At 45.0% G+C, this 72,089-nt stretch overlaps 2 long non-coding RNA genes and 2 other non-coding genes across 4 annotated transcripts; 2 read left to right on the plus strand and 2 right to left on the minus strand.

Annotated features, from left to right (window-relative positions):
- Positions 1 to 12,829: 12,829 nt before the first annotated feature.
- LOC132207670 (uncharacterized) lies at positions 12,830 to 33,940 on the plus strand. Its single transcript, XR_009443689.1, has 3 exons — positions 12,830 to 13,037; positions 30,258 to 30,364; positions 30,808 to 33,940. It is a non-coding gene; the product is annotated as an uncharacterized LOC132207670 (long non-coding RNA).
- LOC125450217 (uncharacterized) lies at positions 13,927 to 27,177 on the minus strand. The gene is made up of 4 exons (XR_009443688.1): positions 26,980 to 27,177; positions 23,951 to 24,103; positions 21,328 to 21,425; positions 13,927 to 15,817 (listed from the first exon to the last, which is right to left on the minus strand). It is a non-coding gene; the product is annotated as an uncharacterized LOC125450217 (long non-coding RNA).
- A 7,471-nt stretch (positions 33,941 to 41,411) lies between the features above and the next one.
- On the minus strand, positions 41,412 to 41,493 carry trnas-uga (transfer RNA serine (anticodon UGA)). Its single transcript has one exon. It is a non-coding gene; the product is annotated as a tRNA-Ser (tRNA).
- Positions 41,494 to 52,099: 10,606 nt separating this feature from the next.
- trnan-guu (transfer RNA asparagine (anticodon GUU)) lies at positions 52,100 to 52,173 on the plus strand. Its single transcript has one exon. It is a non-coding gene; the product is annotated as a tRNA-Asn (tRNA).
- Positions 52,174 to 72,089: the final 19,916 nt, after the last annotated feature.

Consider the following 72,089-nt stretch of genomic DNA (forward strand, 5'->3'; position numbering starts at 1 on the left):
CCCTTACCGATTTAAAGCTAATTTGAATCCTCCCGACTGACACCAGCAAACCTCCCAGCCAATATATACGCCTAACATTTTCACATCCCGAACCATCAACTTTCCAGAACCTCTCATACTGTCTACCCTGTTGTGATCATCCAACTCTACACCTTGTTATCTCAGATTCCAGCATCGGCAGTTCCTACTATCTCTGAGGAAGTTCTGGAATGAAACCATTTCACTTGATGCCCTTTGTCAGCACTGCCCGCTCCCTGGTGCATACATGGCACACTCTCTCAGTGTTGAACATGCCTTCCTCTCCTTAGTTTATTTTCCTGGCTGATAAACCATTATATCTCTGTGCGGTCACAATGAACTGAAATTTTAAAGCGCCCACACTGAGTAGAAACAGTTGACACTGTAATTGCACAATTTTCTGTACCACAGCCACAAGTACAGCAACACCACTATTGCTGCTGGAGTTGACTGGGGATGTTGGGGATGAGATGGCCTTGTGGTATTATTTCAAGACTATTAATCCAAGGATCCAGGTAATGACCCACACCCCATTCAAACCCTGCCATGGCAAATTGTGGAATTTGAATTCATTGAAATACCTGGAATGATGAAACTATTAAGTCATTGTTGATCATTGAGAAACAAAAAACACCTGGCTCACCAATGGCCTTCAGGGAAGGAAATCTGCCATCCTTACCTGGCCTGGCCTACATGTGACTTCAGACCAACAGCAATTTGGTTGACTATCAACTGCCATTTGGAATGACCAAACCAAGCACTCAGTTATATCAATCACCACAAAGTCTCACAGAAATGGTGCAGGACAAACCTATTTGCCAGCAGTGTACAGTATGCGTACTGTAGAGATGCAAGAAAAAAGCTCATACACACCTTCTCAAGGTCAACGAGGAAAGGAAAATAAATGTTGGCCCAGCCAGTCACACCCACAAACCATTAATGCACAAAAGAAGATGACCACATTCAGGAAAGACAGACTGAGGTGACACAGTTTACTTTAAGCAGGGAATTAGAAGTATCTTAGTGCATCTTGGTCAACGTTACCACATTAGAAACATATCTACATGGGCATGATATTCAGGAACATGGAAAAAGGCAAAAAAAGTAATTAATTTCGCATTTTATAGCCATCCCACCTGATCATCAACAATCCCTTTTTTTTGCTTATATTTTTTCTCTCGCTGTCTCTTTCTCAATTTATTCAACTCATTCCTTCCCTCTTCAAAACTAACATTCCTGTCACCAGCATAAATCACAATATTTGCCAGCAGATTTCAGTTCTGATGTTTGTTCAGTCGACTTGAAATCTTAACTCCGCTATTATTTCATCAGAGCCTGCCAAACTGTTCACTTTCCTCAGCACTTTGTTTTATTTTTGTTTCAGATCTCTGACATAATTCTTTCTTTGGTTTTACCGTTTTTTAAAAAAAATAAATTTCACAGGGTGTCGAAATCATTGGCAAAAGAAGCATTTGATGCCCATCATTAATTACCAATAGCTGTGACCATTCTGCAAGGCAGTTTGAAGCCAAACACATTGTTGTGAGTCTGAATTCACACTTAATCCAGCCCTGTAATAACATTAGATTTCTTTACCAGTGGAGATCAGTGAAATGAGATAGGCTTTCAGACAAATTGCTGCTGGTTTTATGGTTGCTATTAGTGAAATTGGCCTTGGTTGCAATTCTTATCATTAGAATGAAAGTTCTACCACCAATTGTGGTAGGATTTGAAACAGTATCTATCATGTAATAACCAGTGTCTCTGCATTACCTGCCGATTGTCTTAACTACTCTAATATAGAGTCCCTATCGTTAGTTACTTTGAAAACAAGAACAAGGGTGTGATCAAATTATTTGTAACTTGGAAGACTGGTCAGAAGACAGCTGGAACCATAAAACCTGAATTTTACCAAGACATAGATAATGGTTTATTCAGCAACAGCACAAAGGAAGAGGGGGAGAGTGCAGATATTATGGAGCTAGTGTTGGACAAATTTGGCAATGGAGACAAGAGTAAGACATAAATCATAAAAAAGGCCCTCAATGTTGTGAACTAGCCTTGTTCTCAGATGTTTGTGAAGGATGAGTCTGAAATTCACGGATAATGAAGCGAGGTTTTAATTGAAACTGAAGATAATTGTTTCCATCTTTTCCAAATACAGGTAGCATAAATGGCAACAAAGTTGTATATGCCTTGCAGAATTAGTGACTGGACAGAGATAGAAAGGCTTACCAGGAACACCAACAACAGCGAGAATGGGATAGTAACCAGCCTGAATCATCATCAGTACACCTTGTATCCGAAGTGGTAACGTTGACCAAGCTGCAGTAAGATAATAAAGACCCAAGGATAAACCCCTGTCCATTGTTGTAACATTCCAGTCTATTGTTCTCAGATTCTGATCCATTGTTGTAACATTCCAGTCTATTGTTCTCAGATTCTGATCCATTGTTGTAACATTCCAGTCTATTGTTCTGAGATTCTGATCCATTGTTGTAACATTCCAGTCTATTGTTCTCAGATTCTAATCCATTGTTGTAACATTCCAGCCTATTGTTCTCAGATTCTGATCCATTGTTGTAACATTCCAGTCTATTGTTTTCAGATTCTGATCTCTCGCACCCCCTCTCTGCAGCTGCCGATCCCAGTTAGTGCTGTCGCTGATGCTCCCGCTTATACTATGGGATAAGACATTGAACAGAGCCCCTTAGTTATAGGAGGGAAAGCTTCCTGTGACACAGTTAGAATCCATAGAGACTGACATCAATCACAGTCACTGAACAAACAGTTCCAGTTAACCCCTTTCAACACACCTTCAGTGAACCTTCGGTTCACAATTAAAACTGGGCTGGATTGGATGTTAACATCATTGGCTATTTGTCGTATATTCCATCACCAATTGCTCGAAAGATGTATGTGGTGTGGGAGAGTGATGGATGTTTTCATTTTGCAGGTTAAGTGGCTCTGCCTTGTTGTCCACGTGCAATGCTGTAATCACCTGCATCAATACACTACCACCCCCCCAAAAAATCAAAATGTCATTACTGTGCTGATTGCTCCTACACAACAACAAAAAAACAAAATGCTGGGCAAAATTGGGTTGACCTTGCAGAGAAAGTGTGGACTTCTCACTGATGTAATAAAACAACATCGTATGTTGAAGATACAAAGTTCTTCATTGCAGTTTATGTGCTTTGAAGCAGTAACATTTACATTTCTTGATTCAATTGACCGAAACTAAAATCAAATGTGGTGTGTACAATGGTGTTGTTCATTCAAGCCCATGGGCTAAAGTGCCAGGGACAGAATGAATGTGACATTGGTTCACAGACAGAGTGGAATGGGGGCAGTGGCTGTGGAGACTGGAGAGGAGGACAGTGATATCCCAATGTCACCAGTATTCAGCTAGCACTTATTCTGACAGATGGAATGAAATGTAATGCAGACCAAGGAAACAGATGATATTTGGGAGATGGAATGCCAAACAACAATATGAACACACCATGATAATTTTAAATGTAACAGGAAATTATATTTTATGTAAACACTGTTTAATCATGGGGTATGCAGAATGATAAAATTGTTCATATATGCACAGGATATTTAGAATTAAAAGCAGACAAAGATTTCAAAATAACAAGGTTTAGAGCTGGATGAACACAACAGGCCAAGCAGCATCTTAGGGACAGAAAAGCTGACATTTCGGGATTTCAAAATGTTAGGTGTATAGGGATTTTACAGGATAATAATAGTAGGGATATAGTTCACCCTCAGCTGGTGCAGAGATGAGGGGCTGAGTGACATCCATCTTTGCTGTAATTATTCTGAGATTTGTATGAAAAGTTTTCAGAGCCTGAGGGGAAACACGTTCAGTGAAGGGCCCAGATTGCGCCATCATGAGTAATCTATTTCTGTTGTCTCATGAAGTGCAGCTGCCTCGGAAATTTATTTTCAATCAAAATCGATTTCCTAAAATTCATGCATTGAGGACGATATTCACAAAATGTTTTTTAATAAACAGGCACTGATGTAACACATGTGTAACCAGTCCAATGGCTCTCACAGAATCAGGAATGGACGATATTGTCCAAATATAACCAAGTTCAACATCCAGACCTATCAAGAAAAGCAAAATTCTGGAGATTAAGGAAACCTGAAATAGAAGTTGGTGGAGAAACGCAATATATGAGGTAACTGCAGGAGGCAGATTTTGAGTTAACAGATCTAGTCTGTTATGAATCTGTTCTGAAAAAAGTAATATTGCAGATGCTGCTAGATATGATAATTTTTAACCAGCATTTCTTTCCTTTCTTTTCACTGTCACAATTTGTCTGATCTGAATCAGAACAGTGAAGCTGCCATTTGAGTTGCCCTTCAAGTATTTGTGAATGGTCATTAAAGGAAACATTGCAAAGTTTCTTTAATAAAGATCCCAAGTATCGATGGCATGTTACATTGATATTAATTGCCATGAAAAGTTTGAACTCAGTGGCACTGATATCGCACAATCAGTCCTCTTATTGAAAACGATGAGGATCCTTAACTCAATGTCCTACCATGCTCCTGACGTCGCTGGGGTTGCACTCATCCAGCAAAGTCTTATCTTTCTGAGACTTTGGGCTCAACTTTGAAAACATAAACTATCTTGATATTTTTAATAGGACGCACTCAACCATGGGTTTTAGCAGGCACTAGCAAAGGCTGAGTGTATTTGTCATCACCGATACCTCTGGAGAAAGTAACAGCGAGCTACCTTCCTGAAACACTTCCAATCCAAATGGTGCAGACATACACACCGAGCTGTTTGTTAGGGATTCCAAGATTTTTTTTTCAATACATTATAGTCAAAGAACAGCAATTTAGTGCCTATCCAGGATGACAAGTGACTTGAATGACAACTTTCAGAGATTGATTTTCTCATTGTCCAGTCGAGGACATTACCAGCGCAGGATTGTCTCCAATTCACATTGATCACATTTTCGTTCAGGGTCGTTGATACCACAATGAGTGAAGTAACATGGTTGCATGGGAAGTTACTCTGATCTCACTTCAAATGATGATGGAATGCACTGCTTAGGAGGGTGGTTGAGGCAGGTAACATCCCAAACTTTAAATGCATTTGGATCAGCACCTGGTCGTGCAGTCTCAATGGGCCTTTTCTCAATTCAGTGATTCTATGTGGTAGCAGCCATGAAAGGTCTGGTATATTCCGAAGTACTAGCCAATGGCGCTTGTTTGTCTGTTCCATCAACTGTGCTCAGAAAGTTTGTCAAAACAGCATCACTCATACAGTTTCAGCACTTACTCAGCCTGGGACAGCCCAGCCGTCTCTGAAACATCCAGAATTTTTCAAATTGTAGTGCAAGATTATTCCAGCTGTTTATCACCATTATTTTAATGAAACCAATAAAATGGATACAGCTTTTTCTTCATTAGAATAAAGTATTTCAGCTGCTATGGTGTCATTCCTCAAAAGAAGAATAAACGCCTTCTTCCCAAGTACACACTTTGAGAATGTGTTTGTTTTCCTGCTGGTTCTTAATCCCCACTCCCCTCCAGTGCTGTTTCCAGGATCTGGTTCCATGTTTGTACCACTCGAATATGCATTTCCAACGAGAATGTTTCTGTTTGAGCCAGGATTGTGAATGTTCACGAACAATCAGGCCATATTGACAGGGGGCTAAAATATCACTTACCCAAATGTACTGAAACGGATTCCTCAGCACTGTTTCACAGTCCTCAGTTCCTGCAAAAGTCTATGTAATTATTCCAAAAGATGTGGGCACCATTCAGGTTTAGCTGATGAATGGCTAACAAGAACAGTTCTTCAATGTTGCCAGACACGAATTATCTCCAACAGGAGGAAATCCAAAAACACAACCTTGATATTCAATGAGATAATCAACTTCCAGTGACAAATATCCTGTGTGTAACTGTTCATCAGAAATTCACCAAATCATAGAGTCAGAAAGTCGTGAAGAATGGAAACAGAGGCTTCAGTTCACTTCATCCATACCAATTACATATACCCAATAAATCTTGTCTGATTTGCTAGCTTTTGACCCATATCCTTCTAAATCTTTCCTCATCACATGCCCATCTTTTCAAATGTTGCAACTGGACCAAACTCCATTACTTCCCCTTGGATCTCATTCCACACACTCACCTCCCTCTGTGTGAAAAAGTTACGCCTGAGGTTCCTTCTAAATCTCTTCCAGCTCACCTTAAACTCACACCCTCTAATTTTGGACTCCCCCATCACGCTGAAAACACCTTGTCTAGATACCCTATCTATCCTCCTCCTGACTTTATAAATCTCAGTAAGTGCACCCCTCAGCCTCCGAATCTCCAGGCAAAAGCCTATTTAGTTTGTCCCTGCAGCTCAAACCTTCCAACCCGGGCAACATTTTTACAAATCTTTTCTGAACCTTTTCAATTTTCACAACATCCTTCTGATAGCAGGGAGACGAGAATTGCATGCAATATTCCAAAAGTGGCCGAACCAGTGCACAGCCGCAACAGGACCTCCCAACAACTACACGCAATGCACTGGCCAATAAAGGCAAGTTGTACCAAATGCAACAGGCGTAGACTCTCAACTTTAAGGGCATTTAAATGGTCACTGGATAAACATATGGATGATAATGGAATAGTGTAGTTTAGATGGACTTCAGTATGTTTCACATTTCGGCACAACATCGAGGGCCGAAGGGCCTGTACTGCACTATAATATTCTATGTTCTATGTTAAATGCTTTCTTCACTATCCTATCTATCTCTGACTCCACTTTCAAGGAACTATGCGCCTGCACACCATTTTTCATTTCTCAGCAATACTCCCTAGGGCCTTACCATTTCGAGTGCAAGTTCTGCCCCAATTTGATTTCCAAAACGCAACACCTCAGATTTATTCAAATTAAATCTACCTACCATTCCTTGGTCCCTTGTCCCATCTGATCAAGATCCCATTGGACTCTGAAGTAAACTTTTTCAGTGTCCACTACATTACCAATTTGGTGAACTTCTAGCTGGAAGTTTTCAAGGTCAATTAATGCCGGTCTAGCTACATTAAAATCTCAAATGAATTAAAAAGAAAGTATGATTTTTCCAGAAAATTATAAAGCAATGTTAACATTTATATTGCTCTTTCGAGCTAATTGCTGTCTTTGATGTTCTGGGATAGATTTGCAAACTGTAGTTCATACATAATGTGAAGAAAAAGGCAAATCACAGCTCAGGTCACAGATATTACAAGACAATGCAGCATTTGAGAAGCAGCTGGAGGAGCATTCAAAATGCCATGCCTCGTGGCTGTAGACTTCAAGATAAGTGTGATTAATGTAGTTTTGTTTTTTTTTACTGTAATAGACATGTTGATCTGAAATAATGGGAACTGCAGATGCTGGAGATTCCAAGATAATAAAATGTGAGGCTGGATGAACACAGCAGGCCAAGCAGCATCTCAGGAGCACAAAAGCTGACGTTTCGGGCCTAGACCCTTCATCAGAGAGGGGGATGGGGGGAGGGAACTGGAATAAATAGGGAAGAGAGGGGGAGGCGGACCGAAGATGGAGAGTAAAGAAGATAGGTGGAGAGGGTGTAGGTGGGGAGGTAGGGAGGGGATAGGTCAGTCCAGGGAAGACGGACAGGTCAAGGAGGTGGGATGAGGTTAGTAGGTAGCTGGGGGTGCGGCTTGGGGTGGGAGGAAGGGATGGGTGAGAGGAAGAACCGGTTAGGGAGGCAGAGACAGGTTGGACTGGTTTTGGGATGCAGTGGGTGGGGAGGAAGAGCTGGGCTGGTTGTGTGGTGCAGTGGGGGGAGGGGATGAACTGGGCTGGTTTAAGGATGCAGTAGGGGAAGGGGAGATTTCGAAACTGGTGAAGTCCACATTGATACCATATGGCTGCAGGGTTCCCAGGCGGAATATGAGTTGCTGTTCCTGCAACCTTTGGGTGGCATCATTGTGGCAGTGCAGGAGGCCCATGATGGACATGTCATCAAGAGAATGGGAGGGGGGCAGTGCAGGAGGCCCATGATGGACATGTCATCAAGAGAATGGGAGGGGGAGTGGCCACTCCCCCTCCCATTCTCTTGATGACATGTCCATCATGGGCCTCCTGCACTGCCACAATGATGCCACCCGAAGGTTGCAGGAACAGCAACTCATATTCCGCCTGGGAACCCTGCAGCCATATGGTATCAATGTGGACTTCACCAGTTTCGAAATCTCCCCTTCCCCTACTGCATCCCTAAACCAGCCCAGTTCATCCCCTCCCCCCACTGCACCACACAACCAGCCCAGCTCTTCCCCCCACCCACTGCATCCCAAAACCAGTCCAACCTGTCTCTGCCTCCCTAACCGGTTCTTCCTCTCACCCATCCCTTCCTCCCACCCCAAGCCGCACCCCCAGCTACCTACTAACCTCATCCCACCTCCTTGACCTGTCCATCTTCCCTGGACTGACCTATCCCCTCCCTACCTCCCCACCTACACCCTCTCCACCTATCTTCTTTACTCTCCATCCTCGGTCCGCCTCCCCCTCTCTCCCTATTTATTCCAGTTCCCTCCCCCCATCCCCCTCTCTGATGAAGGGTCTAGGCCCGAAACGTCAGCTTTTGTGCTCCTGAGATGCTGCTTGGCCTGCTGTGTTCATCCAGCCTCACATTTTATTATGTTGATCTGAAGGTCCTGTTTTTATGCTGAATGACCCTCTAACCTTAATTTTCGAAAACAGAAAATGCAGCCTCACAATTTCCACACGTTGTGAGCATCACGTGTTGAGGATTACAATCTCCAAGACCACACAGAACCTTGGTTTGGATCTGTATTTTTGTCCATTCACTGACACTTCTTCAGAATCCTGAACATCTCGATGAAACATATATTAGTGTCTCTGGGTTTCACCATCATATTCTGAATGGAAATTAGACAGAGGCAATAAATGCTGGTCTTACCAACAAAATTCATCTCACCAGAACAAATAAAAGTAATCTGTACTATTAAAGACATATATTCAGCCCAATCTGTTTACGAAAGCAGTTTTAATGAGATTTTAACTTTCTTCTATGTCTCTGATCTTTCTGAAAAACCATGAAACTTTCCTGAGTATTTTCATAGTGTCGTTTAAAAATCGTATTTGGAAGTTGTACCCATCATTCTGAAAGTGACAGCCTTCGAGGCCGTGTGAATTCTCTCATTATTTTCCCGTATCTAAAGACAATAGAAATGTAGAAACTTGGATCAGGAGTAAGTGATTAGAAAAATCAAACCGAGCCCACATTAGCGTGTCATTCTTAGTCAAGAATCTGTCTGCCTCTCCCTTAAGAATATTCAATGATTTATCCTAAATCTCTTTCTTGAAAGACTTCCATAAACACACACGCCTTTTAAAGGGTAAAAGAAATAAGTCACCATTGTCTAAGTGAGATATTCTCCAGTTTTAAAGTCCGTCCATCCATCCATGGTAATCTCTTGCACAAATGGAAATAATGTTTCAGCATTCAACTTGAAAAGACTGCTCAGAACATTTTGGGTTTAAACAAGATCGTGTGTCATTCGCCTAAAGTCCAATAAACCCAGGGCCAGCCTGGTCATGATTTCCTCTGAAGATAAATACTTCTCACAGAAATCAGTTCAGTGATTCATCTCTGAATGGCTTCTGATTTCATCATGCCCACAGCTCTCTCAATGCAGTCTCACCATTACTCTGGAAAAGTGTCCAAAAACTGCCCTCTTCGGCCTTGAAACTGCTCGACCACATCCTGAAGCAAACCAGGTACTACAGCCACGTTATCTTCCTTAGTACCTGCCTACGGAACCAGATCATCCCCATTGGACTACAGTCCACATTCAAGCCTTCCCAATTTGGCCCCAAGGACCTGCAAAGGACCTCTCCTGTTTTTTATTCTTCGTACGATCCACAACCTGAACTCACAATTCTACTCAGCTTGAGTGGGCAGAAAAACCGTAAGTACAGTAAACGTCCTGGTACCTACCATCCAAAATGGGCTTCCTCCACCTCCCAAATCCCCAACCCGACCCAGGAACTCCCCCACAATGTGCCCGCCAGCATTGGCCATGTGGCCACTGTCAGAGCCACCAGGGATGACATCACATCCTCTGCTGCAGGATACACCACTTCCAGGGCAGCGAATGATACTGCCTCCATTTCTGAGTCCAACACCATAGACACTAAGGACGCACCTACCGTCACCGCTGCTGCCACCTCCTACCCCGCTCCGCCCACTACCAATGCAACTCCTCCCACCATCGCCAAAGCAACTCTGTCCAAAGCTGACGCAACCACGCCCAGAGCCATCACAGCCAGCAGCTCCAGAGGTGACAGCAACACCGAACCCTGCCGAGTCTTCACCATCCCCACAGACTTCCCCCTTCCCGAGGATGAATGGTCAGTCCTCAGTAAAGTGATCACCTTTGACCCCCTCCACCCCACATCAACGAATACCTTGGACATTGAGCAGTTTTTCCGCCGCCTCTGCCTCCACGCTTACTTCTTTAACCGTGAGCCTAATCCTCCCGCTACTGAGCCCTTCACCCGCCACCAACGCATCCCCTCCTCCTGGACACCACCCCAAGGCCTCCTACCATCCCTCGACTTCTTCATCACCAACTGACATCGTGACATCAAACGCCTCAACCTCTCCACCCCTCTCACCCACTCCAACCTCTTCCCTGCAGAACGGGCAGCCCACCACTCCAATCCCAAAGTTACCATAAAACCCACGGACAAGGGAGGCGCAGTTGTACTATGGTGCACTGACCTCTACATCGCCAAGGTTACACACCAACTCTCCAACACCACCTCCTCCTGCCCCCTTGGTCATGACCCCATGTCCGACCACCAAACCATCATCTCCCAAGCCATCCACAACCTCATAACCTCAGGTGACCTCCTACCCACAGCCTACAACCTCATTATTCCCCAACACTGCAACGGCCACTTTTATCTCCTTCCCAAAATCCACAAACCTGCCTGCCCTAGTCGACCCATTGTCTCCACCTGCTTGTGCCCCACCGAACTTATCTACCCCTAATTGGACTTCATTTTTTCACCTTTAGTCCAGGAACTCCCTACCTACGTCTGTGACACCACCCACATTCTCCATCTCCTCCAGAACTTACATTACACTGGTCCCCGACACCTCATCTTTACCACGGACGTCCAGTCTCTATACACCTGCATTTCCCATACAGATTGCCTTAAGGCCATCCGCTTCTTCCTGTCCCGCAGGTCCAACCAGTCCCCCTCCACTGACACCCCCAAGCTATGCCTGCCTCTTTGTAGGTTTCGTGGAACAGTCCTTCTTCCATACCTACAGTGGCCCTAAACTCCACCTCTTCTTCCATTACATTGACGACTGCATTGATGCCACCTCATGCATCCACAAGGAACTCAAACAGTTCATCCACTTCACTGACACCTTCCACCTGACCCCTAATTTCACCTGGACAATCTCTACTACCTCTCACTCCTTCCTGGACCTCTCTGTCTCCATCTCCGGCAACCGCCTAGAAACCGATATCCATTTCAAACCCACTGACTCCCACTGCTACCTAGAATACACCTCCTCCCACCCACCTTCCTGCAAAAATGCCATCCCCTACTCCCAATTCTGATGCATTTGCTCCCAGGATGAGGAATTCCACCCCCGTACATCTCAGATCCCTGTTTTACAAGGACCGCAACCTCCTCCCTCAGTGTTCGGAGAACTCCCTCGATCGTGTGTCCCGACTTTCCTGCAAATCATCCCTCACGCCCCGTCCCCGCCCTTATCTGCTTTCCAGACGGACCACTGTCTCCATGACTCTCTTGTCCACTCCACACTACCCTCCAGCCCCAGCACACCTGGCACTTTTCCCTGGAACCTGCAGAAAGTGTTCCACCTGCCGTACACCTTCCCCTCACCTCCATTCCAGGCCCCACATCTGCATCCGCTGTTCCCGTTGTGGCTCCTACATTGGGGAAACCAAGTGGAGATTGGGGGCAAGTTTGCAGATCACCGATGCTCGGTTCACACAAAACAACTCCCCCTCCCATTCCGCAAATGATGTGACCATCCTGGGCCTCCTGCAGTGCCACAACGCTGCTACCCGAAGGTTGCAGGAACAGCAACTCATATTCCGCTTGGGAACCCTGCAGCTCAATGATATCAATGTGGATTTCACAAGCTTCAAAATCTCCCCTCCCCCACTGCATCCCAAAGCCAGCCCAGCTCGTCCCCGCTTCCCTAACCTGTTCTTCCACTCACCCGTCCCCTCCTCCCACCTCAAGCCACACCCCCATCTCCTACCTACAAACCTCATCCTGCCCGCTTGACCTGTCCCCTCCCTACCTCCCCACCTGTACTCACTTCTGCTGGTTCCATCCCTGCCTGTTTGACCTGTCTGTCTCCTCTCTACCTACCTTCTCCTCTCTCCATTTTCTTTCCGCCTCCCCTCTCTCACTATTTATCTCAGAACTATCTCCCCTTCCCCAATTCTGATGAAGGGTTCAGGCCTGAAAAGTCAGCTTTCCTGCTCGTCTGATGCTGCTTGGCCTGTGGTGTTCATCCAGCTCCACACCGTGTTATCTTAGGTTCTCCAGCATCTACAGTTACTTCCATCGCCGTCCCTCTCTCCTCCCTCATTGGTTGGAAGAATAACCCCGCCCACCCACCGCACGAATGACGTGACCAAAAACAAAGCCCCGCGGGTCTGGCAGCATCTGTGACGGAGGAAACAGATTTAACGGTATCAGAGATAATGGGAACTGCAGATGCTGGAGATTTAACGGTGATCCTTCCTTGGAACTGTGGCCCACCGTCGTCCTCTGATTGGTTGGAGATGAAGCATTTCCGGTGCCTTTCCATTCGTTGCGCCTCTTGATTACTATTGGTCGTTAGATGTCAAACCGCCGTGGTCAGCTGTGGAGCATGCGCACAGCTGAATTGTAATTGTGAGCATACGTGCTGGGTGCGATAGCCGGAATGAAATGGTCCTCCGTGGAGCTAGAAACAGTGAGTACAGGATAAACGGGAGGGCAGCTTCGGTGCTGTATTTCAGCAAGAGGGCTGCATGAGTATGGATAGGGAGGTAGGCAGGGGATAGGTCCGTCCAGGGAAGACGACAGGTCAAGAAGGTGGGATGCAGTTAGTAGGTAAGAAATGGAGGTGCGGCTTGGGGTGGGAGGAGGGGATGGGTGAGAGGAAGAACAGGTGCGGGAGGCAGAGACAGGCAGTGCTGGTTTTGGGATGCAGTGCGGGGAGGGGAAGCGCTGGGCTGGTTGTGTGGTGCACTGGGCGGAGGGGACGAACTGGCTCTTCCCCTCCCGCCACTGCATCCCAAAACCAGTCCAGCCTATCTCTGCCTCCCTTCCTCCCACTCCAAGCCGCACCTCCACTTCCTACCTACTAAACTCATCCCACCTCCTTGACCTGTACGTCTTCCCTGGACTGACCTATCCCCTCCCTACCTCCCCACCTATCTTCTTTTCTCTCCATCTTCAGTCCGCCTCCCCCTCTCTACTGCAGAACCCTCACCCCATCCCCCTCTCTGATGAAGGGTCTCGGCCCGAAACGTCAGCTTTTGTGCTCCTGAGATGCTGCTTGGCCTGCTGTGTTCATCCAGCTTCACACTTTAATATATTTGCATGAGTTTTTAAAAAATTTTTTTTAAAATTCATTCATGGGATGATCACAACCCTGGGTAAGAATGGCAGTTTCCTTCCCTTAAGGATATCGGTGAACAGATGGGTTTTTCCAACAAAGACAATGGATTCACAGTTATCATCAGATTCTTATTTCCAGATGGATTCAAACCTAGGGCCCCAGAACAGTATCTCAGCCTCTAGGGAAGTGATGGACAGAAGACTAAATAGAAAATATACACTAGAAATCATACAATGTCTTGGTTTATGTTTTTAATCATGAGATCCATCACTGCTCTGGACACCAGGTAAAGAGCTGAAGAGACTACAACGCGCCCAGACAGAGTCACAAGGGTCACCAGGTTTCATAGCCGACTGGGAAAATGCAATCAGGAATTATAGGACATGACTCATCCCAATCCGATGTTTGGATTTAAAACTTTCCTTGGATTTTTATCCACAAAATGAAAGATTACATTTGTTTCCAATAAACAAATGTCTGTGGAGAACAACAGAATCCGTCATTGTAAAGGCGTGCAGACCTACCTAACAAATGAAGGGCCATTGAGACCATCATAATTCCTCCAGCGTGGATGATGACCATTCAGTCAATACCAACCCTCCAAAGAGCATCCCAACCAGTCTCAAACCCTACCCTAGCCCTGCATTTTGCATACAAGATACGATGGGCAATTTAGCATTGTCAATCTACATAATTTGCACATTTTTGGACTGTGGGAGGAAACCAGACCACCTGGAGGAAACTCACGCAGACACTGTCTGGGTTTGACACTCTTCGTAATTTCAGTCTGGACTCGATGGGCTAAATGGTCTGCTCCCACACGGGAGGGATTCTATGATCTCCAGAAACAAGCCCAAAACATGGTATTCTTGAGTCTGCTATAACAACGTGTGGAGCTGGATGAACATAGCAGGCCAAGCAGCATCTCAGGCGCACAAAAGCTGATGTTTCAGGCCGAGACCCTTCTCGAGGCCCGAAACATCAGCTTTTGTGCTCCTGAGATGCTGGTTGGCCTGCTGTGTTCATCCAGCTCCACACGTTGTTATTCTGGATTCTCCAGCATCTGCAGTTCCCATTATCACTGATACTATTTTTGATTCTACTGTTAGCTATATTCAAACCAATCAACTAATTCAGAAATTTGCTGGTAGTTAACCAGTCCTGATGAACCAGAAAATCCCTTTTCACATACCGTGCAAATGGATAGTCTTTAGTCAGTGTGAATGATTTGTGACAATGTGACTATTTCCAAGCTCTACCTTACACAACTGTTACAATACCAGCACCTTTAATTGAGCAGGGATCAGGAACATCAGTACAAATAGCCCAAAACCATGGTTCATTTGACAGTGAGAGTGACAGCAAAGTTCTTCAACTGTGGTTGTCTGTGAACTTGCTGGTGTGTTAACAGTTTGAATGACAATAAATCCCTTCCCACACTCAGAGCTCATGAAAGGTCTCTCCCCAGAGTGAACACGCTGGTGTATCAGCGGGGAATTCGAGTCAGCAAAGCCTTTCCCTCACGCAGAACAGGACAATGGTCTCTCTCCAGTGTGACTCTGATGGTCCGTTTCGAGCTGGGATGGATGAAGAAATTCCTTCCTGCAATCTGCACATTTCCACAGTCTCTCCCCAGTGTCACTGCACTGGTGTTCAGACATTTCAGATGAATCTTCACAGACTCTTCTCAGACCATGTGCGCTTCTCCCCAATGTGAGTGCTGCTTTTTCCTTCAATGTTCAAAATCCTGAGATAATTGTGTTGTGATAAACAAAGTGACCATCAGACCTGGATGTGGACCTGTTTAAATTCTCCAATGGCAGACTATACTTTCAAACAGAAAGTAAGTGCAGCGAGTAAGAAATAAGAAGGACACACAGATTATGAAACTGAAAAATTCTCTGGATTTTGTAGAGCAACACTTGGGGAATATGCTGGATCACCATCAGAACAAATTCACTCACAAATATGCTCCAGGTAAGGGATCCAGTCAATGTTTGCATAAAACTACCAAAAGAGAGAGAGGTGGGAGAGCCAGGGAGGAAGGACAGTCATTGTATAGATCTGTAGCTCAATCGTTCGATCCCTCTGAAAGACTAAGAATAGTGCAGAAGTAAAATTGTGAAAATCTGAAATGAAAACAAAAAATGCTTAGTCAGAGTTGTACAGCACAAAACAATCCCTTTGGTCCCAATTGTTCACGCTGACCAGATATCCCAAATTAATCTAATCCCATTAGCAAGCATTTGACCTATATTCCTCTACACCCTTCCTATTTCCGTATCCATCCAGATGCCTCTTAAATGTTGTAACTGTACCATCTTCCACCAGTTCCTCTGGCAGCTTATTCTACACAGGCACCACCCACTTTCCCTTAAAAAAAACAAATTTGCTGGAAAAGCTCAGCAGGCCTGGTAGCATCTGTGGAGGAGGAAAAAAAAAGTTAATGTGTTGGGGCCAGTGACCCTCAGAACCCAAAACTTTTCTCTCCTCCACAGATACTGCCAAACCTGCTGAGCATTTCTAGCATTTTTTTTTCAGGCTTACAGCATCTGCAGTTATTTTCGTTCCCTTTTAAAACTTTCCCTCTCAGCTTAAGCCAATGTTATAAGCTCTAGTCTCCCTTAACCTGGGAAACAATCTTGGCCATCCACCCTACGCCCACCATAACTTTATTAACCTCTATAAATTCACCCCTCAGCCTTCAATGCTCCAGGGAATATAGCCCCAGTATATTCAGCCTCTCCCTACAGCTCAAAACTTCCACCTCTTGCAACATCCTTGTAAATCTTTTCTACACCCTGCCAAGTTTAACAGCATCATTCCTATGGCAGGGAGACCAGAACTGAACAGTATTCCAAAAGCAGCATAATCAATGTCTTGTTCAGCTTATAACATGACCTCCAACTCCTACACTCAATACACTGACCAATAAATGCAAGCACGGCAAATATCATCTTCACTACCTTCTGTACCTGCAATCCCCCTTCAAGGAACTGTGCACCTGCATCCCAAGGAGTCTGTTGTGTAACAGTCCCCAGGGCCTCATCATTAACTGTTTAAGCCCTGCCCTGATTTTCATTACCATAATGCAATCGCTCATATTTACCTGAGCTCAACTTATTTCTATTACTCCTCAGCCCATCAACCCATTTGATTACGTTCCCATTGTACTTGGGAGGTAAACTCCTTTGCTGTCTACTACAGCAACAATTTTAGTGTCATCTGCAAGCTTACTAACCATTCCTCCAATATTCATTCCACATGATTTGTATCAATGATTGAAAAAGCAGTGGACCCAGCACCAATCGTTGCAGCACACTGCTGTTCATAGTCCTCGAGACTGAAAAAACCCTCCCCCGACCCCACCATAATCCTGTTTCCGACTTTCATGCCAATTTTGTTTCAAATAGCTAACTCTCCCTGGATCCCATTTGATCTAATCTTGCTAACCAGTCTGTCATGTGGAGCTTTGGTGAATGCCTTGCTGAAGTCCATAATAGACAGTATCCACTGCTTTGCCTTCTTCAATCTTCTTTGTCACTTCTTCAAATAAACTCAGTCAAGTTAGTGAGACAAGATTTCCTACTCACAATACCTAGTTGACTATCCCTAATCAGTCTTTGCTTCTCCAAACACATGCAAATCCTGTCCCTCAGAATCCCCTCCAGCAACTTACCCACCACTGACATCAGGCTCAATGGTCGACGGTCCTCTGGCTTTTCCTTAAAGAATGGCACCACATTAGCCACCCGGCCTTCCGGCACTTCACTAGTGTCAATGATACAAATACCTCAGCAAGGGCCCAGCAATTACTTCCCCAGCTTCTCCCAGAGTTTGTGGATAACACCTGTTCAGGTGCCAGGGACCTATCCACCTTTATGCATTTTAAGACATCCAGCACCCAGACCTCTGTAAAATGGACACTTTTCACAACTCATTATGTATGTTTCAAGTTCTCTCACTTCCGTATCCTTCTCTGCAGTAATTATTAATGCGAAATACTCATTCACTATCTCAGCCTGCAGTTCCACACAGGCAGCCTTGTTGATCTTTAAAAGGGGCCCTATTTTCTCCCTTGTTGCTTTTTTGTCCGAAATGTAGTTTCAGAATCTCTTGGGACTCGTCTTAACCTTATTTGCCAAAGATGGCTCATGTCTGCTTTTCACCTTCCCAATTTCCCTTGAGTGTACTCCTACTGCCCCTATACTTCGAAGGATTGACCCAATTCCTGCCATCAATACCCGACATGTGCTGCCTTCTTTTTCTTGACCAGAGCCTCAATTTCTCCAGTCAGCCAGTATCCCCTACATTTACCAGCCTTGCCCTTCCCATGAACAGAAACAGAGTGTGTCTGGGCTCTCCTTATTTTTGTTTTGAGGGCCTCCCACTTTCTAAACATTCCTTGACCTGCATATTACCTTTTGGAAGTTCTTGCTCAATAATGTCAAAGTTAGCCTTACTCCAATTTAATATACATTTCAAAATTCTAAATATGTAAGTTTCATACTTAGACTGATCACATCTGCCTGCATCTGGCACATACTTCTCGAAACTTCTCTTAGCTATGTCCTTATTCAAATGTCTTTTAAACATTGAGAGTGTACCTATATCTTCCTCTGAAAGTTTGTTCCACACATGGACAACTCCGTAAAAATAAAATATCACTCATGTCTTTTTAAATGTCTTTCTCCTCTCGCCTTACACACATGTCCCCTTGTCTTGAAATCACCCAACCTTGGGAATAAACCCTTGTTATTCGCATCATCTGTGCCCTCATGATTTTATGAACGTCTAAGGCCACTCCTTAACCCATTATGCTCCAGTCAGAAAAGTCCTAGCTTTGACTGTCTGGCAACATCCCAGCAAGTCTATTCTGAAGTGTCTCCAGTTTAATGATAATGTCCTTCTTGTAATAGGGCGATCAGAGCTGCACACAATACCTCAAATGAAGCCTAAACAATGTCCTATACAACCTGAACATAACATCCCAACTCAGACACAAAAGGTCTGAGCAAGGAAAGCAAGTGTTCTAAACAACATATTAACCAGCCTGTCTACTTGTCTACATAAACTTCAAAGGATTACGTACCTGAATCTCAGCATTTCTCTGTTCCACAACACGACCCTGGGTGCAACCATCAATTGTGCAAGTCCTACCCTTGTTCATTTTACCAAAATACAATGTCTCACATTTATTCAGATTGAACTTCATCCTCCACTCCTCAACCCATTGACACAATTGATCATGATCTCGCTGTCATCTTAGATAACCTTCACTAACCACTAATTCTAGTATCATCTGCAAACTTACTAATCTTGTCCCTTAAATTCTCATCCAAATCATTAATATAAATGAGAAACAAAAGTGGCCCCTGCACCAATTGCTGTGGAACACACTGGTCACAGAACTCCACTCTGAAAAATCCCACAACACCACATTCTCTCCGACAACTAAGCCAATTCCACTTCCAATTAGCGAGCTCTTCCTGAATCACATGTGATCTAACTTTACTCATTAAATCTACCATGTGGAACCATGTCAAAGGCTTCACTCTCACTTTGGAGGTGCTGCAAATCTGACCCATTTACCCTGCCATTTGCCCATCATTCCTTGAAAAGTTAAATCCCAACTTTCTTGAGAATAACTGCGAAATCTGCATCCAGCTGCCATTCAGACTGTTCCAGAGCCTGGGAACTTGCTGAGTCAAACAATCTTCACATTTTCACCCTGCATTATTTGCCAATTAGCTGAATGTTGTATTCTACGGTTACCAAACATTGCTACAATGGAGAATTATCTCAGCTTCTGTTAGCTCTCTCCAAACCAGAGACCCACCATAATTTCAATTGATTTATGAGATGTGGTCTTTGCTGCACAGACTAATATTGATTGCCCATTTTTATTCGATTTGGAGAAAGTGGTACTTTCTATGACTGCTGCACTCCATGTGCTGTAAGTACACCACTGTGCTGTTTGGATGATAATCCGCCCTGGAGCCTCACTACCCTCCCTATTGCAGGAATCATACCTCAAACCTCACTACCCACCTGATCATGCCCTCGAGCCTCACTACCTGCATTACTGCAGGCATCACCCTTGAGCCTCAACACGCTTCACATCTCTGGAATCCCTCTCCAGCCTCACTACCTGCCTATCGTTGGAATCCCCCACTAGCCTCATAACTCACACCATCTATTCAGATTCCTCCAGTCTCACAAACCACTTAATCTCTAATCTCCTCCAGCCCACAAACTTCTTTAGCTCTATAATTGTCTTCAGCTTCACAAACCTCCCTTTGTCTGATGTCTCCTCCAGCCTCACAATCTTACCCATTTCTGTAATCTTACCCAAGCTCACTTTTCCCTATTTTTGTAATCTTCTCCGGTCTCAGAACCCTTCCTGTCTCTAATATCAGCCTCACAAAACGATGATACAAGAACGATATTTCTTTCCTCTAATACAATCCTTATTTTTATACACCCCCTTGATGGCAGTGCTTTCACTTTCCTGGGCTTCAGGCCCCAGAATTGAGGTAAACCGCATTACGTCTATACCTCCCTTTTCTCCCGAAAATACTGACCAATCATGAGTCATTTATTCTAATAGCTCATATTCTGAAATGACTTGAAATATTGCTGGGTATCTTCCTATGTGAACTGCCTCGGAGGTCTACAGTACAGAAAAAGGCTTTGTGGCCCATCCAGCCAGTGCCGGTTAAAAACCACCTAACCGTTCTAATCTAATTTTCCAGCACTTGGCCCGTAGACTTGTCTGCATTGGCATCACAAGTGTGCATCTATATATGCCTTAAACGCTATGAGGATCTCTGTGCCCACCACCCTCACAGACAGTGAGGTTCAGTGCCATTGTCACAGCATGATGACATCACAGACAGGAACAGAGACGAGCTGAGTCTGTGCAAACCAAAGATCCCCCACACACTGTGAAGGACGGGAGGGTCCCTGATAGGGGGCAGAGGAGATTTAACAGAATGGTTTGTAGGGAGAGGGTTTTTAGTTGCATGGTTAGGGCTGTTTTTATTATAATTTCATGTGACTTAGACATTGCTGGTACATATTGAGAATAACCATCTACAATAGATGGACTCTCCTTCTCAACCTCTCCCCTCGCCTGGGGTGCGGTAATCTTAAGGTTAAACCAGCCCTATAGTCAGGTAGGACAATGGTGACTTTACCTTAGGCATAGTGATGCCACTGTGCCTCGGTGGTGCAGAGGGGAATGTTGCATGTGATGGATGGGACACCACTCTGACACTGCTTCACCTGGAGGATGTTACCTTTAATATTGTTGGGGCTGTACTCATGCAGGGAAGTGGAAAATGTTCCAACACAATCCGGATGAGTGCCTTACACACGGGAAACAAAAAGTCATTGGAGAATCAGGTGCTTGGAGAAACTAAGCTTGATCTCCTTGGAACAAAGGATTTTGAGGGGACCTTTGATAGACGGTGTTTACAAAAGATAAACATTAGGACGGCAAAACGTACACTCAACTGGCCATAAGAAAGGACTACAGGACATATATTGAAAGTCGTAGGAAAGATCTATTGAGAGAATGGAGTAATAAGAGAAATTTTACACGGCAAATGGGAACGAGCAGGAACACAATACTCACACACAATGCAAATATCCAGGTGCTGATAAATTAAGTAATTCTGTCAGTTTCGTGTTACAATTATTGAGCATCCCACCTGAAAGTCCACTTGTAATATCCTGTAACACAAATTCATAAAATACATCACTGACAGTCCGGTTAGAAATTCACAACATCCCCTCCTCCTGGCCAAGGATAACTGTGCATTGTTCCTGCTGCACATTATTCCTTGTGGGGGTCCACAGCTGATTCGGGGGAATAGCACAGTGCTATTCCGACCAGATTATTTGACCTGGGAGTACTCAACATTGACTCTGACGCCTGGAAGTCTCATGGCTCCTGCTGATTACGATGTACCATCCTCCCTCTGTTGATAAATCGGCAGCAGTATTATCGCTAGATTATTGATCCAGAGACCGAGATAACATTCTGGGGACCTGGGTTCGAATCCTGCCATGGCAGATGGTGAAAACTGAATTAAATAATGATCTGAAATTAAGAGTCTACTGATGACCATTGCCAATTATCAGGAAAGACCCATCTGGTTCGCTTATGTCCTTTCAGGAAATTTGCCATCCTTACCTGGTCTGGATGACATGTGACTCCAAAACATAGCGATGTGTTTGACTCTTTATTGCCTTCCAGGTAATAAATGCTGGTGCAGCCAGCAATTTCCACATCCCAAGAGTGAATTTTAATCAACAAAAAACTCCTCCATGTTGAACAGCTCTTGGAGAAAGCACTGAGAGTGTGAATAGCACTAAATGTACTCAACGTCCACCTTCAGGAGTAGTTTGCAGGAGGATTACCAATCAGGCTAGTCGGGTCCTAAAGGACAAAGCTGCCTGGCTGGGACTGCAGGAGGTGGTGACGCACCAAACAGGGAAAACATAGCTGATCTCATCATCACCAATTTCCCAGCTGCAGAGGCATCTGTCTGTGACAGAATTGATAACAGCCACCACCGCACACTCCTGTGGAAACAAAGCCTCATCTTATACTTGATAATACCCCCCCATTGCGTTGGGTGGCACGAACTTTGGCTGAAAGGAACAGACTTGGAACAGACACAGGAACTCCAAACTTGACATCTATGAGGCTTTGAGAGAGACTACAACAGTAGCAGACCTTCTCCAGCACAATCTGTAACCTCATGGCCCAGCATACCCAAGAGTCAGCCATTGCCATTGACCCAGGAGACAAACACTGGTTGAATGGAATAGTATCGGAGTGCATGCCAAGAACAGCACAAGGCAGACTTAAAAATAAGGTGCCAACCTGGTAAAACTATCAAACAGGACTACCTGCATGCCAAATAACACAAGCAGCAAGAGTTAGAGCGAAGCCACCCCATAACCAATAGATGAGATGTAAGCTCTGCAGTTCTGTCACACCCAGTCGTCAATGGTGACGAACAATTAAACAACCTACTCGAGGAAGCATGCCAAAAATCCCCATCCTTACTGACAGAGGAGCCCAACCTATCCATGCAAAAAAGACTGTAGCAATCTTAAGCCAGAAGTGTCAACTGGATGATCCATCTCAGCCTTCTCCAGAGGTCCCCAACAACAGAGATGTGAGTTTTCATCCAATTTGATTCATTTCAAATAATATCAATAAATGGAAGAATTGTGTAAAGGTTATGGGTCCTGACAACACTGGCAATCGTACCGATGACTAGTGCTCTAGAGCTTGCTAGCCACCAAGCCAAACTTTCAGTCCTGCTACAGCGCTGACATCTACTGCCAATTTGGAAAATGGCCCAGGTCTGTTCAGCACAAAAACACAGCAAATCCAACCCGAGCAATTTCCCCTCAAGCAGTCTACTCTCTGTCGTCAGTAAAGTGATGGAAGGTGTTGTCAACAGCAGTATTCAGCAGCACTTACTCAGCAGTAACCTGCTCAGTGATACCCAGTTTGGGCCACGGCGGGCACTCGGTTCCTGATTTTATTACAGACTTGATCCACAAATTCACAAGCAGCTGAATCCCTGATGTGAGGGGAGGGTAAACAGCAGAGCCCTGCACAAAAACCACTTATTTCCACTTCAGTGACAATGACCCAACAACAACACCTCAGTTTCAGCTCATTTGCTGAACCTCTCATCTATTCCTGTGTTACCTCTAGACTGAACTATCCAAACTCACTGCCAGTCAGCCTCCCACATTCAACGGCCCTGAAACCTCAAGAATACCTAAAATTCTGCTGCACACAAGTTCATTTGTACCAAGACCTGTTCACCATCACTGCTGTGCTCCCTGACCCACAAAGGCTCCTATTTATAAACAACAATTTAAAATTCTCACCCGTGATTTAATTCCTGGCTGTGATGAGCCCTATCTCCCTGCACCACACAATTTTCAAGACTTCGACAATTCATTTAGTTTCAGCTCCAACAATGCGCTTTGTCATTGCTTCTCGACTGGAGTCTGTTTCCACAGTTGCCAGGCAACATGGTCTGGAATTCCCATGATAAACCTCTTAAGTTTGCTTTCCTTCTTTAAGGAGTCAGGAAAACCTGCAAATTTGGTAACTTTTTGGTCACCTGATCTAATGTGGCCTTATGTCAAAAGTTTCTGGATAATATTTTTGTGAAATTCTAAAACATGATAAAAATACAAATTGTTTGTTGATTTGGACACACCATCAGCTCTTCAGTATCGCTAGATGACCGATCTGTAACTTCTCAAATGACCGCATTGTGGGAGCACCTTCATCATACGAACTGCAGCAGCACACGAAAGTTAAATATCACCTTCTCCACAGGGAACAGGGCTTTGGCAACGATCGCTGGTATCTGTGGAAGGAGAAACAGTAAATGTTGCAGAAGTGCAAAATGAATGACAGAATAAAAATGCTGTCGAATTTCGTGGTCTGAAATGGAAGAAAAATGCACTCTCTTTCTGGGAAATATTTCCTGGCTGTGAAAGATACCGTTCAAAAATTAATCTGGTAAGAGAGCAGCACATGGTGAGGGGGTGGTGAGCAGTGGAAAATTTATTTACAAAAAAGTATAAGGAATTAACAATAAAATACTGCAGAGATCAAATATACCCATCATTAGAGACCAACACCGACAAAAGTGATCAGGAAGCACAGAAGCGACTAAGAGCAGTGCGAGCTGCTACTATCCCACACTCTGGGAAAGAAATCCATAAGAAACAAACACTTGGATAAGAGATAATGGGAACTGCAGATGCTGGAGAATCTGAGATAACAAAGTGTGGAGCTGGATGAACACAGCAGGCCAAGCAGCAAAGCTGACGTTTCGGGCCTGGACCCTTTATCAGAAATGGGGGAGGGGAAAAGGATTCTGAACTAAATAGGGAGAGAGGGGGAGACAGATCGAAGATGGAGAGAGAAGATAGGTGGAGAGGAGACAGACAAGTCAAAGAGGCAGGCCAGGGAGGACTGATAGGTCAAGGCGGTGAGATGAGGTTAGTAGGCAGGAAACAGGGATGCAGCTTGAGGTGGGAGGAGGATATACAAGAGAGGAAGAACAGGTTAGGGAGGTGGGGACAAGCTGGGCTAGTTTTGGGACGCGGTTGGAGGAGCGGAGATTTTGAAGCTTGTGAAATCCACATTGGCACCAATGGGCTGCAGGGTTCCCAGGCAGAATATGAGTTGCTGTTCCTGCAACCTTCGGGTGGCATCACTGTGGCCCTGCAGGAGGCCCAGGATGGACACGTCGTCTGAGGAATAGGATGGGGTGTTGAAATGGTTTGCGACTGGGAGGTGCAGTTGTTTATTGCGAACCGAGCGGAGGTGTTCTGCAAAGCAGTCCCCAAGCCTCCGCTTGGTTTCCCCAATGCAGAGGAGGCCACAACAGGTACAGCGGATGCAGTATACCATATTAGCAGATGTGTAGTTGAACATCTGCTTGATGTGAAAAGTCTTCTTCGGGCCTGGTTTGGGGGAGAGGGAGGTGGTGTGGGTGCGGGTGCAGCACTTCCTACAGTTGCGGTTGAAAGTGCCAGGTGTGGTGGGGCTGGAGGGGAGTGTGGAGTGGACAAGGGAGTCATGTACAGAGCGGTCCCTCTGGAATGTCGACAAGGGTGGGGAGGGGAAAGTGTCTTTGATGGTGGGGTCGGATTGCTGATGGCGGAAGTGTCAGAGGATGATGCGTTGGATCCAGAGATTGGAGGAGTGATGTGTGAGGATGAGGGGGATTCTTTTTCGGTTGTTATTACAGGGACGGGCTGTGAGGGAGGAGTTGTTGAAAAATGCAGGAGACACAGTGAAGGGTGTTCTCAATTACTGCGGGGGGGGGAGGGGAAGTGGGGGCTGGGGTTGCGGTCCTTAAAAAACAAGGACATCTGAGATGTACAGGAGTGGAACCCTGGGAGCAGATGCGGAGGTGAAGGAATTGGGAATAGGAGATGTCATTTTTGCAGGACGGTGGGTGGGAGGAGTTGTATACTCGCTAGCTGTGGGAGTCAGTGGGCTTGAAATGGATATCGGTTTCTATATGGTTGCCCAAGATGGAAACAGAGGTCCAGGAATGAGAGAGAGGTGTTAGAGATGGTCCAGGTGAACTTAAGTTTGGGGTGATAGGTACTGGTGAAGTGGACGAACTGCTGGAGCTCCCCATGGGAGCACAAGGCAGCGCCGATACAGTCATCCGTGTACTGGAGGAAGAGGTGGGGCTCAGGGCCAGTGTAGGTACGGAAGAGGAATTGTTCCAACAAAGAAGCAGGCATAGCTTGGGCCCATGCAGGTACCCATGGCCACCCTCTTTGTCTGTAGGGTGTGAGAGGAGTTGATAGAGAAGTTGTTGAGGGTGAGAATGAGTTTGGCAAAGCACCTAAGGTGGGGGAGGTGGGGGTGGTCAGTGGAGGGGTACTGATCAGACCGGCAGGACGGGAAATAGCGTAGGGCTTTTAGGCCATCTGTATGGGGAATGCAGGTGCTCATGTGGTAAACTACATACGCTCTACCCTTTCTGGCCTCCTCTACATCAGGGAAACCAAGCGGAGGCTTGGGGACCACATTACAGAACTTCTACGCTCAGGTCGCACGAAACAACTGCTCATCCCCACTTCCCTAACCTGTTCTTCCTCTCACCTATCCCCTCCTCTCAACTCAAGCTGCACCCCCATTTCCTACCTGCTAACCTCATCCCAACCACTTGACCTGTTGGTCCTCCCTGGACTGACCTATCCCCTCCACACCTACACTCACTTTTACCTGCTCCATCCCCATCTCTTTAACTTGTCTGTCTCCTCTCCACCTGCCTCCCCCTCTCTCCCTATTTATTTCAGTATCCCCTTCCCCTCCCGCATTTCTGAAGGGTGTAGGCCCGAAAACGCCAGCTTTCCTGCCCCTCTGATGCTGCCTGTCCTGCTGTGGTCCTCCACCCCCACACTTTGTTCTCTCACTTTCAGCCAGATGCGGCTGCGCATGCGCCCAGCTTGAGCTTGGCCCTTCGAAAGTTTCAAAGCTACCGTGCATGCGCCTCGCGGATCATTGCCCCCAATAAAGATGGTGGCGGTCACACAAGGCCTATCGCCATCTGAGGCATTGATTTGTTTTCTGCAAACGTGAGTCTGGGAGTTTCAAACGTGTGTGTTTTCCGACGTGCACTAAGTGTTTGTAAAACTTCCAAACCCATACGAATATCACTCCCCTCCCGCTTTCTGCCGTTTTGCTTTCTTTACCGTGTCCTGCTCTTACCTCAATTGCACAAATCTTGGTCTCAGCGAAGGAGCTAGGCCCGAAACGTCAGCTTTCCTGCTCCTCTGATGCTGCTTGACCTGCTGTGTTCATCCAGCTGCACACCATGTTATCTCAGAGTCTGTGGTATCTGCAGTTCTGGTTATCTCAGCGACTCTGGACCGCTCTCGTGGATGATCACGTGGTTTTCACCGATCCCGCCCCATCTTCATTCCGATTGGCTAGAAGGGCAGGGACTTCCGCCCGGCCCTGCACTGCATCTCTGTGCTCATATTGGTCGCGCACTGACATCAATCACCCAGACGCCATTGTCAGCTGGAGCATGCGCAGTGCTTTGTGTTGTCATTGTCAGAAGCAAATGATGGTCATCACAATGTTGCATTTTGAGACAAATGAGACTGAGAACCGGATGAGAAAGATTGTTACATTAGCGACCCTGGGGTTTTAAGAAGTCGCTCTGAGGAAGGGGCACTGCACCCGAAACGTTAACTCTGTCTTTTTACCTTCACAGATGCTGCCAGACCTGCTGAGCTTTTCCAGCAACTTTGTTTTTGTTCCTGATTGACAACATCCCAGTTCTTTTGTTATTTTTTAATAAGTCGCGATTGAAAATGCTTCCTGCAGCTCAAAGCTAAAGATAGCTCTTGATACCGCTCTGCCAGCGAATAGGGAAATGGCGGTGAAATAAGGGTGATAAATACAGGTATAGCAGTCCTCAGGTAAGATGTAAAGAGAATAATTATGAATATGAAGAACACCACGTGGTGAAGTGAGGTGAGTGTTGTTCATATGAACTGTGATTGGGCAGAGAGGGAGGTTAATCAAAAAAGAACAAGCATAAAAGAGATTCTTAAGAAAGGTCTGTGCAATAGAAAACAAGGAGAATCAGAAGGTAAAAGCCCAAGACGGAGGAAACAGTTTGAAGACCGAGGCTGCAAAAACTTCAATAAGTTGTTTCACTGCTAGTTATTGACACTAGCAGTATAACCCACATTCAACTGGAAATAGCTGTCTGAGTTGTCACAATAGTTTACTTCATACCAGATAAACTTCTCCACACTTTGTCTCAATAAGGCTGACAGTTGGTTCATAAATCAGTTCTTCTGCCAAGTCCATTCCTGTTTGAAAAGGGGTGTAGATCACATTTAAATCGACAATGCTAAATGTCAGTCCAGGCTGGCAGCCAAACTCCACTCCCTCACCACTGACTCCATCCCTGCCCCTGGTAACTGGCTGGTAACACACTGCTCACAGTCATGGTGCAATATTTCACCCCAAGATGAGCTTCCAACCACATTTCTCACCCCCACGCCTATTACCACAAAGACCACGTATAATTTCAACCTCAACAAGATCTCAGTTCATCTGTTGCTGAAACTCTCATGCATTCCTTTGTTACCTCTCGACTTAACTCCCCAAACACACTCCCGGCCGGCTTCTTAATTCTACTGCCCTGAAATCTTGAAATGACCCAAAAATCTACTGCCTGTGTGTTTACTGTCACCAATTTCAACATCTTCGGGTTTTGCCATCCGGTGCTCATTAACGTACACATTTTCTGGGTGGCAAAGCACCAAGGTATTGAAATTCATATCCTTATTTTGAAATTTTGTCATCAAACCTCCTTCTTTTGATAGTGCCTCCAGCTGCAAAACCCTCTGAGATATATCTGAAGAAGGGTCACTGGACACAAAACAATAATGCTGTTCTCTCTCCACAAGCACTGCCAGATATGCTGAGTTTTTCATGAATTTCTGTTTGTGTTACTACTTTCAAGCATCTACTGTTCTTTTTATTTTTCCGTCAAGATATTTGTTCTCCCTGACTTCCACCCTCCTGTGGATTTCTGGCTTTAACTTTCCCACCTTTTTCATGGCCTCAGTTTCCAAGGCCATAAACTCTTGAATTTACTCCCTAAACATCCCTGGTTTTCAAAGTCCCTTTGTTTGTTCAGGATATTCCTTGAAACCTACTTCATTGGCCAGTTTTGGGTCACTTGTCCTAATAAGTGCCTGGTATCAAATATTGTTTTGTGACAACCTTGTGTAATATGTCAGATCATTGGATTGAATCAAAAATGTGAAAACATTTAAATTGTTCTTTTGGAAAACATCACTAATCCTTCACGATCATTTGGTAACTCCTTACCTAATATTGTTGCAAGTGCGACTTCATTACATGGACTGCAATCGTCGAGAAAGGTCAAACATCAAATTCTCCAGAGGTAACTGAGGATTGGCAATAGTTACTGATACCTGTGGAGAGTGATCCAAAGTTCATTTATCAGGAAATGTTGAATGAATGACATGGTGCAGAACTTGTTGGTTAATATAAGCTCAGAACAGAAAAGAAAAGGACTGCATTAAGAATAATTCCTGACTACAAAACATACTGTGGGAAGACAAAGCTTCTGAAACCATAGGGTTCAATGAAAGAAATGTGGTGGAAAGCTCATCTGGACGTCATCTGATAGAGTAACAGAAGCATTCAACAGACAGGTACTTCCACATTATTAGAGACAGAGGTAAGGCAGAAGTGAAACAGAGCAATATACTGAAATGGATTCAGATCCATACTAAAGGAGACACACCAGCCCTAAAGCTACAGAACATCTCACAGGTAACAGGCACAGCACTAAAACTCAACATTGTTGACGAATGGTCAAAAATACTCCACCACGTCACTGTTGACAATTTGAGATTCTCCTGTTGCACCTGCAGCTGGAAAGATATCAGAAATACTGGAGTTAGAGAAAATTCTGTCAGTTGAGGAAATCCCTAAGGAACAGGTGGTCTCACTGTGCTACTGTTGCTGCAGTAGGATCTTCAGAGGAGATAGATTCATTCATAAACCAGAAAGTTTCAGGACTGACGGAGTTGTGAAGCGATGGACCACCTGGAGTTGGAGGGAGATTTTATGAATGCATCTATCTCCTCTGATGATCCTCCCCTCCTTCACAATGTATGACAATGTCTGTTCTGAGTATACCTGGTCATCCTCGGCCAGGAGGAGGGACGTCGTGAATTCCTGAAATAAAAGAGAGGTGTTGGAGCACCCCATAAGCCTGGCAACATCTAGGGAGAGAGAAATAGTGCTAATGTTTAGAACCAGTTATTGTACTTTTATCTCAGCACTGATAGTGATTGATTTTTGAAGCTTCTTTCACTGAGGCTCATTTGAGGACCTACATATAAAATATTAAATCAAACAAAAGGAATAATTTGTGTGTCTGATTTCCAACCGAGACTGACACTGTCCTTACTAAACTTCTTTTACAGAATATATTAAAACAAATCACAGACAGGAAACTTTAAACAAACATCAAATCAAAATTTGGCATGATCAATCGATTAATCAGAAACTGGACATTATTGGCCTTTTGAGTGTAAGTATTCGGGTCCCTGTCATTACCATTCACTGCAGGTAATTTAACCGTTATAACCTTCATGTTGATCTAAATCTGACATTTGTATCCCATGATCCATTTCTTTTCAGTTAATGTGAATCCCTTGTTTTGTCGACGTTGCCTCAACCAACAGTAAACATTATAGTTCCGTCAAATCTCCCTTCAGTTTCAGTTAATCCCTGACATCGTAAGCCTTTCCATTTTTAACCTTCCTGGCAAAGGAACACGTCTGCTCCCTCTCAGCGACCTACGTCCTTCCCAATGTGTGGGTGATCTCTGGTTTGCACAAACCCAGATGCCCTGTGTTCCCATGTGTGATGTCATCATGCAGCAACAGTAGCACAGTGACATCGCCTGTTCCTTAGGTATTCCCTCAACTGAGAGATTTTTCTCTAACTCCAGTATTTCTGATATCTTTCCAGCTGCAGGTGGAACAGGAGAATCTCAAATTGTCAACAGTGACGTGGCGGAGTATTTTTGACCATTCATCAACAAGATCTTGGACAAAATCGATAAGGAAGATCTGACGAAGAAGCTATGTGAAAGGGCTTCTATAGCCTGGCTGCAGTAACTGTTTGTAGATAGTTTGACAGAGTGGTCAAAGTCACTACATTTAAGCTCTCGTCTCTATTGAGTCATGGATATGAATCTTACCGGTAACCAAAATCACGAGTGATCTACCTCAGGCAGTCACATCGAAGGAGCTGGGCAACTTCAAGTTTGCAATGTTTACATTTCTTCTGGGTAACTGTGGCTGCTTGGGCCTCTGATATGCTCGGTGCTGAAAGTGGGAAAATGGGCAACAGCCTCCAAAAACAACAAGAGCTCTGGCTTCACAACGGCCCTTCAGAACTCCGCTAACACCCTGCTTTAGCGGATTTTGCATAGCTTGTTGATGCCAGTTTTTATGGCTCAAACGGTCAGCATTAGGTGGTAAACTGAAAAGTCGGGTGTTTGAGACCATCCAGGCACACAACTTTAGTTATTTTGGATCAAGCAATTTAAGTGACCACCTACCTGAGGTTACCCCATGAAAAAGCTACAACAAGATTGGATTCAAAACACATCCATCAATGATTCTGTCTTCCCCAGCTCCACACAGAGTGAGACTGGGGCAAGCAGAGGGTTTGACTTCGCTCTCCAATCTCCATTGCCAGATTTTATGGGCAGAGAGATCAAGGACAGAGAGATCAAAAGATCGTACAAATGGTTTGAGTGCAGTCTCCTATAAACAGTCTCTGCAGGTGATCTAAAGTGTAAAACGGTGTGAGTAAAGTGTCAACAGCTGAATAACAGGTGAAGGGATGACCTGTGATCTGAATAAGTGAGGCAGAGAGATAATTACAAAAACAAACTAAAAATAAGGTTGTGGTTGGCACAAACCAATTTCTGATGAAGGGTCTAGGCCCAAAACATCAGCTTTCCTTCTAAGATGCTGCTTGGCCTGCTGTGTTCATCCAGCTCCACACCTTGTTATGGCTGGAATTATGTGATAGGTATAAGAATCACTTGCTGATAGTCTAACCAAAGTAATAAATAATCCAAAATTGTACTAACTAATCAAGAGAGAGATGTCACAACAATTTATCAAGGTGATGGTGTTGAAATAGGACAATAAGGAAGATTTTATAGATGCAGAACAGTACAGGGGGATCACATGTAGACATGAACTTAAGATCATGATTGAGGCTATCTTCATGGGCATGGAATTTGGCTATCAGTTTCTGCTCGGTGATTCTGCTTTGTCGTGTATCTCAAAGGTCACGTTGCATGTTTTCCCGAAGATTGGACGCTTAATGTACTTTACTGCTGAAGTGTTCTCCAACTGGGAGGGAACATTCTTGTCTGGCAATTGTTGCACAGAGTCCATTCATCCGTTGTCATAGCGTCTGCATGTTCTCACTAATATACCATGCCTGGGGCATTCTTACCTGCACTGTGTGAGGTCGATAATGTTGGCCCAGTCACATAAGTATCTCCCTTTATGTGGTGGGTGGTGGCTGCATGTGTGATGCTAGTATCCATGTCAATGATCTGACATCTTTCAGAGGTGCCAGTGGCAGGGTTGTGTGGTGTTGTGGTCGAATTTGTCCTGAAGGTTGAGTAGCTGGCTGCGAACGACAGCCTGATTAAGGTTTGGAGGTTGTTTGAACAGAGAAGTGAAGGTGTATGGATGATCCTGGTGAGATGCTGGTCATCATCATTGACATGTTGAAGGCTGTGGAGAACATGGTGCAATGTCTCCGCTCTGGGGAATTCTTTATGATGAAGGGCGCTCTCTAGGTTGCATCCTGTGTCTGTCTTCTGAGGAGGCCATTGTGGGTTTTTGCTGTGGCACGTCGGAACTGATGAGCCTCTGTCCAAAAATAAGTCTCTGTCAGTGATCAAAAAGTGTTAGATGGTGTGAGTAAAATGTTAACAGCTGAAGAGCAAGGGAAGTGATGACCTATGATCCAAGTAGAGGAGGGAGAGAGATAATTACAAGAAAATTTTAAAAAGACGGTGCTGGAGAGAAACAAAATGACTTTGTTTTTCCTGCAGAACATTAAAACCAATTTTGAGCACTTATTCCAGGATTTTAAATGAATATTTTAAAGCTATTGCCCTCATCTTTGAGCAGCCCACATGACTGCAAATTACACTGTCAGACGCTGGATAAATTTGGGAAATTGCTTCAATAAACCCAGTCATTTCTGTTACAGATCGTAAGGAATTCTCATTCGGCTGAAGAGACACAATCAACACTTTGTTTGTTCTGTGTGCAGGGTCTCAGCGAAGATCTGAAGAGACTTTATACAACTGTTTCAGAAACTGTCGCCAATTTTACTGCTTACATCAGCCAGTGCATCGAAGGCCTGCAGAGCTGGCAACTGATCGAATTGGGGGGAGCTGGTTACATTGAAAATACATTTAAACTCTCTCCCAAAAGAGAAAGGCCTCAAATATTTATCACAGTTTCAAGCAAACTACAAAACACATATAGAATCGTGAATTAAATTATTGATAATGTATAATCCATGTGTTAGGATTACAGAACGAAAGAACACTGCTGATGGTTCAAATCTGAAAGACCAAAAGTGAATGTGAGAGACACCCAGCAGGACAGAATCTAATCTATCAGCAGGGAATCTCTCCACCCCCAGAGACTGAGGTTAGATTCTTTCGAGCAGCATAGACTGAGGAAGGGTCACCAGACCCAAAAGGTTAACACTTTTTTTCTTCACAGATGCTGCCAGACCTGCTGAGCTTTTCTTGCAACTTCTGTTTTTGTTATACACTGAGAGACGGGGGACAGGGGAGGGTGGCGAGGACATGAGTGTGATGTGTACATTCATGAGGGAAACAGACAGAGTAAACAAGATGAATCTTTGTGCTTGGTGGTGGAATCAGTATCGGGGAGGGGGAGCCGAGGACAGACACATTAGATGAGATGTAAGGATTTTTTTTCACTCAGATAGTGGGAATCTGAAACTCACAGCCTGGAAATGTGGGAGAGGTGAAAACCATCATCACATTGCACTGGACTTTAGCTGTAAAAAATAAGCGCTGAAAGAACTGTGGATGTTGTATATCAGAAACAAAGCAGATATTGTTGACAAAGTTCATAATAATAAAGTGTGAAGCTGGATGAACACAGCAGGCCAAGCAGCATCTCAGGAGCACAAAAGCTGACGATTCAGGCCTAGACCCTTCATCTGAGAGGGGGATGGGGTGAGGGTTTTGGAATAAACAGGGAGAGATGGGGAGGCAGAAAGAAGATGGAGAGAAAAGAAGATAGGTGGAGAGGATGGTATAGCTGGGGAGGACAGGAGGGGATAGGTCAGTCCAGGGAAGACGGACAGATCAAGGACGTGGGATGAGGTTCGTCGGTCGGAGGTGGAGGTGCGGCTTGGGGTGGGACGAAGGGATGGGTGAGAGGAAGAACAGGTTAGGGAGGCAGAGACAGGCTGGGCTGGTTTTGGGATGCCGTGGGGGGAGGGGATGAGCTGAGCTGGTTGTGTGATGCAGTGGGGGGAGGGGACGAACTGGGCTGGTTTTGGGATGCGGTGGGGGAAGGGGAGATTTTGAAGCTGGTGAAGTCCACATTGATACCATTGGGCTGCAGGGTTCGCAAGCGGAATGTGAGTTGCTGTTCCTGCAACCTTTGGGTGGCATCATTGTGGCACTGCAGGAGGCCCATGATGGGCATGTCATCTAAAGAATGGGAGGGGCAGTTGAAATGGTTTGCGACTGGGAGGTGCAGTTGTTTATTGCGAACTGAGCGGAGGTGTTCTGCAAAGCGGTCCTCAAGCCTCCGCTTGGTTTCCCCAATGTAGAGGAGGCCTCACCGGGTACAATGGATACAGTATATCACATTGGCAGATGTGCAGGTGAACCTCTGCTTAATATGGAAAGTCATCTTGAGGCCTGGGATAGGCGTGAGAAAGGAGGTGTGGGGGCAAGTGTAGCACTTCCTGCGGTTGCAGGGGAAGGTGCCGGGTGTGGTGGGGTTGGAGGGCAGTGTGGAGCGAACAAGGGAGTCACGGAGAGAGTGGTTTCTCCGGAAAGCAGACAAGGGTGGGGATGGAAAAATGCCTTGGGTGTTGGCATCAGATTGTAGATGGTGGAAGTGTCGGAGGATGATGCGTTGTATCCGGAGGATGGTGGGGTGATGTGTGAGAAGGAGGGGGAGCGTCTTTGGGCGGTTTTGGCAGGGGCGGGGTGTGAGGGATGTGTTGCGGGAAACGCGGGAGAAGCGGTCAAGGGCGTTCTTGACCACTTTGGGGTTAAAGTTGCGGTCCTTGAAGAACTTGGACATCTGGGATGTGCGGGAGTGGAATGCCTCATCCTGGGAGCAGATGCAGCGGAGGCGGAGGAATTGGGAATAGGGGATGGAATTTTTGCAGGAAGGTGGGTGGGAGGAGGTGTATTCTAGGTAGCTGTGGGAGTTGGTGGGCTTGAAATGGACATCAGTTACAAGCTGGTTGCCTGAGATGGATGCTGAGAGGTCCAGGAAGGTGAGGGATGTTTTGGAGATGGCCCAGGTGAACAGGAGGTTGGGGCGGAAGGTGATAGTGAAGTGGATGAACTGTTCGAGCATCTCTGGGGAGCAAGAGGTGGCGCTGATACAATCATCAATGTAACGGAGGAAGAGGTGGGGTTTGGGGCCTGTGTAGGTGCGGAAGAGGGACTGTTCCACGGAACCGACAAAGAGGCAGGCATAGCTGGGGCCCATGCGGGTGCCCATGGCCACCCACGTTGTCTGTAGGAAGTGGGAGGAATCAAAAGAGAAGTTATTGAGTGTGAGGACGAGTTCGGCTAGGCGGACGATGGTGTCGGTGGAGGGGCACTAGTCGGGCCTGCGGGACTGGAAGAAGCGGAGGGCCTTGAGGCCATCTGCATGTGGAATACAGGTGTATAGGGACTGGACGTCCATCGTGAAAATGAAGTGTTGGGGGCCAGGGAATTGGAAGTTCTGGAGGAGTTGGAGGGCACGGGTGGTGTCACGGACGTAGGTGGGGAGTTCCTGGACCAAAGGGGAGAAAATGGAGTCCAGATAGGTGGAGATGAGTTCGGTTGGGCAGGAACAGGCTGAGACAATGGGTCGACCAGGGCAGGCAGGGTTGTGGATTTTGGGAAGGGGATAGAAACGGGCCGTCCAAAAATCCACACCCCAACCCCGCACTGGCCCGTTTCTATCTCCTTTTCAAAACCCACAAACCTGCCTGCCCTGGTTGACCCATTGTCTCAGCCTGTTCCTGCCCCACCGAACTCATCTCCACCTATCTGGACTCCATTTTCTCCCCTTTGGTCCAGGAACTCCCCACCTACGTCCGTGACATCACCCGTGCCCTCCAACTCCTCCAGACCTTCCAATTCCCTGGCCCCCAACACCTCATTTTCACAATGGACATCCAGTCCCTATACACCTATATTCCACATGCAGATGGCCTCAAGGCCCTCCGCCTCTTCCTGTCCCGGAGGCCCAACCTGTCCCCCTCCAGCGACACCCTCATCCGCCCAGCCGAACTCGTCCTCACCCTCAACAACTTCTCTTCTGATTCCTCCCACTTCCGACAGACAAAGTGGGTGGCCATGGGCACCCGAATGGGCCCCAGGTATGCCTGCCTCTTTTTAGGTTACGTGGAACAGTCCTTCTTCTGCACCTACACAGGCCCCAAACCCCACCTCTTCCTCCGTTACATTGATGACTGTATTGTTGCCGCCTCTTGCTCCCCAGAGGAGCTCGAACAGTTCATCCACTTCACCAACACCTTCCACACCAACCTCCAGTTCACCTGGGCCATCTCGAACACATCCCTCACCTTCCTGGACCTCTCAGTCTCCATCTCAGGCAACCAGCTTGTAACTGATGTCCATTTCAAGCCCACCAACTCCCACGGCTACCTGGAATACACCTCCTCCCACCCACCTCCCTGCAAAAATTCCATGCCCTATTCCCAATTCCTCCGCTTCCGCTGCGTCTGCTCCCAGAATGAGGCATTCCACTCCCGATCACCCCAGATATCCACGCTCTTCAAGGACCGCAACTTTACCGCACAGTGGTCGAGATCGCCCTTGACCGCTTCTCCCGCATTTCCCGCAACACATCCCTCACACCCCGCACCCGCCACAACCGCCCAAAGACGATCCTCCTCGTTCTCACACACCACCCGACTAATCTCCGGATACAACGCATCATCCTCTGACACTTCCGCCATCTACAATCCGGCCCCAGCACTAAAGACATTTTTCCATCCCCACCCATGTCTGCTTTCCGGAGAGACCACTCTCTCCATGACTCCCTTGTTCGCTCCACACTGCCCTCCAACCCCACCATACCCAGCACCTTCCCCTGCAACTGTAGGAAATGCTACACTTTCCCCCACACCTCCTCCCTCACCCCTATCCCTGGCCCCAAGATCACTTTCGATATTCAGCAGAGGTTCACCTCCACATCTGCCAAAGTGGTATACTGTATCCATTGTACCCGGTGTGGCCTCCTCTACATTGGGGAAACCAAGCGGAGGCTTGAGGACCGCTTTGCAGAACACCTCCTCTCTGTTCGTAATAAGCAACTGCACCTCCCAGTCGCGAACCATTTCTACTGCCCCTCCCATTCTTTAGATGACATCTCCATCATGGGCCTCCTGCAGTGCCACAATGATGCCACCCGAAGGATGCAGGAACAGCAACTCATATTCCGCTTGCGAACCCTACAGCCCAATGGTATCAATGTGGACTTCACCAGCTTCAAAATCTCCCCTTCCCCCACCGCATCCCAAAACCAGCCCAGTTCGTCCCCTCCCCCCACTGCATCACACAACCAGCTCAGCTCATCCCCTCACCCCACTGCATCCCAAAACCAGCCCCGCCTGTCTCTGCCTCCCTAACCTGTTCTTCCTCTCACCCATCCCTTCTTCCCACCTCAAGCCGCACCTCCAGTTCCTACCTACTAACCTCATCCCACCTGCTTGTCCTCTCCATCTTCTCTGGACTGAACTCACCCCTCCCTACCTCCCCACCTATACTGTCCTCTCCACCTATCTTCTTTTCTCTCCATCTTCGGTCCGCCTCCCCCTCTCTCCCTGTATATTCCACACCCTCACCCCAACCCCTCTCTGATGAAGGGTCCAGGCTCGAAACGTCAGCTTTTGTGCTCCTAAGAAGCTGCTTGGCCTGCTGTGTTCATCCAGCTTCACACTTTATTATCTTGGATTCTCCAGCATCTGCAGTTCCCATTATCTCTGATACAATTGTTGACAAAGTTCTGCAGGTCTGGCAGTATCTGTGAACAGAAATCAGAGTTAACATTTTGTGTCAAGTTTCCCTTCCTTAGATCTATTCTCTCCGCAGATGGTGCCAGACATACAGAGTTTTTTCAGCAATTTCTGTTGAATTGTGATGACATTTCGGACACATCTCTGGGAAAAGTGCTGGAAATGACACTTGAATAGTTATTTGACCAGCAATAATTCGATGGTCCAAAGGGCCTTTTTCTCTGCTGTGGACTCCGAAACTGGGAGATTGGTTCAGATCAGTGAGCAAGGGCACGGAAAGTGGGGTTGGGGGGGGGGGGGGTGGACGGTGAACAGAGGGAATGAGCGGGTGAAGGCTGGGAGAATTTCGCCGACAAAAGCTGTCAAGTGAAGGGGATTGGTGATGGAGAAGAAGAGACAAAAGAAGTGTCTGATATAACAAGGTGTGGAGCTGGGTGAACACAGCAGGCCGGGCGGCAATGGAGTATCAGGAAACTTGACGTTTCAGGTCTGGGCCCTTCTTCAGAAATGGGGAGGGTGAGGGGTCTCTGAAATAAATGGGTGGACAGTGATAGCAGGTAGATAGTGGAGTGGATAGGGTGGGAAAGAAGATAGACAGGTCAATGAGGCGGGTATGAAGCTTGAAGAGGTGAGTGTTGGAAGGGAGTGGGGATGTGGGTTGTTCAGTGAGGAGGGAGAGGTGAATATGTTCGAGAGAAGATGGGCAAGTCAAGGGGCAGGGGTGAGCGGGCGCTGATCTTGGGATGAGGTCAGGGTTGGGGAGATTTTGAAGCTTGTGAAGTCCACATTAATACCACAGGACTGCAGGGTTCCCAGGCCGAATATGAGGTCCTGTTCCTCCAACCTTCGGGTGGCATCGTCGTGACACTGGAGGAGGCCCGGGATGGTCATGTCATCAAGGCAGCAGGAGGGGGAGTTGAAGTGGTTTTACGACTGGGAGTTGTTGTTTGTCACAAGCTGAGTGTAGGTGCTCTCTGTGATCTCTGAGCCTGCGTTTGGTCTCCCTGATGTAGAGGAAGCCACATTGGGAACAGTGGGTGCAAAAGACCTCATCAGCAGATGTACAGGTGAACATCTGTTTAGTGTGGAAGGTTTTCTTGGGGCCTGGGATGGAAGTGAGGAGGGAGGTGTAGGGGCAGGTGTAGCACTTCCTGCGGTTGCAGGGAAAGGTGCCAGGGCTGGTGGGGCTCGTGGGAAGTGTGGAGTGGAAGAGGGAGCCATGGAGAGCGTGGTCCCTCCAGAAAGCTGATCAGGGTGGGGAGGGAAAAATGTCTTTGGTGGTGGGGTCAGATTGTGGGTGGTGAAAGTGATGGAGAATGATGTGTTAGATCCGGAGATTGATGGGGTAATACGTGAGGACAAGGGGAATTCTCTATTTGTTTTGATTGTGGGGAGGGAGTTTAAGGGCTGAGGTGTGGGAAATGCAAAAGATGGGGTCAAGGGTATTTGCAACCACTGTTGCGGGGGGGTTGTGTATGTGTGTGTGTGTGTGTGTGTGTGTGTGCGGCCATTGCCGTCCTTGAAAAACAAAGACACCTCAGATGTCCGGGAGTAGATCACCTCATTTTGGGAGCAGAGAGGTCTAGGAAGGACAAACAGGTATCAGAAATGGCCCAGGTGAACGTCAGGTTGGGGTGGAAGGTGTTGGTAAGGAGAATGAAATGTGCAAGCTCCTCGTGGGAGAATGGAGCAGCATTGATACAGTCATCGATGTAACAGAAGAAGAGGTGGGGGGATAGGGCCAGTGTAACTGTGGAAAAGGGACTGTTCCATATTTCCCACAAAGAGGCAGGTACAGTTTGTGCCACTGTGGCCACCCCTTTCATCTGCAGGAAGTGGCTGGAGTTAAAGGAGAAGTTGCTCAGATTAAGGACGAGTTCAGTTTGGTGTCTATCGGTGAAGGGGGACTGGTCTGGCTTGCGGGACAGGAAGAAGCAGAGAGCTTTTTAGGAGAATGCAAGTATACAGGTATTGGACATCCATGATGAAGATGAGGTGTTGACGGCCAAGGATTCGAATGTTTTGGAGGAGGTGGAGGGATTGGGTGGTGTCCTGGATGTAGGTGGGGAGCACCTGGACCGGGGGGAGGAAAGAGAGTCGAGATAAGTGGAGATAAGTTCGGTGGGGCAGGAGCAGGGACGCTGGGTCGATCAGGGCAGTCAGGTTTATGGATTTTGGGAAGTGCGTAGAAGCGGGCCGTGAGGGGTTGGCGAACGATGAGGCATGAGGCTGCTGGTGATGAGGTTATGGGTGGTCTGGGAGATGCTGTTTTGGTGGTTGCGGTGGGGTTATGATCATGGGGACCGTAAGAGGAGGTGTCAAAAGCTGACACTTGGCTTATATATAAGTTATCCGTGTAGGAGAAAATTACATAGAATACTTGCACACACAGCAACAAATGTCCCCGAGAATATCAGAGTCAATGTGTGAGCCTCTTCAAGAAGGGCAAGGTGCCTGACTGTCTTTGTTCAGTTGTACAGGTTCACACTTCATTCTCCCCTCCCTTCTAAAGGTTCATAATGCTCAGCCTGGGTTTTTGTGTTTTTTTTTTCATTCCCAGCAACTGCAGTGATTCGGTCGGTGGGGTTCATAAATTGGCACATACCCATGGGCAGCTTGTGGACTATTTCAGCTTCCCCTCCCCTTTGCTGTTCTCGGTGAGACCTTCAAATGATTTTCGTTGCCTGCAGATCAAGAATTCAAAGCTTATTTCACTTTCAACGCCATGAGAAAATTTAGTTTGGAGTTCCAGCAAATGGCTCACCGCCTCACCATGGATATCCCTGCAAGTTTATATCCGAAAACACGTTAACTTTTATGAAGATAACAAAGTGTGAAGCTGGATGAACACAGCAGGACAAGCAGCATCTCAGGAGCACAAAAGCTGACGTTTTGGATCTAGACCCTTCATCAGAGAGGGGGATGGGGAGTGGGTCCGCCTCCCCTTCTGTCCCTATTTATTCCAGAACCCTTACCCCATCCCCCTCTCTGATGAAGGGTCTAGGCCCAAAACGTCAGCTTTTGTGCTCCTGAGATGCTTTTTGGCCTGCTGTGTTCATTCAGCTTCACACCTTGTTATCTTGGATCCTCCAGCATCTGCAGTTCCCATTATCTCTGATCACAACTTTTATAAAGGTTTGGTTTGTTTGAACATGACCGGCAGAGATTTGCCTTTTCATACCATTGGCAATCTCAGTAAAAAGTCTTGCTGGTCCTGCTTTGACTCCTGTCATAAACAGCCTTTGCGTTTCTACTCAGCTTTCAACCGTAGTCAGCAGGATTCAAACCTGCACAGGAAGAACCCAATGGATTTCAAATCCATTGCCTTAACCACTCGGCCATGACTAATGGGAGAAATGCCCTGCTGTTTGTCTTTTCAGGTCACTTTCCATGACCAGTCACACTGTGGATGAATTATTGCAGTGTTTGTTTGAATCCAATCACTTTGCAGATTTCGAAAGTGTTTAATGCAATACATGGTGATTCCGGTTGTTTAATTCCAATAGATAAAATAAACGTTCACTTGCAATGAAAATATGCATTGCAGGAAAAAAAAACTCAGCAGATCTGGTAGCATCTTTGGCCCAGGATTTGAGTCAACATTTCAGAACTTCTTCAAAACTCTGTTTTCTCCTTTCTGTAGGGCAGTTTAGGTTTTTGATTCTGATTCCAAGCATTCCCAGCTCTTTATTGTAGCTATTAAAGCAACATAGAAATAACTTTATGGTCACGCCCCAGACAAGATTTCCGTTTGGTGAACATTTTCCTGACTGCATTAAAATCCGTAACTGTATACTCAAAAGGGAACTGGTGGAGGGAGAACAGCACTTGTTCCTTTCTCAGTGACCTCAAACCACCAACTTCACATTTCACAGTCGAAAGCACCAGCCAATTGAACCACAGAAAATGGCGAGCTCTTGCAGCAGCCCTTAAAGCGGGCTTGTAGTGAATTCAAACTTCCAACTGCCTCACTTGGAATGACAATTGTTTTGTATCAGCTGTACTTTTCCAAATTAAAACCTGGGACATTCATTGGGGAGACATGGGATCAGACTGATCTTACCCTCTGCAGACCCATCCACATCACTGGGAACCAGATCTTCTACAACCGGGCCCGTCTCACTTTGACCCTTTCAGTGTCTTGTCTATTTCTCAGTTTTCTCATTGTCCCAGAGCTGAGATGAGATTTGAATTCCTGATGCACAGGAACAAGAATTCTTCCCATGTCTCAGCTCAGTTCATGTCCCAATAACACCTGTGTCAATGCCCGGCCTCTTAAAGAAATGGCAGGTGTCTGGACTGTTTGTGCTCAATCAGAAAGTTCACTCTTCATTGTCCTGTGATTCCAGTTCCCAGGACATTCTGGCATGTGGTCAGGGGTGGGGAGATTTTGAACCTTGTGAAATCCACGTTGATACCCTTGGGCTGCAGAGTTCCCAAGCGCAATATGAGATCCTGTTCCTGCATCTTTCGGGTGACGTCATTGTCTTAATGCAGGAGGCCCAGGATGGACATGTCACCAAAAACAGCCCAGCTAGTCCCCGCCTCCCTAACCATTCCTCCCATCTCAAGCCCCAACCCCACTCCCTACCCACTAACCTCATCCCGCCCCCCTGAACTGTCCATCCTCCCTGGACTGACCTAATCCCCCCTTAACTCCCCACCTACATTCACCTTCACTGGCTCTCACCCTGACTCTTTGACCTGTCTGTCTCCTCTCACCCTATCTTCTCCTTTCTCCATCTTCTATCCACTTCTGCCGTCTCCCTATTTATTTCAGAATCCCCTTCCCCTCCCCCATTTGTGAAGAAAGGTCCCGACGTGAAACATCAAGCTTTCCTGTTCCTCTGATGCTGCTTGACCCGTTGTGTTCTGACAAGGCGAGGTATGTTCAAGGCTGAGATAGACAGACATTTCGTCATTTTGGGAGTGAAGTCAATTGTTGGGAAAAGCCTACCTGGTTCACTGATATCTTTTCAGGAAGGAAACTGCCATCCTTACCTGGTATGGCCTATATGTGACTCAAGACCCACAGCAAGGTGGTCAACTCTTTTCTGCCCTCTCTGGAAATTGGAAACGGCTGATAAATGTTGGCCTCTCCAAACATCCCCCTCATCCTGCGTATGAATAAAGGATCTGCAGTTTTTGCTATCACCAGTTAACAGAAGCTTTTCGGCAATACATCTACTGAACAACATCAGATTATTACAGCCCCGTTTTCTCCGCTTTGAAACGCAGGGCAATAATATGAATCATTTCAAAACTTGGAGAAAGACAGTTCGCTGGTGAAGGTGCTTCTGGTGTAAGAACAGACTTGGGAGTGTGTGCAAGTCAGGTTGCTTGGATTAGTGTCAAGTAAACTGGTTGGCTTTTAGTGCTTGCATCGCTCAGGCATGGATGCAATTCCCACTTAGGAAATGAAGATTTATATCTCTTCCTGTTAACCTCAGGAATGAAAATGAGTTGCTGGTTATGCACAGAACACACACCCTGGATCTAGCAGAATCAGTCCAATGAGAGCTTGCCTTCACATTGAAGGGTAATGGCAGCAGTTTCATGGGAATTTGACCACAACAAACTCCCCTCCAAGTATCTCACCATTCTGAGTTTGAACTGTGCCACTGTTCCTTCAGCGTCGCTGCTTCTAAATCCAGGAACTACCTTCCTAATAACATCAAAGCTGTACCCAAGTGCTAAGGAGTTTGAGTGTTCAATAAAGTAACTCATCACCTCCATCTGTGGGTTAATTAGGGAAGGGCAATAAATCCAATCCCATTGAATGAAGTCCTATCCCAGGCATTCGGGTTCAAGTTGTAGTTTCTAACTGAACACCTACAATTGGTCAGGAACACGTTCAGAAGCAAAGTGTGGGAGTGAAGCAATGGGAAAAGCAACAATGGCTGTGAGGGGGGGGCGGGGGCATGAGGCAGGAAGTGAGTGTGGAACTGTTGGTGCAAGGATCAATGTTGGCTCCAATGGGCCAGGCTTTACATTTGCTCAGTAACCAAAATGAACCTATTCTTCTTGTTCGGTTCCCTCAGTGTGTGTTAACGTTGTTCATGGGCCCCAAGAGGATGGGCCCATGCTCTTTAAACAGTCAGCTGAAACAGGTGAAATTGTCGGTTTTAAACCAAAGGGTCCAGGCCCAAAACGTCAGCTTTTGTGCTCCTGAGATGCTCCCTGGCCTGGTGTCTTCATCGAGCTCCACACTTTATTATCTTGGATTCTCCAGCATCTGCAGTTCCCATTATCTCAGGAGAAAATTGTCTCATTCCATGTATTTTCACAGGAGAATATTGAGCTGTCAACAATCCGTGTTGAAAAGTGGTGTTAGATTGAAATTCTCACTGAGTAACACTGATACAGGAAAGTTCCCCAAGTTACTGTGATTGCGTGGTTAAGAAAATGCCCTAATGGATGGGTAAAAAAATCAGTGTGCAGTAAACAGGCGATCTTGAGTTAAAATCCCAGCGGTGCCTGAGCTTTACATTGAAGATTCCTTGTTTCAACGCTTCTGAAATGCCATATAACAACAAAGTTACTTGCCCCCGCTTTATTCATTCACAGACTGAAGGTGTCACTGGCTCGGCCAACATCTATTGCCCGTTGCTAATTACCCACCATGTTTGCTGTGGGTCTGGAGTCAGACTTAGGCGCGATCAATAAGGATTAAGGATGCCTGAAGGACATTAGGGAACCACATCGGTTTTGGTCCCCTGATAATGGATGTATGGCCATCATTGCATTCTAAATTACACATATTTATTGAATTGAAATCCCATCATTTTCTGGGGGTGATATTTGAACTTTGGTCTCCAGAACGTTACCTGGCTTTCTGAATAAACAGTCCAGCGACAATACCACTCAGCCATTACTTGCCCTGTCGGTGCAGAGAACTGAGCATGGTTCCTATGTTTTAGTGCAGACAGTTATCATTTGATGCTGGCACTCCTGTCGCCTGTTTTCTCCCCATCAGGGAGTGGTTTCCTGCTAACAAATAATTCATCCTGAGGTTTGGTCGGGATAACAAGGTGAGGCAGAATAAACTGCAGCCTTCCTGTGGAATATTGTGGTAATGAGACAGGCACCACGAACTGATCACACTCATTCTCTGCTGTCACCATTCATTCATTTTACACCAACAGTAAAAACATCACAGCAATCATATAATTGTGGCATTTTGTTTCTTTTCTGGTGGATTAGGAATTCTATTTAGAAGTCGAAACACTCATCATGTTTTGAGGGAATAAATGTCTCCTTGGCTCAGTCCTAAGTAACAGAAACACTATTTGGAGAATGTGAGCCCAGTTCCAGGCTTTACAATCGGGGTGGGAAAGCCTCTCAGCAGCTCCAGTCTCAAACATTGTCCAGTCTTCAGACTTTTCAAAGAGCAGCAATGGGAAATGAGGGATATCGATAGAGAATCCCTACAATGTGGAAACAGGCCCTTTGGCCCGACAAGTCCACACTGAACCTCAAAGCATCCCACCTCCCTATAACCCACCTAATCTACACCTTCCTAAACACTACGTGCAATTTAGCACGGCCAATCCACCTCCCCTGCACATCTTTGGACTGTGGGAGGAAACCCATGCAGACACGGAGATTACACAAATTCCACACAGACAATCACCCACGGCTGGAATTGAACCCTGGTCTCTGGCGCTGTGGGGCAGTAGTACTAAACACTGTGCCACTGTGCTGCCCTCAATATGGATGGACAGAGTTGGAGAATATAAAATTTGGTGAGGTGAATACCCAGAGACAAATAGAGATGCATATTGAGGCAGACACTAAAAGGGCCAATTCTCCATTCGACACCGCTGCTAACTAACTGAAAGGAAAAGGCAAATAAAACCTTTTAAGCAGAGCCTTTCAGCACCTGAGGGCCACGGAAGCAGCATTACAGGCGATAAAAGTCTGTTAAAGTTGTAAAGTTGACGACGGGAAATTAATGTGATATTTTAATAAATATGCTGATTCGACAGATAAACGTGATCATTTCCCTGGCATTATAATATAAAAAGGCATAACTGACCTGGTTCTGATGAACAGTCAGTGGATCTGAAATGTTAACTGTATCTCTCACAGATGCTGCCAGGCCTGCTGGGTTTCTGTGTCAGATCCTGTTTTTGTTTCTGTTTTCCAGCATCCACAGTTCTTTGTTTCACGTTAGCTTGAATATCGTTTGGGACACAGTTAGTTACCTCACAGCCCCTTTCCTTCTCCTCATAGGGAGGCGATGCAGTCCATGCAATCGATTGTCGGAAGAACCCATCCAGTTCACTAATGCCCTTTAGGGACAGAAACTGCCCACCCGTACCTAGTCTGGCCGACATGTGACTCCAGACCCACTGCAATGTGGTTGATTGAATAAATGCTGCCAAACCAGAGACGCCAGTTAATGAATAAAATTACAATGAGTCAGCAAAGCTGTCATCGCTAAAAGCGAGGAGGTAACATCTTCCACTCAGTATTTCAAACCAGGGCCGTGGCTCCAAAAGCACCAAATCTGAATCACCAAGACAACCAGGGAACGCGCCGGAGATGTTTGTATCATTTCTCAATGACATTGTTTTTGCTTTTCCATTTTCGATCCTTTTGGTGACAGGTCAGTTTCTCCTTGTCTTCGAGTTTTTATCACGTGGAAAGAGACTACCTGGGCCAGTGTATCGGTGCCTGTCCTCAGGCATCTATCTATTCTAATCTCAGTTTCCAGCATTTGGCCTACCGTGTTGTGCATTCTGACACATCAAGGGCAAACGTCATTGAGATTAGCCCTGTAATCAATGTTTTGTGACAGTAAAACAGTGTTACAGCCGACTTATGGAACTCATCCTCATGTTTAGTCACAGACAGAGATACACAGACACATCCCTCAGGATGACACCCACTCCAGGTGCTTCACGTTCACTCTCTGTCCCCACACATGTTTCGCCCACAACAGACAGATTTATATGGAGCACAAGCAAGTTCTCCAGGCAATGAGACCTGTTGTTGTGAGCTCGGAAATGAAGCCAACAGTGAGCTGAAAAGGTCGCCAACACTGCTCAACTTCCAATTTCATAGTTTAGCTTCAGGGAATCTGGCAACAAAATCACCCAACCACTATTCCAACTTCAGGTGAACATGTCATCTTGCTAGCATTGAAAATGGGCAGGTTGTGCTCGAACCAGGCAGGACTCGAACCAGTAATTTTCTGATCCGAAGTCAGACGCGTTATCCATTACGCCAGTGGCTCGCAATGATGAACTGGCTTCTTGTCGAGTTGAGATATTTACAGGGACCAAGGTGGAAATATGATATATGAGGTAAGCACCAGCAAAGGTAATCTCTGTCACTGCTTCACTTCAATGGGCCTCATTTTGTGAAGCAGAAAATTTCACTTGCAAAAGAAACAAATTGGTCCTCAGATGCCTGCTTCACTGTCATCTGTTTCTCTGCCGAGACTTGGCAACGTTTTATTCAGTTATTGCGCAAGTTTACAAACCAATCCAGTGAGACATAATTTCATACGATTACTAACCCTAAACCTTGGCCAGGTAAGTGAATGCATGTGATATATTCGCAGCAAACACCGTTTGTGGTCATAGGCTGAAATTGATTTCATAAACAACCACCCCCAAGCTCTCCCGAACATTAAAAAAATACATCAGAGGCAACAACGGCTCATGTCGGATTCAAGCCAGCAACTTCTCACATTTCTATCAGCCACCTGATGTGAGAATCATACCACAAGACCAATGACACAGTCTGTGGACACCCCACATAACAATAAATGAGGTGCTACTCAGGCAGTGATAGTCTCCCTACCTTGGATGTAGGAGAAAGAGTTCAAGTTCTATCTGCTCCAGGGGTATGTACTAACATATCTGAATGTGTTGCTTAAAGAAAATCCTACTTCCCAATGCAGCAGTGAATATTTTCTTTTTGTTCTGTCTCTCCACCACGGAGTCAGAGCTCTCTCCATCAACAAATGCATTAAGCCATTTCGCCACGGGCAGGCAGTGCTGGGAGTGGTATACACTTTGTCGCTGTCTGTCAAACACTGGAAGAAGGAAGGAGCAGAAGGGATGGAATCAGACTTGTGTAGCAAATTTTAAAGGCGATTTGGAACTTTCATCAAATGTCATTGATCAGAGGCAGACAGAAAGATGGAGAGCTGCTGGGAAAGATAGAAGTCGAAACTAGAGATTAGTCTCTACAGCAACTTAAAATGCAATCTTTCTGTGCAGCCTGTTTGATGTTCAGAATTTGTCTGCACACGGGGCGTCCTTTTGTTTGTGACCTCCACAGCAGGAGCTAATGTCTGACACCAACAGTCCCGCGTTCAGTGAATCTGAGTGAAACACTCATTCACTGAGAGACGTCCCCAACGGCCCTGAGTTGCGGGGCTGCAGACAGTACAACGTGGAAGGGAGGGTTAATAATGAGCCATTGTTTCTCCCCCACCCGCTCCCTCACAGAGACAGAGAGAGTGACGTCATAAACCCATGGCATCATTCACATTCACATTTAGCCCTTCGAGTCCACAGCGACTGTCTGTCTCTTGTATTTCTCTGTAGTTATTCACAATCGGTGATATCTGTCCCTAATAATGGTGAGCTGTGTCTGTGTCATGATGCAGCCTCTGGCATCCTGATCCTTTTGTCATTCACGTCTGAAACAGCATTGGGAATTACTGCCAGGCATGACAAAAGAGACTGCAAGTAATGCGTTCAGAGATAATGGGAACTGCAGATGCTGGAGAATCTGAGATAACAAAGTGTGCAGCTGGATGTGCTCCTAAGATGCTACTTGGCCTGCTGGGTTGATCCAGCTGCATACTTTGTTATGCAAGTAATGTGTTTCTACTTAACCGGATTATTCTCATCTCAGAGAGGAAGTTTGATGATTCAGCTTGGAGCAGACCGACTGAGAACAGGAGAAGACCATTCAGACCTTCACAAGTGTATCATCTCACCTGTATGAACTTGGCCACAACAAACTCTGAACATTTTCATGTCACATCTCTTTCTGCTTCTGTCCCTGCCTCACCTCTAGCTCCCTCTGACCGCCCAGATCTGAGGTGAATGAGCTGCTCGATGCAAACGCAGTCAGATCGCGAAGCCAATCTTTACCTTGGCAGCAGGTCCAGGGAATGTCAGGCACAAGGAACGGATTGAGAAGCGATGGGTTATCACATGGTTGTGCGAAGAGACACCAGGATTGCATCTTCCTATCTCCCAGATACTGATTCCAGGAACATGCACAGTGCCAGTTATCCCCAATCCCAATGGATGACGTGTCTGATCGCCAGATGAGGGGACAGTCAGATCGACACCTTCCTGGCTCGGGTGCATTTTGAAAACGCTGTCCTGTCACTTCACAAACGAAGCTGACCACAAACGATCATAGAGGGCTCGACCACAGAAAAAGACCCTTCAGTCCATCGGGTCTGACCAGTTGAACTCAAGACCTTGACTGTTCTCGGAACAAAATCAAAATTGCTGGAAAAGTTCAGCAGGTCTGGCAGTATTTGTGAAGAAAAATCGGGGTTAACACTGTGGGTTGGCTGACCCTTTCTCAGGACTGACTGTTATAGTCTTATTTGCAAGCAGATGGCTCACAGCCTCACCACGGCTGGCCCTGCAAGTGGATATCTTCAAAGTGGTTGACGTTTATGAAGGTTCGTGCCTGTTCTGCAATGACAGGCAGTGAATTGCCTTCTCCCCAACACTGGTGCCCTGAGTGAAAAGTTTGTTTCCCACTGCTTTGATTTCTGTCACATGCAAAATGGAGGGAACAAACAGCCCTCACACTTGTCTCCAGTTTCCCCCCAACAGTCAACAGAATTTGAACCAGCACAAGGATGCCCCATCAAATTTGGAGCCCTTTACCTGAACCACTTGGCCATGATTACTGCAAGTGGTATGATGCTGTTTATCTATGGAGGTTGCCTTCCGTGGTCAGTTGAGCTGTGGCAGAATGAATTCTTGCCTGGTTTGTTCGAATCCAATCACTATGCAGATTTTTAAAGTATTAAATTTTGTATATGGTGATTCTGGTTGATTTATTCCAATAGATAAAATAAACGTTCATTCGCAAGCAAAATATAAATAGCAGGAAAATAGCTCAGCAGATCTGGGAGCATCTGTGGGCCAATAATTTGAGTCAAGTCTTCAGAACTTCCTCAGAACTCTGTTTTCTCCTTTCTGTAGTGCAGTTTCTGTTCATCGTTCTGACTCCAAGCATCCACAGCTCTTTATGGAAGTAAGGAAATCAACATCAAAATAGCAGTCTGGTCACTCACCGGAGAAGATTTACGTTTGGGGAATATCTTCCTGACTGCATTAAAGCCTGAAACAGTACAGTCAAAAAGGAACTGGTGGAGTGAGAACAGCTCTTGTTCCTTCCTCAGTGGCTTCAAACCCCCAACATCACATTTCACAGTCAAAAGCGACAGCCATTTGCATCACAGAAAATGGCGAGCACTTGTAGCAGCCCTTAAACCGGGCTCGTAGTGAATTCAAACTCCCACCTGCCTCGAATGGAATGATAATAGTCTTGTGTCAGCTGTACCTTTCCGAAATTGGAGATATTTCACGAAAAAAAAAACAGCAGTGTTGCAGAATCAATGCAAAGAATACTGCAGAAACTCAACAGGTCCAATGATATTAGTGGAAAGAAAAACAGAGCTGAGGTTTTGAGTGCAGCTGGATTCTTGTTCATAGCATGTGTGCCCTGAATGTCAATGCACTGCCAGAACTGAGAAAACATGACCTTGTTTTGACAGAAATATAGCTGGCAGGATTTGAGCCGACGTGGGGAAACCCCAAGGGATTTCTAAGCCATTGCCTTAACCACTTGGCTACAACTACAGGCCACTGACCATCTGTTAATATTTCTCATGAAATGGCTCTAACAGGAAAGGTGAGTGCTCGATTTGTGATGTCTGCACCACGACCCTAATATCTCCTGTCACCCTTTACTTGATCAGAACAGTTGTGGGACTGAACTGAACTAAACACATTGATGAACGATAGAGTGGATGGAAAGGATCCATCTCCATGAGCAGAGAGATTGATTGTCAGGGCAATGGATCGAGAAATAATTATGTCCTTTTATTTTAATCACGCCTTTCACCACCACCTAAATCGCAGCCACCGAAGTACGTTTGGAACAGATTCATCTTTGGGAAATCTAACGTGCAAATCAGGGCAGTTGGTTCAATGAGAGGCCTAGAAACAAAATACTTTAAATACTTACAACTTGGGCTGGGGACGCCAGTGCGTTCACACCGAACTTTGGAGGCTTGTTGTGTTCTGATTTATACCCGAGTGTATTATCTCAGGGAAACGAGTTGCCCATTTAAATCAAAGATAAGGTGGGTGTTCTCACACTCAGGGAGAAGCAAATCTGTGGAATTCTTGAAAACAGAGGCTGTGCTGACTTGGTATATTCAAGGCTGAGACAGAGAGACATTTAGTCATTTCAGGAGTCAAGGGCCCCGTGTATATGGCAGAACAGTGGTGTTGAGGATTACCAGATCAGCCTGGACCTTATTAAAATGTATAGCTGACCCGATTGGCCAAATGGCTTCCATCTGCTCCAATTGCTTATCTGTCAATTGGAAAATGCTGGGGAACAATGTATAGGAAGAAATAGCAGAACATTCACCAAAGATGACCGCAGTCAAACTGAGTCAACATCGTTTGATGAAAGGAAATCTGCACTTGACACTTTTCCAAGAGTTGCTTGCTAATGTTAAAAATGGAGCTCATAAAGGGAGCCTGTGGACGAAATGTACATGAATAAGGGCCAAATGCTGGCAAATGGGACTAAATTAATTTCAAATATCTGGCCGGCATGGACGAGGTACACTGAAGTGTCTCTTTTCACGCTGTCCATCTGGACGAAGCGACACTTGCTCATTCCCAATTTAATTGTTTGTTGGCAAATGCCAGTCGAGCCAGTCTCTGTGGCGCAATTGGTTAGCGCGTTCGGCTGTTAACTGAAAGGTTGGTGGTTCAAGCCCACCCAGGGACGCAGTGCTTTTTCACTCTTAACCCAATGACCATTCTCCAGGGCGCTTTTTGGCTGCCAGAAGATAACCGTGTTTGCTCATCAGGATTCGAACGAAGCCCAACATGGACAGGTCTTAACGTGCAGCCGAAGCTAAAATGACAAGGCGAACACAGTTGCAGACACACCAAAGCATAAATGCTGTCTGTGTGACAGCTCGGCTTGTTTGTGTCATGAACTACTTGCACAAGTGGAAGCGGGGCAATCCCAAACTGCGCTTCCACTATACTGGGAGTTTAGTCCAATGCCACTTTCCGGAAAATGCTCTCATAATGAAAATGAAAGAAAGGATGAGAATGACCCATGAAAAGTGATGATTAACAATCACAATCTCAAAGGGGCTGGGTTTCCCCTCTGATCAACAGTGTGGGTGTGCCTGCCCGGCAACGATTGCAGCGGATTGAGATAGCGGATCATCAGTTCCCTTCTCCAGGACAGAAATGGGTGAAATGAGAGAAATTTAACAAAATTTCACATCACAATTATCCGCCTTTTCACAATCACAGCAAATAACTGTGATAAGAATTAATGCAAGATTTGATTTCACAGCAGCAATAGGGTAACGATCTCCATTCGCTTTCAGTGAAAAGAGTGAACAATGCATCTTGCCTGGAACATGAAGCAGCAGAGCAGCCTGCTTGTTCTGGAGATCATGCTGGGGACATTCCATGCCTTAATGGGCCGAATGGTCACTGTGTATGCATTAGGTTTTCTGTGATCTCTGACTCTGCGTGTTTTTTTTTCTTATTTAGAATTTTGAAATTGTCTGCACCAAAATGTGCGGCTCATTCACATCTGTTCAGAAGAGAGGTGGTCTCAATAGGACTCCATTTAACAACATTGTGCACTGTTCTCAAATCTGGAAAACAAATCCTCATGGACAATTTTACATCCCCGCTGTCATGGAGCTCTTCATTCTATGACATGACCCACACTACACCAACTATAATCACCGTTTCTATGTTTAGGAATACGCAGCTATTTACATACATCTCTCAAAGAAGAGTGAATATCTAATCAGATACAAATTTTCAGCAAGAAACAATGGATTATTGTTGATGGTTGTTTTTGTCACTGCTAACCTGTTTCCAGTGTTGTTTCAACAGGCTCTGTGCAAGGTCACGTGATATATGTGGCAGGCACTGAAACATTGTAGCAGGAAGAGGCCAGTCGGTCCTTCCAGCCTATTTAATATGATCATAGCGATCACCCAACTCACTTCCCTGTTTTACTTCTCATTCCATATCCTTTTGTCCCATGAAACCTAAGAACCATAACTAACTCCGTCTTTGAAAAATAAACAACGTTTTAGCTTCAACCGCTTGTGAAGAACAGAATACTTCAGATGTGTTACTTTATGGTGATGATGTTCCCCTCACCTCATTCCTATATGGCTACAGCTTATCCTCAAGCTGTGGTCTCTGGGTTTGGACTCTCCAGTGATCGGGAACATGCATCTTTTGTTTACCTTGCCTCGTCCTGTTGGTATTTTATAGGTTGTTTGGAAATGTCCCTCATTGGCCTACAGATACGTTTAATGATTTGTAGATCAATATCGGAGGCATGATTAAGAAGTTTGCAGGCAACACAAGATTTGGGAACTTCATTGAAAATGAAGAGTGTCGGTGTAGTCTGCAAGAAGATATCGATGGACTGGTCAGGCGTGCAAAAAAGGTGACAAATGGAATTAAGCCCAGAAAAAAGTGAAGTGTTGTGTTTGGGGTGATCCAACACAGTAATGGAATGCACAATTTAGAAAACAATACGAAGAGATGTGTGGGAAATTTTGAGGATGGATATATGCTAAAGGTGTCAGAAAGATTTATGGGGTGAGGACATTTTTTTCAGACAGGGGGTGGTTGGTGTACGGAACACACTGCCGGAATTATATGAAACAGAAGCACTGAGTGCGTTTAAAACCTCCAACAAGGTCAGCTTCCCGATATGCATTCTCTTGTAATGCAAAGCGCTGCGTGCCAGAGGAACGAAATGGCTGAACGCATCTGGCAATGGACCAACGCTGGTCCAGGAGAAAGGGCAGAAACAGTAGGCTCCTTGGAGCATAGAGTCAGAATGGGAAGCAGCTGTTATTGAAACAGTTTGCTGCCTTTTCTCACGAAGCAACAGGGAATTGACATAGTTTAGAAAGAGGTATACTAAATTTGTTGTTAAAACTGTTGCATTGCCAATGCCTCAAAACCCGGGCAGGTTGCCTTCCATTTTGTCAGATAGCCTGATCAGTTTTTCGAACAGAGCTGCACTCGATGATGTCGGACTTCCTGATATCGCGGTTTGAGCCACAGGGTTCGTTGAGGCAAATATAGCACAGCAACACACATGGAGAAAGTGAAAACAAATATTTTGGATGTTTGCCCACGCAGTGGGAAAATAACCACCTTGCGGAGAGGCGTGGGTCTAGTGGCATTATCGCCAGGCTATTAATTCGCAATCACAGTTGTTGTTCTTCGAATTCAATAAAATTCTTCAATTAGGAGTCAAATGTCGGGAAAATCCCAACCCAATAGACTTTCGAGAAGGCATTAAATGCATGCCAAGGCAATGCGAATCCAGTCCAGTGATCTGAGCTAACCAACTTTCCGTAATCTAACATTTAAATCACAACTCCTGAGATGCCGCCTGGCCTGCTGTGTTCATCCAGCTTCACACTTTATTAGCTCAGTTCCTTTACAATTTTCAATGAGTCACATGGAATAATAAGACACACCTTTAAAAACCATGTTTTTTTCATAATAATAAATGTTAAGTGCTGCACTTCTCCATGCAACTTCATTACAACTAAAGACAAGCAAGTGGAGGCTGCTACCCTCCGAATTCCTTAGTCAACCCAGTCTTGTGAAAGGATGCTGGTCACATCAACCCGTATTCAATGCAGCTACATTTTCTGTGTGGTACAACCTCTTTTGTACTGCAAGAAAGGAATTTGTTGTTTCTGCTCCCAGAGCTGAGTTGCATTCACCAATATCTTGCTCAGCTCCCTGCTTCCAGTGAACACTTTAATCAGGAACAAATCTATGAAATTCTTTATGGTTCAATACAGACTGATCCTGCAAACATGCAGAAGTCACACATTTCCATTTTCACTATCTCAATCATTTGATACAACATTTAAAAAGCTTAATGAGATGAACAATTTTTTTTCCATCATTGGAACGACTTGTATGAATTTGCACGTGGGAAGTTGAGTACTATGAAACAGAGAAACCGTTTTTTTCAGATTTTATCACACAACAGTGTCAGCGATACAGCGAAAACATCACCTCCGTTTCTTTCTCCTCAGATGGTCCTTCTCCAGTTGAAAATTAATACTAATCAGTTGACAGTTGAGGTATATCCCCCAGGTATGGATCATTATCCGAACACAGAGAGTGATCTTCTCCAATAAATTCTGTTTTGATTAACTACTTTTTTCCCCGACAAGCTGATGTCAGCATCTCAAACAGCTAGTCACCGCCTCCTCCCCTCCACCTAATTTGTTGTGTCAGAGCACACAAGGCTATGGGCCAAGTGCTGGGAACTGGGATGCTGAGCCTCTTTCCGTGTTGGAAAAGCACAATGATTGAATCATATTGGAGGAGAAAGAATGCCAGAGGAAAATGAAAGCCAGAAGCTGTGTCATTAAGAAACAATGCAGCTCCCCTGTCAAGTGTCCCTGGTGGTCTAATAGTCAGGATTTGGTGCCCTCACTGCTGCGGCCTGGGTTCAATTCCCGGTCAACGAATCAAGATTTATCATTCCTGATAGTGGTAACAGCAAAAGCAGCGCAGCTCTGAGTGGATTTGTTTGAATGCCTCAGATCAGTTAATGTCCCCAAGAACATCAGAGTCCATGTTTCAGCTTCTTAAAGAGAGGAAAGGTGCCTTAACTGTCCCTGCTCCGTGGGACTATTCACCTTTGTGCTGTTTTGTTAACAGGGACATGAGAAGTAATAGTAACAATCACAAGATGAATAACCAGCAATGAGAATCATCATCGCGGCTTCACCTACATAGCCTTCCTTTCCTGTTCTGGTGAGTTTCAATACCAAATAAAACATGTTTGTCGTCAGGAAGCAGCCATTCAATGAGATCACCACTGACCTGAAAAAAATCTCACCTCTGCTTTCCTGCTTTTCCTACACAACCTCAGTTAAACTTGAGCCTAATCACAACATTGTATATTACTGACAATTTTCAGAAAGTTGGATAACATTAATGACCTGTGCAGGCTTGCAATAAATTGAATAATATGAAATGAGCTAAAAAGGCTTCCCGCAATTCAACCCAGTGCAGGGCTAGCCACATGAGAAAGGTCAAAGAGCGAAAACATTACCTCCATTTCTCCCTGCACATATTTCTCTCCTGACAACTTGAATATTTGCATCATTTTTCTTTATAATTGAGACATTTTCACTGACAGACCTGTGCTGCAGAAAACTACTTTGCTTCAGATTAAAATTGCTGAGTACCCTTTCGCACAGACCAATTTTCAATAAGCCCTGCTACATGTTAATAAAAGCTGCTCTGGGAGAGGTTGGACCTCACAGCCTCAGCATTGCACGCACCTCGACACCGTCATAGAAGGACGGCGTGCTCACAGGTTGTGTTGCTTCTATCTGTAGCACCCTGCTTACTGCTGATACAGCACTGCATTCTCTCATCCTTCTGCACATGATCCCCGTGGCCCTATCTCGGTTTTGTCACATTGTCTCAGTTATAACCCACAGACTATCCCGTCGTCTATTACCACAGAGGAGCTCCCGCGCTGATTGCCATCCCCATTTCCGGTTATATCTTCATGGCTGGGCAACTGAGTTTCTCTGATTCCGGCCCAGGAGCTGGGATTGTATGGTTGTCAGCAGCAGTGGTTGCTTCCTTGTGTGAGGGATCTGGTGAAGTAACCAATGCTAAACTGCATTGCTTGCCTCTTCTCGCAGACATTTCTCCCTCCTAAAATCACAAACCCTCTGTTACATCCTTCCTCCCACATTACTGAGGCACTGCACAATCTAACACTCGCTCCACATTGACACATTGACAAGTGCGTGTTATTACTATCTGCCCTCCCATTCACGGTGGGACATGTCACAGGAAGGACGGTGCTGTCTGAACCAGCGCCGGGCAGATCTGCAGCTCCCGGGGAGACAGACTATCACTGAAATTGCCAACATGCACCTTCTGCAAGGTGCACCTTGTGTCTGTTTTGTAATGAAAGCGCTTAGATAGATTACTTCTGGATTGAAGTGTTTACTGGAAGCAGGAATTTGATAAAGATACAGGGCAAACAGATTGAGATTTGACTGAAGAAACAGCAAAAAGCTTCAACATTTTAGTGTCGATTTGTAGTGTGAGTTGTTGATGTTGTTGCTCGTTGTCTCGCCGAGCTGATTGTTTGTTCTGCAGACGTTTCATTGCCCTAACGGTTAGCAACATCAGTGCAACCTTCGATGAAGGGCTGTTGTGTTTTCCCGCCTGTTATTTAAACTCTGGTGTCTGTTGAGCTGGAAAACCTCACGTACAGTTTTCTTCACAATGGAGTGCATTTGGGGTCGAGCTCTATTTGTTTATTGACAGCTTTCTCAGTGGAGTACCCGGCTTCTTGGAATTTCCGTGTTTCTCTCTGCTTTGCCTGCCCCAAGATCCTGGCAATGTCCCAATGAAAATGGTGGTTCTCCTTATTCATGTGGATGGAGATGAGTGAGTATTAGGTGTGTCTTTTTATTGCCAATTTATGTTTGTGTACCCTTGCGATTAATTTCCTTCCCGTTTGTCCAATGTAGTGTTTGCTGCAGTCTTTGCAGGGAAGCGTGTGTGTGGCATTGGTCTTGTTCATAGTGAGTGGTGGGTCTTTGTTCTGGGTGAGCGGTTGACACAGGGTTGATGTGGGTTTGTGTGCTACTCTGATGCCCAGTGGTCGTAGGAGTCTTGCAGTCAATTCAGACCTGTTCCTGGTGTAATGTAACTTGATGAGTGTTTCAGGGCGTATAGTATCTTCCTGGTGTTGTTCGTGTGATAGGTATCTTCTGACCCAGTTTTTCGGGTATCCATTGTCTTTGAATACTTGGAAGAGGTACTCTCCTTCTTTTTGGTGTAATGCAACATCTGCAGAACAACGAAGCAGCTCAGCGAGCCAACCAAACACAAGAAGATGGTATGTCACTGCCTCGAAGCATTGTGCTATAGTGGGGCAAATATTTAGCTGTTCATCATAATTACAGACAGGAAATTCATTTTTCCAACATGAAAGGAGTCTTTACGTAGCAGACGTTATGGAAGTAATCCTTTCACCGAAATAGTCATACTCCGTCTCGTGTCTCCTCAGCACTTTATCTATCATTGTACGTGCACTGAAGGTGCTTTCATAGAATCCCGACAGTGTGCAAACAGGTCCTTGGCCCAACAAGTCCACACTGAACCTCAGAGTATCCCAATAAAACCCATTCCCCTGTAGCCAACGAATGTACACGTCCCTGAACACTATGGGCAATTTAGCACGGACAATTTACCTAACCTGCATGTATTTGGATTGTGGGAGGAAACCAGAGCACTCTGAGGAAGCCCACGTAGAAACAGAGAGAATGTGCAAACTCCACACAGTCGTCCGAGGATGGAATCAAACGCAGGTGAGGCAGTGGTGTTAACTACTGTAGCTACTGTACCGTCCTATGTTCTTCTGCGTGTCTAATTGCCTGACTCTTATTTTCAGGGTGATGTGATGCTTTGGAATTGTGAAGCGAGAGTCAGGCTGCAAAAACATGTGCCCATTTTCAAAAGTGAATGAAAACAGGCAAAGAAAATGAGCTTTCTGTTTTGAATATTCTGAAATATCTCCTTTAACCACTGCTGTTGCAGCTGTACTGAGCCAACTTTTATCCTAATTTTTCATTTCACATCAGTCCTAATTTCAGTCTGATACCATTGCACTTTTAAGGTTTGATGTACTTATCTTGGATCCAACTTTTGCTCCTTTAGACTGAATGGAAAAATCAGATCACTGCTTCTGAGTTGCATTATCACTCTGAGAAAGAACTGCAGTGGGCTCTTTCAAGCTGAAATTTGTAACCAGTAGGCTATGAGACACAGGTGGGGATTGAACCCACAATTTTTGGTTTACGAGCCCAAAGATTTCCCTCTTGGCCCTGCTTTCTATTTTCATAAAACTGATACACTGTATTGGTTCGTTAACTACAATGATGATTTTTGTTTTTAAATTGTTGGAAAATTCAGATAAACTGACAAATTACCCGATGTTAAAGTACAAAACAGGATGATCAAGAGAGAACAGTAAATGATTGAGTTCAGACAAATTCTGAAGTAAGTAGAAACAGGCAGCATGGTAGCCATGTGTGTAATGCAATGTAACCATCAGTGATTAGTACTGCTACCTCACAGCACTAGGAACTTAGGTTTGATTCCAGCCTCGGGCAACTGTCTGTGTGGAGTTTGCACATTCTCCTCATGTCTGAGTGGGTTTCCTTCGGGTGCTCCGGCTTCCTGCCACAGTCCAAAGATGTGCAGGGTAGGTGGATTGACCATGCCAAATTGCCACAGAGTGTTCAGGGAGATGTAGATCAGGTGGGTTATAGCAAAATGGGTCTGGGTGGGATGTTCTGAGGTCTGGTGTGGACTTGTTGGGCTGAAGGGCCTGTTTCCACACTGTAGGAATTCTAATTCTAATTTGAGTCAACCCATACAGGAATCAGATTGCAAAAACTGAATGTGAATTTCTTGCTGCAATTGTCTTGGTTTTAATGAGCACACAACTGCAGATCTTTGCAGTAACGATTTCCTAGCACAGAGAAGTAAATACCTGCTTGCAAGTTCGTGTCAGGAATGTCCATTGGATTCATCCCAGGGATGTGAGGATCCACGAGCATACAAGTAATATCAGGCAGTGCGCTATCAGTTCAGAATGGTGAGAGATGGGGAATATATATATTCATTCACAAAATAATCATTTCGTAGAATTCAATACAGAAAGGCAAAAAGTGATGGACAAACAGAACATCTACATGGAGAGACGATACACAATAAATAGGAGATTCTTTTTTTTTAAAGTGTTGATTTCAGTTTCACTCTGACATTTCGTGAAGGATATGAACTGCCCTTACCAGTCTGCAATGGAAGTGACTCGAACCTCACAGAGAGGGAGTTGAATAACAGTTACATTTCGAAAAAGCTGAAAGTCAGTTGGGTCACAGGGATTTAGGGATGTTGGCCTTACAAGCCTTTCCCACATTCCATGAAAGTACCAAAGAAATGAGTCAAGAGCTTTTGGTCCCCGTAGAGACGATGTCCATGATGTGGTTAGACAATAATTTAGGTTAGTTGAGTTTCTAAATGGAGAAATCACGTTAATTAAACGAATAGATCGTTGTACAACTGCAATGTCTGTAGTTCAGTCTCAGTTCGAGCAACGTGTGTAATCCTTGTTCTTCATCCTCACCAAAACGCCAGAGATTAGACAAGACGCAGACGATTTTGTCGGGATTGTGGACAGAATGCAAGATTACATTCACGAGATGTTGGAAAAGTTGAAAAAGCTGCACCTGAGGTTGGGAAAATTGGGAAGTAAACTAACGGAAATTTCCCTGACAATGCGAGTTTCAGTGTGTTTATATTTGCAGAAGACCCCCTGTTTCGGCGCAATCTAGCTCAAGAAGTCAGAGATTCAAAAATAACGGTGAATGACAAAGAAAACACAGGAGTCGGATTTCTCTTACTCATATAGTTATTTTAGTGGGCAACGATTTTTCAGAAATAAAAGTAGATACTGATTCCTGAGTGTTTTAAAAGATACGTGAGCTAACATGCAAGGAGTGAATTTAACAAGGGAACAGAGTCAGTGTCCAGGTCTGAGAGGAATGGGTGCCGGATACTGGGTGGCAGGGCAGGATGGGGCAGGGAGATCAATTCGAAATTGAATGACTTCAGGTGCAAAGACATTTCATGAACATATGATTAAGACTGAGTATGAAAACGCGTATGGTTTTGAAAAGTGCGGCATTGCATTCAAAGGGAAGCCTGTTGTAGATTGCGACACGACTGATCATGATTTTCAAAAACAGATAAAGGAAATGTAGGTGTAAATACATTGTGTGAAAGCGTGCACCTGAATAGCGTTGTCTGTAAAAAATATTTCATGGTTTTGAAATGTTTGGCATATGGTTCCCCGTGAAGCATTTTCAATGAAATTCAGCTGTTTGTTTTTCAATTGGTGAGGAAAGTCATCCCCTAATAATTACGGAGTGAACCAACTCTTGGAGACACAATTCCTGCTTTTATCTACCAGGTTCAAATTCCACCAGACCTGTGTTTTCGTTCCTTTTCCATGTAGATAATATTCTAACGGCAAACGGAGACATGTGAAAAAGCGGGAGTTTGACAAAAGTAAATCAGAGGAAATATTCATGTTAATATAATTGATTCCTTCCCGCTAGCAGTTAGGATTCGGCGCTTTCACTACCCTGGACTATCTCCGTTCTTGTTCAGGGAATCAGGATTTATTGTTCTTGATAGTGACAACAGCAGAAGCAGAACAACTATGACAAGAATCCTTTCAATGCCTCAGATCAGTTAATGATTACGAGAACATGAGTCAATGCCCCAGATTCTTAAAGACGACATCTCTGCTCAATGGGACAGTTAATATTTAATTCTCCACTGATTCCACTTCCCAAACTGTTTCTAAAGATTCACAAAGCTGACACTGTGTTTTCCATTTTGTTTCCTTGCCATTGCCAGGAACTGCATGATTGGGTTGGTGGATATGGTAAAAGTCCCCATGAGCAGCTTGTAGGACTATTTCAGCTTCCACTCTTTAATGATGCTGGGACATTCACTCTGATGTTCTTGTTAACATTTACTGATTTTCTACTGTGAAAGGATTCTCGTTCATGTGCAACAGAAATTCAAACCTCATTGCAGCTTTAGGCCAATGAGAAGTAGTAATTTAGGAGTATAAAGAAGTCATGAACTGCACTCGACGAGAGACAAAGCTACAATCTCTGAATACCTAAACAGGTTTCATTACGTTATACATTGCGTTACCCCGGATAGAGCTTAAGAAAGCGAGTCAGGTTTACATGAAACCAAGAACATTAGGTTTCTAATAATGCAAATGCAGGAGTACAGTCAGTTACTTGTTTTGTCGTTTACTCACAAGAACATTTGTGGAGAATGCCTGAGCGTATCTGTATTGGAATCTACCCCCACTCCCATTCCAAAACCAAATCATTTATTTCTCATTCCACCTGATGGAGATTCGAGAATATTTCCGGAACCACCCTGTGACACAGAGTCCGGGAGCAATCTCCCCAGTTCACATCAGAATGTATCAACGAGAAAGTTAAATAGCAAGAACAGAGAGGCTGAAAGAATGAAGTTGAGAAGGGCAGGATGAGGGAGCATAGGACAGACAAACAGGTGGAGAGTGATAAAAAACATTTGGAGACACGTGGAGAGAGCGGGGAGGAAAGATGGAGGAAGTGTGGGACCTTTCGACCTTTTTATCATCATAATTTCTCCTTGGGGTATGATCACTTGCCTTAATTCTGCACAGCAGTGCACCTGTCAACTGTGAGCTTGTGGTGCAATGGAAGCGTGTGTGACTCTGGGTCAGAAGGTTGTGTGTTCAAATCATGTCAGGCTTATGGCCTCTTGGCACAACAAAGTGTTTCTCCTTTATATGGAAGCAGAGCTTGTTGTTTCAGAGTACTGCTTGGTAGTGCTTCTCTTATTCAGTGGCTGTTCAATTACATGTGGTACTTCTCTGTAAGTTTTATATTGGGAACACTGCTGCAGGGATGTTGTTTGCCCAAACACAAAGTGTTCATCGTGGGGTTTAACAACACAACTGCCTCCCTCTGGGTAGCCGCTTCACTCAGTCAGTAAGAATGCTGTGCTGCTAACATTATAGAGGTATTTTCTCACTTAATTCGTAAACAGACAAATTTATGTTTCAAATTATCAGGAGGTTTCAGCTCCTCCTGTTAAAGCAGATGGCGGTGAGTTCAGGAAGAAATGTTTCCAATCAAAAACAATTCCTTTTACAGTTGGAATGATCGTTATTGAACAGCAGGAGAGGAAACTGCTGTCCCACAGCCCCTCTTCACATTGACGGTGGAGCTGAATTTTATAGACTGTATCGGTAAAATCCAATGGTTCAGGTCCAATGCTGTTTGGTGCTGTCCACTTCCTGATTGTGTGTGAGTGACAGGCAAAGTCTCCAGGAAGTATGTATCATGTGGATGTATTGCCAGGACGACAGAACAACGAGCCTAAAGTCAGGAACCTGAAAATCGCCTAATTTTGAAATTCACTAAATAGGACGCACTGTAGATGCATCGAATCTTCACGCTGTCCCTGAACTCTCTGTGATGAACAGAATCCAAGTGAGGATGATCTTTTTTGCTAAGATTACAGAAGAAATCTGAGAGGACTCCTCCTGAAGGTTTTGCAAGACACTGAAGATTTCTTCTTCTTGTGTGACATGTTTTATTTTGATCAAATAAATGATTATTCTCAGATGGGGGTCTGGGGGGGCGGGGGGGGGATGATTGCGAGTATTCCCAGCATTTTCTAAGTTCATAGGCACAAGTCTGGAAAAAGAACAAAGGTGAAAGCCTGTGACAGACTGAGAGGCACATTTAATTCACTGACACAAGGAATAAGGAACAAAGCAAAAGAAATGCTGATGAACCAACTTTTACTGTTAAGTTGTAGCTTCTTTAATAGTCTTGTTGTTCGGAACGAGCTTTCCCCACTGTAGCCTTGATTTAAAATTCAGACAGAGAATGACTCTGTGTTGCTGTTGTGTGAAAAGTCACAGTGGGCAGGGCTTCTTAACAAAGATAAACAAGGTTGGTGAGTGTTTGTAGGGTGGTGCTGGCAGTCAGTCTTACTTAGAATGACTTTCAATGCCTTTGAAGAATCCAAAATATTATCAGTGGAAAACAAATGCAGAGGAGACAGTGTGAAAGGGCCGTGATTAGCTATAAGGCATGACAGCGTGAAACTAAGACTATAATTTTATCTAAGTCCACCCTGCAATAATGTTGGACCTATCGATTAAATAAGACCATGGGCAAAATGATGGAGGAGAAATATGAATAAATTAGGAGCAGAAATATTTGACCCAACGAATCTGCTGCACCTTTCAGTGATAATCTTCAACTCCATCCTGCTGCCTGACCTGGATAGTGCTTGACCATCTTGCTGATTAGACATCTGTCAAGCTCAGTTTGACAATACCCAACAATACAGCATCAACAGCCGTCTGTGGGAAAGAATTCCACAAGTTCACTGACCCCTGAGCGAAGAAATTCCTCCTCATTTCTGAATTAAATGGGCTGAACCTTATTCTGATATGATGTCCTCTAGTACTTCTCTCTCGTGCTCAGGGAAACCATTTGTCCATAATCTACGCTGTCAAGGTCCCGAAGAATATTAAATGTTAATAAATGTTGTTATATGATTATAAACTCTAGTCAGCCTCCTGTGTTCCGAGGAGAACAACCCCAGCCTAACCAAACATTGTACAAAGTTTCACGTTATCCAGTCCTGGCAACATTCTCGTAAATCTCCGCTGCAACCTGCAGAGTTCTTGAATATTTTTGAGGCAGACCGAGAGATATTGTGCTCAGCAAAGGTTGTCAAGTTTTTCAGGAATTGACTGGAATAGGAATTTAGGATTAGAATCCAACTGACCCTGCGCATATAGAATGTCAGGGCACTGAATTTTCCTAATTCCGGGGCTGGGGAACTGGGATGTTACTACCGTCTGCATCACTGGTTAATTCCCTGTGTGAGGGAACTGCTGAGGCAACCAATGTAAAACTCTATTGCCGTTTGAGAAATACATCCAAGGTCATGGCATTGAAGAATTATATTATTTCAACTGGAATATTAATTACATTTGCCAACTGAATATCAGGCAAATTGTTTTCATTTTGAAACATAAAAATATGACGCAGCTACTGAGCCCATTGAACCTGCTTCGCCGCTTAATGAAATCATGTAAAAACTCCTACTTCACTGACATTTTATTCCTCTTTCCCCGCTTAATGAAATCATGTAAAAACTCCTACTTCACTGACATTTTATTCCTCTTTCCCAGGAGTTCTAAATGTTTTTAATCTATAGAAATCTATACAGCGCAGTGGAGGCCGGGACGTTAAATGTCTTCAAGGCGGAGATTGATAAATTCTTGATCTCACAAGGAAGCAAGGGCTACGGGGAGAGTGCAGGGAAGTGGAGTCGAAATGCCCATCAGCCATGATTTAATGACGGAGTGGACTCGATGGGCCCAATGGCCTTACTTCCACTTATCTGTTTTATGGTCTTATGGTCTCATAAAACTATTCGTCTCAGTTTTGTACAGTCTGAACATTGACATCCTCCATGACCCTGAATTCCATACATTTTCTCCACTCATTTCAGTCAGCTATTTGGCAACAATTTCTGTTGTATTTCTGGTGCTGCTCCTGGCATGCCCTCCAGCATTGTGCTTGTTGTACATTTCCTACAAATAATAAATACAGAGATAAATAATTGCAGCCCCATGACTGACCATTCTGGAACTACAGAAGTCACATCTTTCCAACTTGAAAACTACACATTAATCCCGATTCTATATTTTTTGTTAATTAAACAACAGGCAGCCTATGCTCATTTAAACCTAACAGCATAAACTCTTACCTTGTCATCGATATTTTATATGGCTTGTTGTTGATTAGCAACTAAAAATTCAAATTCACTTCATCTACCACTTCCCTTTATCAACTGTGCTTGTAATATTCCCAAAGAAGTCTGGCAAAATTCCCACGTCTGCACAACGAACGTCCCTGGCATTCTTTTGGAAACGTAAACCTGATAGAGGATTTTCCATTCGAAAAGAGGCAGTTTGAAGCTTTCATTCACTAACAGCCTACTTTTAGAGATCGTGCAAGCTCCTGCTAGCTGACCTCTGAGACACAATCAGTCTGTGTGTTTAATTGTGAAACAACAGGGCGATAGTTCAAGGGCACCCAGGCAAGAGTGATTGCTGTTTTCACTTCACCACTTTTGTACGTTACGCAGTTTTGTGTTTTAAATGTGGTTCGGGAAGTGTTTCCCAAATGAAAATCTTATCCAGTGAGTAACCACAAAAATGTTTCCATGTCGCTTTCACAGCTAACGTCAAGAGCTGCAGATTTGGGGAATCTCAAAAAGAAACAAAAACTGCTGGAGAAACTCAACAGGATTGGAAGTACCTGTGAGGTAAAACAGAGTTCTGAAATGTTAATTCTGATTCTCTGACAGATCTGCTGAGCTTTCCTTTAAATTTATGATTTTGTTTTTCAATGAATGTTTATCCCATCTATTGGGATGAAACAAACAGACCCGCCTGGCACTGAATTCAACTCTTTAGAAATCTGAGAAGTGGTTGGATTCAAACAAACCTTGTAATGACTCACCCTCCCTCAGTTCCACAGGGAGAAAAGCGAGTAGCTGCTGTACTTCTGCAATTGTAGGCGAGTGGTAAAGGTGATGAGCTTGAAATGGATTGTGGTATCTCTGCACAGCTTGGAATCTTGCCGACAATGAATGAGAGTCAAAAGCAAATAAGAAGGGATTTTATTCTCTGTCTTCTTGTTTTGGAGAGAAGTCGCAGAAGGTACGGAATAAGTATTTCAGCCAGGCCGCCAATGGTGGGAAGATGCAACTCCTTGCCTGTCAGAGTGAAACAAGCAGAAACCTTCAACCGTGTTAAGATACATTTCGATGGACACTTGCATTGCTAAAATTGGTGAGACCATAAGCCAAGTGCTGGAACAGGGACAGCCAGAATCGTGAGTTTAACTGGCGCAGACCTGATGGGTTGACTGGTCTTTTTCTGTGCTGGAGACCTGGTGTCAAGGACCTACTGGCATCATCCACGGTACTGAAAGAAACAGCAATAATTAAAAATAAAAGCACATAGGAAAATATTATCACCAGGGCAGAGAGGGAATAACTATACAGATAGCACATCAAAAGCAATGTTAGAACAAGAAGAGATAATGTTAGCAGCTGCAAGACAGCATGAAGCCAGAGATAATGAATGGAAAATTTTAAATTTACAAGCAATGGCCAGTTCAGAAGAAAAAGGTGGAATGAATAAAAGACAGGGCAACATTAGGAGCAGGCAATATTTGGAGAAAAGCAGGCAAAGTGGTAGCGCCCACATTCTGCCAGCAGACATTGTGCAATGTTTACCTGGATTAGCACACATAGGTAGAAATAAAATGATAGAGGTGATACCTACTTGCTGCTGGTGGAAAGGAATGGGAAGAGACAAAGCCAAGTTTTGTCAAAGATGTACTTTTTGTGCACAGACTGAACCAGGACAGGGAATTAAAATTAAAATGAGCAATCAGCCCCATCCGCAGAGTCCATGGAAACACATTCAAATGGAATTCATAAGGTCACTTACACAAAGTCAGAATTTAAAAAAAATGTTTTCTGGCTATTTTGACCAGTTTACCAGATGGGTAGAAGATTTCCCCATAAAAGACTACTGCAGCCTCAGTGGCAAAAATACTGACAGTAGCAATAATACCGTGGTGGTGGGTTCCCCTGCAAATAGATTCAATCCAATCAGCCCATCTCACTGGTAAGACCCTGAAGGAAGTACGTAATGTACTGGGAATAACTCAAAGGTATCATATCCCCTACCACCCACAGAACTCGGGGATGGTAGAGAAGATGAATAGAAGACTGAAAAATGTTCTCACCAAGGCAATAATTGAAGAAGGGTTTCAATGGACCGTTTCCCTACCAGCCATTCTAATGTCTTCTCAAGGAACAACTCGCAGACTAAAAGGACTGACACCTTTCCCATTCATTATTGGTCGTACCATGGGCCTCCTGCAAGGCGGGGGAACCAGAAATGATCACCTCAAAAGGACAGATTTAGGAAGGTACCTGCCAACTTTTCATGTATCTCCAACAGCTGAAATACCAGATGAATCAGGTACAGTAGGTTCATGGCTGGGAACAAGAGGGAATGTGCTCGGCACGCCCGATGATAAGGGCTGGGGAAGGAGTCTTCATTCATGTACTGCATCCAAATGGGCAGCACAGTTCTAAATAGGGTGGCCACAATGAGGTGATTGTCAACGGTAATTGTGGAGTTTTGGTCGTCAACATTGGGATCGGCAAATGGAGACACCTGTCACAACTGAAAATATTTAACAATGAACAGAATTGGCAAGGCCTCGGGCATGTGTGTTTGCCTTGTGTTTCCACAGGACCCTGTTGCTTATCGTCACAATGACCGTCCAAGGAATATACATTTGAGGAATCGACACTGGGGCACACAGTGCTCCAAAACCATTGACGTAATGTTGATGACTCAAGGACTATGGATATATACAGAGGATTAGTAAAAATTGATTGGGAAATAAGGGCATTGGTTGTGCTGCCAGGAACTGATATGTAGCTGATAGAAATCCTCTTAAAGTGTCCCGTGGAGATGGTTATCCACTGTTAACATGTAGTCAGGCTAAAAGCCATATGTGGTGCCCCTCTCCTTTGAAAATAGGCAACTGCAGCCGTCCTTGATCTTAACTGCAATACCATGTTCATCTTCAGTGTATAAAGGTAACAACACTTCTGCAAATCCTATTATAACCTTGTATGTGAGCAAAACACATGCCAGTTTCATCTTGCCGGGGTCAGATCTATATGGATCTGGTGGAGCATTGACTCCCTCCAGCTTTTTAGCCATACTATTGAATGCCAGATATGTACTCACTTTACTAATGGCATACCAACTGCCAGACGAACTGTCTCAGGGAACAATCGTCCCTGCCATATTGTGACGCAATGGGTCCTCTCCTCAACTGCTCTGAAGTCCACATTATCCTTGTTGGGGCGAATGGTGTGATCCTCATGGATGCAAATGAATATGTTATCCTCAACGCTTCACTGACTACAACCTATTTACGAATTAAATTGAATCTAGAACTACCACACAATTGTACTGATGCATCAGGTCAAGCTTTATTTCTGGAAATGATTAAGTCTGCCCTTGGAGGCATGCCCCTTGTACAAATGGTGAGAAAGCAGCGATCACCCAGGCGGAGGCAAAGGATCTGGTAGGATTCAGGGCAGGGTCCTCTGCTGGTAATGCCATACATAATTCGCTATTACAAGAAAACTCAGAGTGTTGAAAGAGAAGTTGAAGGTATTGTTGGAAAATAACATAGATTTCCAAGAAATAGCCACTAGGTTAGAAGAAGAAGGGTTGAAATTCAGACTAAAACTCTCACTTTTAACAATTTGAATAAAACTGCTCTGATTAGTGAGTTTTGAAAAGATTTGTAGCTCAGGTTGAGGTTCTGGATGTGAGTTTGCTCGCTGAGCTGGAAGGTTAGTTTTCAGACGTTTCATCACCATTCTAGGTAACATCATCAGTGAGCCTCCGACGAAGCACTGGCATTCCAACTGGAACTCCATCAACAAACACATTGATTTGGAGCCAATCTACCATCCCCTGGAAAAAGAGCAGGAAATGATATCACCAATGCAGGAAATGACATCACCAACCCAAGGAAACCTAACCAGATAAATAGAAAGCGGGACATAACACCAGCACTTCGTTGGAGGCTCACTGATGATGTTACGTAGAATGGTGACAAAACGTCTGAAAAATAACCTTCCAGCTCAGCGAGCAAACTCACATCCACTGCTCTGAATGTTCTAATTGATTTTGTTAATAATGGGACAATGACAAGGCGGGAATCCTTTGTTCGTTCCTGGGATCCGCTTTATATAGTGATCTGTGGGTGCAACTGTTGGCCTAAGCGAAAGGGTTTGACCCTTCTTGAGTCACTTCTGAACTGTTATCCATATGGATCAACATCCCATCAACTAAGAATATTCCCTGAATCTACAAAATTTGTCGTACGCTGCTTGGCATGACGACCACTTTTTCAGGAGCAAATGACTATCACCAATCCTCCTCCGAGTATCACACAACCCCAGCATACCTATCTCTGCTAAGGCTGTATAACATGGGCAGAGGAAACAGTTCTCTCCAGACCACCTTGCAGCATGCCCTTCAATGCACAGTCCATTGGAAGGACATTAGTGTAGTGGGGCTCGACATTACCAAATTCCCTCATGCCCATCAGTGGGTGTGCTTAAGTGAGGGGACTTCAGTACTGCAGCCTGTGTGTAGGCTACACAATTACTCTGATTGCAATATCCAGTGGGCATATGGACATGGTACTGGTTTTGTTTCCAGTTATGGGTTAACTCACGTTTCCATGTCAATCTGATTCTCTACCCAAAATTGCAAGAAGTGTCCTTTACCCAGCAACGACTTCCAGGACCATTCTTTAACTGATGCAGCTAAAATCAAGTTTGCAACAACTACAGAAGCTCTGACTGCCCAGGACATGACTATCAACACTTCTATTAAAACATCTCTGGCAGCTATTTGGAACTGGGCTCAGTTGTTGCAAGCTCTACAAGCAACGCCCACCCCGACTGAGACGTGTTCAAATACCTTGGCAAGAACTCGCGAGGATATGCACGAAATTGATGCATAAGTAGCCTAAACTGATGGTGATCATTTCAAAGGAGAAAGGTGGTGTAGCTTAAATACTGAATGTTCAGCCATAGTGGATAAGACTGTGGAACGGGCGGTTAAATGTAAAGGTCCATCCTTGGATCTGCATTGTCTCATTATAATTTAGCTAGTTATCTTGCTTAGAATAAAGAACAAAGTACAATGAAAAAAGAACATTACAGCACAGGAACAGGCCCTTTGCAATCTAAATCTATAACCCCTGGCAACTGACCCTTCCATCCTAAGAAAAAGAAAGCTTGACTCTGGTGGCTTATACTAGGCATGTATACTTGCCTGCTTAAGAAGCTGCTTACGAAAACTGCCAATAGAGATGGGCTGAAACATACTGTAGGTTTGGCAACCAGTTTAGAGACAGGAGCTTGCAACAATCTCACCACAGGGACGTGTGTGCAGCTATGCAGCTATTGTAATACTGTTATTCCGATGGGCCAGAAGCATGCGGGGATGCTGAAGGAAAAAGAGTGTAGATTTCTTATAGAACTATACATTTTTTCCACAGGTCTGTAGTAAGGGACAATATACAGATCAGTTTAAAAGTCAGGATTGAAAGGTCACTTTCTTCATGCTGAAGAGACAGGCAGCTCTTTGGAAGATTGTTCCCTGAGACATGGCCAACAAATGGAGGAGACACTGCAGAGAGGGGAGTCTCTGCAAAATAGAACGAGGAGTCACAATCAGATCAACCATGGCCTTATTGAATAGTGGACCTGGATTTAATGGTTTACTCCTGCAACGTATTGATATATTTCTGTTTATAACAAGCCAAGTCTCCTTCTCTCCTATTGCATCATTCTGGTAGGGAGTGAGTTGACTCCTTGTTTTCCTGGGAAACAGAATGCTGGGGGCTCACTGGCCTCTGACATTTCCTATGTATTGGTCTCAAGCAGTTGATTGACTGCCTCCTATTCCCGTACACAAAGTTTGTGGAAATAGATGCCCTCCTCCTAATCTGAGTAACAGTTTCGAACAACTGTGTGGTCTCCTGCTGCTCTTGTTGATTGGAATTGAGGGACTGAATGGCCTATTCACGTTACTTACAGCTTCTATCTCTGAAATCCTTTCTCCTGCTTCTGGAAAACATCTTCAAAATATGAATGAAGTTTTTTTTCTCTCTGTAGTTGAGCAAGTAAGCTGACTGATTTGACAGATTTGAGAAGCTGAATGGCCTCTTCTTCTTCCTTTGCAGTAGATTTGAGCAGCTGAATGGCTTCCTCCTGTTCCTGTGTAACATACTTGAGAGAATGAATGGCTGGGTTATTAACAGC

This window comes from Stegostoma tigrinum, unplaced genomic scaffold, assembly GCF_030684315.1.
Source record: "Stegostoma tigrinum isolate sSteTig4 unplaced genomic scaffold, sSteTig4.hap1 scaffold_120, whole genome shotgun sequence".
Taxonomy (NCBI): Eukaryota; Metazoa; Chordata; class Chondrichthyes; order Orectolobiformes; family Stegostomatidae; genus Stegostoma; species Stegostoma tigrinum.